Source organism: Citrus sinensis, chromosome 8 (genome assembly GCF_022201045.2).
Source record: "Citrus sinensis cultivar Valencia sweet orange chromosome 8, DVS_A1.0, whole genome shotgun sequence".
Lineage (NCBI taxonomy): Eukaryota > Viridiplantae > Streptophyta > Magnoliopsida > Sapindales > Rutaceae > Citrus > Citrus sinensis.
This window is the reverse complement of record NC_068563.1, coordinates 11,103,580-11,175,668: the sequence shown is the minus strand read 5'-3', so window position 1 is coordinate 11,175,668 and position 72,089 is coordinate 11,103,580. Positions and strand designations below refer to the sequence as shown.

At 33.6% G+C, this 72,089-nt stretch overlaps 4 protein-coding genes and 1 long non-coding RNA gene across 14 annotated transcripts; 3 read left to right on the top strand and 2 right to left on the bottom strand.

The window, feature by feature from the left end:
• The first annotated feature begins 4,280 nt into the window (after positions 1–4,280).
• LOC127899305 (protein PELPK1-like) lies at positions 4,281–4,700 on the top strand. Its single transcript, XM_052432653.1, has one exon. The coding sequence runs from the start codon at positions 4,281–4,283 to the stop codon at positions 4,698–4,700; it is 420 nt and encodes a 139-aa protein (XP_052288613.1).
• Positions 4,701–27,829: 23,129 nt separating this feature from the next.
• LOC102627305 (uncharacterized) lies at positions 27,830–35,169 on the bottom strand. 6 transcript variants are annotated; one of them, XR_008050913.1, is made up of 7 exons: positions 34,980–35,169; positions 33,164–33,229; positions 29,157–29,334; positions 28,793–28,979; positions 28,583–28,675; positions 28,369–28,487; positions 27,830–28,212 (listed from the first exon to the last, which is right to left on the bottom strand). It is a non-coding gene; the product is annotated as an uncharacterized LOC102627305 (long non-coding RNA). The 6 variants fall into 6 exon arrangements; XR_008050916.1 differs by having other exon boundaries at positions 27,830–28,208; XR_008050911.1 differs by having other exon boundaries at positions 28,369–28,675.
• Positions 35,170–40,411: 5,242 nt separating this feature from the next.
• Positions 40,412–41,225, top strand: LOC107178186 (protein PELPK1). Its single transcript, XM_015533059.3, has one exon. It carries the CDS (start codon positions 40,510–40,512, stop codon positions 40,975–40,977), a length of 468 nt encoding a protein of 155 aa, XP_015388545.2. The 5' UTR covers positions 40,412–40,509; the 3' UTR covers positions 40,978–41,225.
• A 5,223-nt stretch (positions 41,226–46,448) lies between these two features.
• LOC127899304 (protein FAR1-RELATED SEQUENCE 5-like) lies at positions 46,449–48,212 on the top strand. Its single transcript, XM_052432652.1, has 2 exons — positions 46,449–47,346; positions 47,473–48,212. Exons 1-2 carry the CDS (start codon positions 46,449–46,451, stop codon positions 48,210–48,212), a joined length of 1,638 nt encoding a protein of 545 aa, XP_052288612.1.
• Positions 48,213–49,056: 844 nt separating this feature from the next.
• LOC112499228 (uncharacterized) lies at positions 49,057–52,945 on the bottom strand. Of its 5 annotated transcripts, none has more exons than XM_052431929.1 (9): positions 52,708–52,944; positions 52,205–52,424; positions 50,495–52,114; positions 50,167–50,405; positions 50,001–50,067; positions 49,817–49,909; positions 49,636–49,731; positions 49,421–49,558; positions 49,057–49,312 (listed from the first exon to the last, which is right to left on the bottom strand). In XM_052431929.1, exons 4-9 carry the CDS (start codon positions 50,220–50,222, stop codon positions 49,178–49,180), a joined length of 585 nt encoding a protein of 194 aa, XP_052287889.1. In that variant the 5' UTR covers positions 50,223–50,405; positions 50,495–52,114; positions 52,205–52,424; positions 52,708–52,944; the 3' UTR covers positions 49,057–49,177. The 5 variants fall into 5 exon arrangements, 4 of the variants coding, with proteins under 4 accessions (XP_052287889.1, XP_052287891.1, XP_052287890.1 ...); XM_052431931.1 differs by having other exon boundaries at positions 49,817–49,867; XM_052431930.1 differs by having other exon boundaries at positions 50,167–52,114; positions 52,708–52,945.
• Positions 52,946–72,089: the final 19,144 nt, after the last annotated feature.

Below are 72,089 nucleotides of genomic sequence, written 5' to 3'. Positions count from 1 at the left end.
CAGCGGGTCGCTTCTCCCGGAGTATTTGAGGTCGGGAAAGCGAAAATCTCTTGGGATTGCAGTGCCCATAATCTCGGCTGACAGCGGAGATTCTTCATCCAGTATTATCCTCCAGTTCGGAGGCTTTCTCTTGCCCTAGATCTCATCCATCACCTACGCCAACCTGCGTACCTCACCCTCCAATTCTAAAGCACGGTCAGGATCGTGCGCAGCTACTTGATCTCGCTCCTGCTCGGCATTATGTAGCCGCTGTCTGAGCTCACCTTCATCAATATTCGCTGCTCGGCCATCAATTTCCAGAACTCGTCCAGAGCGAGATTGGTCTCTCCCTTCATCCACACGCTCTCCTGGGATCTGACCTGCACTTCTATGGGGATGCACCCCATAGGGTTGGTCCACCAGCGGAGGGATCTCCTCGTTTCTACGCCTCCATAGGCTGGGTTCTGCAACGGCTTCGTCTCTCACCGCGGTGGTCTCACAATCCCTTCTCCGCTCATCCCTCAGCTCATGTAATATAGATGTGAGAGTCGCCATTTGCTTCTCCATCCGTTCCATTCGATCTTGCATCATCCTCTCTCTAGCCTCATTTGCAATCTCTCGGAGAGTTGTCGCCCCCTAGGGCATCCTTCCTTGTCACATCCATAACCAATCGTTCGCTGCTCCTCTGCTGACTACTAACTTGGTGGTAGCTTTTTATCCAGCTCCCCACAGACGGCGCCAAAATGTTGATGCTGAAATCTGATCGCCCTTTGCCCGACCAGATCGTTCCACTAACACTTGTATAAGCTATGGAGAGGATGCTGCCCTTTGCCTTCTTTAGCAATTGTTCAAGCTCTTGGGGTTGGAATCACCATTTTTCTTCTCTCTAATCCTGCGTTCACAGAAACCGATCAGAGATGCCGGTAGTTTTGTCGGCGTAAATTCTCCGATGCTTAAGTTAGCACAAGGTGTTTACAGGAAAACTTGTATGATTTGTGTTGTATAGACTAGTTGCAATATTTTTAATACGAAATATCTCACAAATTTGAATATAAGAATCTCTGATAATAATTTGGCAAAGTTTCCCCTTTACTCTCAATTTTTCTGTCCCTTTCTCCATCGGTCTCCTGGCTTCTTATAGCCATTGTCCCATGTTTTCTGCGTATTCTTCATGCCCCCCATTTTCGGGTGATGGCAGACCCTCATGGGTCTCCAACCACTGAATCGTGGGTAAATGTGGGATGCCATGTTCTTCACAACGGTTTGAGATATAGCGAAACTGTCGCGATTTCGTGAGATCGTGTGCTCTTTCTTTGGGTGATGAGTATCTGGCCGGTATATATCTCTGGTCGGTATATATCTCTGGTCGGTGCTCGTCTCTAGTTGGCACATGCCTGTATAAGATGTTTTACCAGGATTCTTCTCGTGCCATTCAGCTGAGGAGATTCGCCTCAGGGTGAGAGATGAGGGCATGACTGAACTGGTACTTTTCATTACTCAACAGAATATTTGGCATTTGACAATCCTGCACCAAATGAAGAAAAATGAAAAAGTTAGCAAAACTTGTCAAATTGACAGAGATGAAGATTGACAAATTGCAGAGGGATTAAGTGGAATAGTGCAAGCTTGAAGCCTATAAATTGAAGTCATTTGTTCAATCGAAATCATCCCTAAATTTGTTAAGCTTATAAGTTTCTAAACTTTTGCGAGTTTGGAAGAGTGTGAGCAATTGGAAAGTGTGTGTGAGAGTACTGGGTGTATTTGGGTTCTGGCAAAGTGATGTTTCTTTACTCAAATAATTGTTAATAATACAATTATTTTTCTCTTGCTCCCGTGGACGTAGGCATATTGTTGAACCACGTAATTCTTATGTCCTTTATTTTTTTGTAATTATTTGGTGCGCTTAATTCTGCATTCCATGCACAACATTAAGTAGTTGGTGTAGAAGATTGACTAATGATGGAAACATGTCTCGCGTCCTTGTTAATGAAGGGGTTGGTTCGCGTTTTATGCCCACAATTTTCTCCATAATATCATCATATTAATTATAATTCATAATGACAAGAAATAAAGTTTTTTTTATTTCCCCTCATTATTCAACTTAAGAATCTCTTAACCATTAATTGAATCAATGAATCACACTTTCATCGCTAAACTATACCTTCTGCAGTTCAATTAGTATATTAAGTGTATACGATATTACTTAATAATAATTGTAGATCCATAAACACTTGTGCAAATAATTTTGTAGACCATATTATATTTTTAAATTCAAATAATTATAATATTTCACTTAAATTTGTACAACAAAAATTCTAGAGCATAACTCAATTGGTCGTGAATGCACTTTGAGCCTATTGTTACCTAAATTAAAAAAAAAATTAACGAGCATTGATTTATGTTTAATGTGTCAGATTTATTATTTTCTTGCAAACCCTTGAAACATACACACACACACATATAAATATATGCTGTTTGTACAAAAATATTTGTTGCTATATATACTTCCTCGTTCATCACATATTCACGTTCCGTTCAGCTAAACTTTTGCAAACACCAAACAGCAATGCCACGAGGTCACTCAACCCAAGCCCAGCGCGGAAAAAGCAGAGAAATGTTTGGCCCATAAAGGTGGGTCTGGTTGATTTTCTGACCCAGATCAAAGTTCGTACTCCCTTTAGTAAAATGACCAATTTCAAGAAAATGGCTTTCAAATAATTATGTTTAGAAAAATGATCAATTAGCATGGTACTTTGGATGCTTAATTAATGAGATGATTATCTCTGTTTTCTCCTTCCCAAACATACATCCTTGTTCCGCATGGATATTCTTGAGCTTTCTTTGACAAAACCATCAAAAAGCGTGGAGACCGAGTATTAATCTGACTAATCATTTGATTTTACTAAGAAAATCAGACTTTTATTATCTTTATATCCGGGAGAAATAATGATAATTGAAAAAAAAAATTAAAAAGGTAGTTACCGTTCGCATACAACAATAGATTGTCTGTATGAATGGAATATACAAGTTCTGCATCCAACCACAAAAGCTAATTAATCAGGCACAAAATCTTTATCATGAAGCGTGCAATCTTCTTTCCTGTAGAATTCAAATACAATGAGAAGACAATCTGATAAATTAATTGGACAGGAAAAGATGGGAGTAAGAGAGATGACATTTGGCTCCGTTTGGTACAGCTTATTAAATAGAGCTTATAACAGTAGAGCTTATAGCAGTAGAGTTTATACCAATAGAGCTTTTGGACAAAAAGTCATTAGGTGTTTGGTTGTCAATAAAAAAAACACTTTTGAACCATTAAACTGTGATAATTTTTATATTATATATTTTTAGAAAAGTTTTCTAACCTCTACTCCCAAAAGCTCAAATTTTGGGCTTTTACTAGTAGAGGTAAATTAGCTTATTTAAGTTAAAAAAACTCTACTAAAAAAATAACCAAACACCATAAAAAATTTTAAAAAGTGCTTATACGATTAAATAAGCACTTATAGCTCTTAAATAAATCATACCAAACAAGCACTAACATCCACAAAGAAATGGAAGTCAATTACGTATAAGTCTGTTTTTGGAAAGGGAAGCTACAAATGCTAAAAGATTGACTGTTAAATTAAAATAGAGATATATATTTCCCTATATTAATTAACAAGATCTAATTTAGTGAAACTTATGTCAATTAGATATCTTTTGACATATGGCCAGAAAGTTATTTATTAATATTAATTTTTTTTCTTTTCTTGTTATAGATTCACGCACACTTGAAAGTTTGAACCCAAGATTTAAGCTTTAGAAAGACTACTCCTTACCACATGAACTTTATTAATAGTAATATTTTTTTTTTGGGAAAAGTATTGAACAAAAAAATTATTTAGAGATTATTGTTTTAGCCATTTGCCCTTTTTTTGAATACATAAAAAGATAAAGAATCATTCCTCCATATAACGATTTCACTACAATATAATTGCTTACATAACATATTATACAATGATATATAATCGTACATGATGATGTATGTGGAGTTAGCAGAAGTGAGAGGTTGATGAACTAAGAAGACATAAATTTCTTACCGAGTACTAACCCAAGCATAATTTATTTATGTTATACTATTTTAGTCATACCTACCCAATATTTAAACCCTTTATTCAACACTTCCCCACACCTATAAAAGCCTCGTAACACATGAAAATCAATGCACAAACACACTTGATCCCTTTTCTTTTGATTCTTATTATTACAACACAATATATCTTTCATCTCTTAAAGCCTTATTCGCCAATAGTTCAACCATGGCGTCTTTCTCTCTCCCATCCGTTATGCTACCACTTTTGCTAATCACTTTATCGTCAATGAGCTATAACATCGATTTGGTCGATGCTCGCCATCTTTTGGAGGCAGCAGTTCCAGAAATACCCAAGCCTGGATTGCCTAAGTTTGAACTACCACCGTTACCAAAACTTGAACTACCACAAATTCCAAAGCCTGAATTGCCTGAGCTACCAAAAAAACCTAAAGTACCTGAGATTTTAATGCCCGAGCTACCAAAAAATCCTGAATTGCCGGAGATTCCGAAACTTGAGGTGCCAAAAGGACTTGAAGTGCCTGAATTGCCTTCTTTCCCTCATCTACCTGAGCTTCCTAAGCCCACATCTCCCGCCATCCCGAGTCTTCCCAAGGAGATCCCAACTCACTCAACCTCCAATCCATAAATTTCACGTCTTCAAATGCTTTCATGAGCTTCATCTGGCTCTCTGTAGAAGTATATTAATAACTTATATTTGTGGGTTCTTCTTTTGAGACCTTCCTATTTGTCTGGTTTCCTTTTAATTTGAGGATTTTTCATTATTACTTTTAAGTCTGGGATACGACTCGTGATGAGCTGGGCTCCGTAGGAGTACTGTACTACTGTTGTATTCATATATGGATTGATATATACTATATTTTATGTTTAATTATTAATTTGATTTGAGGCTTTTGATTTTATATATATATATGCTTCATCACGTACGTACATTACATTTAATCTTCATTTTGATGTCAGTTGAAAATATATAGCAAAATAAAAGATACATTTCATATCTTTGCATGTTCAACGTTCCACCATATTGAAGATTGAAAGCCGTAAACAAACATCAGCAGCGCAGAAACATTGATATATTATCCTGTCACCTTTTTAAATTTTAAAATGATGATGATGATGATGATAAATAATAAAAAAAAAATGTATATTGCCGACCATTTATTTCCGAGGGACCTCAAAATCCATAGGTGAATAGCCTGTTTCCGAGGGATTTTAAGGTTCCGTCGGTAATTAGAGAAAAATGCACATGTGATTACCTACAGTAGCATTTTCCTTGGAAAAAATAACAAAAATCCCTAGGTGGAGTGAATTTTTTTTGGTGGGTATTTCCGTGCCAAAATTTGGAGCGACGGCATCGTTGAGCCCCCTAGGAAATAGGAATTTTTTTTAAACAATTTTTTTTTTTGTTTTAATATCAGGCGACGGTACCCATATCATGTTTTAGCTCATCACTTTGTGATTTTTTTTTCTCCTCATCCATAAATAAACATTTTGCAATTTTTTGAGGAAATCGTCTCCAAATTGAGTCAAAGAAAGCGAATATTAGAAATGAAATTCTTAACCTGTATCAAAATCCTTACTTTGCTCCGATGAGAAGACACGTGCATATATTGACGTTCATCAGGAAATAAAAATCAATGATAATCACTAAATTACAAGTTTCTCTAGAAAGAGAAGATGTTCATAGAAGATTGAATCATAAAATAAAGGAGTAATAATTAACAAAATTTAATGTATATTTAGAACCAATGCTCCTTCATCATTATGCTGATTTAAGTAGTAATCATTATTACAATATTTTAACTATAAAATTTAGCAAACCAAGGGCTAATCAAATGGATTCAAGCAATTTTATTTAGCTGGCCACTTGAGTTTGAATCTTAGGTGGGATAAGGGGTTAAAAAGTATTTTAAAGCTTTAATCTCTTCCCCTATGTTTTAAAAATATAAAAAAAATTATAAAAAATTAGTGAAACTTTAAGTCAACTAGATCTCAAGTGACATATATGAACAGAAAGTTGTTTATATTAAATTTTTTAGACATTAGAAAAATACTGAATAAAATCATTTGGAGACCTTTGTCTAGGTGCATGTTTAGCCATATGCCTTAATCTTTATTTATATGAAAAGAAAATCCATCGTTCCTCGATAAATTCATTACAATACAAGTGCTTATAATATATTTGATTATACATAACAATAATCGTTATGATGTACTTGGAATTAACACAGTGAGAGGCTGATGAACTAACAAGAAATTTATTTCTTACCAAATACCAACTCAATCTTTAATTTATTAATTTATTTATATTTTGGTCATAGCTACCCAAGCTTGAAACTCTCTATTCTACACTTCCACATCTATGAGATACTTAGAACAAATGAAAATCAATGCACAAGCGCACTTGGATTGCTTTTGAATTTTGAGAGTTTTAAAAGTAATTTTAAAAATTTAAAAATTAATTTTAGTATTTGATTAAGTTTTTTAAAAATCACATTTGTTAAAATTATTGCATCTTACAGTAGATTTTGAAAAATAAGGAAGAAGTAACTTTACTTTTTAAAATTTAATTTTAAGATCACTTTTACACTTAGTATGATTTCATGTATATCCTCATATATATACTAAAAATATAAAATTATCTTTATTATTTAGGAAATAAAATCATTTACTTTAAGAGATTATTATCATCAAACAAAATAAAATTAATAATATAATATATTTATTCTAGTTATCAATTATTATATATACACAACTAAAAATATTTTATATACGTGTTTATAAATGTGTAAAAAAAATTTACTCAACATTATTTCTAATTTAGTTATTTATATTGTTATAATAATTTAGTAATAAAAATTATTAAATATAAATGATTGCTTTTAGAACTCGTAGCATTTTCAAAAAGGACCAGGATCCGGTGCTCGGCTGAGCTTGTGTTGAGTATTGGATCAACGGTCAACAATCTCTTAGAGCTTACATAGAGCAATTGCTGACCATTGCTGAGCACCGGATTTGTTTTCTTTTAAAAATAAATTTTACCAAACATTTAACTAATTTTTTTCATAGTTGTTTATTTATACAGCATAACTTGCAGTAATTATTTTAAAACTTATAGCATTATCCTTTTCTGTTCATTGTTATTACAACTAAATATATCCTTCGTCTCTCTTAAAGCCTTATTTTTCCATCAGTTATTAACCATGACATCTCTTTCTTTTGCATCCATGTCTCTTTGGTATCAGAAAAAGGGGGGGAGGCAGGTCAAATTATCTGAGTTTATTTGAAAAATATTTAATTTTATCTACGCGTCATTCCGGTTATGATCCCGGCATATTAAACCGATTATGGCGGGTGAGACCGTTGGTCAGTAACCGAGTAAGAAGGAAATTTTTTTTTTTTAAAAAAAGGTATTCTAATAATGAACTCTTTATTTATATCAGTGTCTACCTTCAATTCTTGTACTAGAGATGGAATCAAGAACGAAGGAGAAATTAACTTCTAAGTAGAAAATGACAAAAATTGTGACAGTACTTTGGCTTTAAGCAATTGGGGTACATGGTGAATTCTAAAAATTTCAACAAACAAAATTGACAAAGATTGTAGATTAAATTTCTTAAAACCTGATAATATTATCAAAACTAAAGAAAGAACTGTTGGAATAAAAAAGTGAATTTCAAACAGGAAAAATTCTTTATTTTGAAACAATTAAAAAATACAAAAAAGATTAATTACCTTCATATTGAATTGGTCCAAGTTGGATTTAAACCATTGAGTTGTGAAGGCTTAGATACTCCTTTATTTGCATGTCTAAGAGATTGTAGGTTTCTAGATTTTACAGATTCACTCTTAGGAACAATTGAAACAACTCTTTGCAACGGACCAATTTATTTTGGTTGTTATCCAACTTTTACATTACAGTTTTATTAAAATGACAAAAATATTGGATGTCTTAACTTTGAATAATAAAAACATACAATTACAAGATCAAACCGGGAACACTTCCTGTAGCTTTAATGCATAAAATTCTTTAGAAACCAATGTTCTCTGCTTTTAGCACAAAAGCTTCAAAACACAACAAAAAGGAGAAACTTTATTAAATGGGATCAAATTACAATTTGTGAGAATGGACAATGGAAAAGTTACACAATTTTAAAAAGTACAAAACACAAAACTAAAAGAAATAGAAACAAATGTTGATAGAAGTGTATTAATATCATTTGCTAGGCAAAGAGCATTACAATTTGAAAACTTGAGCTTAGGATCCTCTGATCTCAAATTGGATCATCCTCAAGAGAGCCAGCTAGAGCCTATTTTTCTTCAATTTCTAGACCTCCAAAAAGATCAGATCTCTGTTAAAATATCTAGTGATGATGATGATGCAGAGCATGATAAGCTCGGTGGTTCAGTCATCAGCTTAGTGTAGCTTAATATCTAGTGATGATGATGATGATGATGTAGAGCATGATAAGGTCGGTGGTTCAGTCAGCAGCTTAGTAAATGCGTTATGCTGACTTGGCAAGCTAGTTACAAATAGATGTGTAAAGTGCGTGTGTGTGAGTGAAGTTTCTAGATGGATTTAGTAACAGATTCATGTATGTTATCGTGTATATAAATATCAGTGGTTAGAATCATTTTTGTAAGTTTTCAGTTAATGAATAAGAGCTGATTTGATTTTCTATCTCTTCCCTCATTTTCTGGTTCATTTTCTTAGTAACCAAACAAAGCTTTACTTCATTTTAAACAATCTCCGATGAGTAGATAATTCTTCAAACAGATCAAAACCATATTATTCTATCAACGAACCTGAACCTGTCCAAAATAAAAGTACAGAAACTGAGTCCCCAGGAATGTCACTACATATTCATCCATAACCGATCATAATGAATTAGATGCTTTAGAAAAAAAAAATGAAATCAATAAAGAATTTTTGAGAAAAGATTTTTAATCAAAAACAAATGAAAAAAGATAAAATTTGTTTCTTGACAAGGAAAAGAAAAGCTAGAAATTCAAAAACAATATTATGAATTCATGAACAAGAATAAAGCTCAAGTAATATTTTTCCAATGCTTTGGATATTATGCAAATATTTACAATAATAATTATCTATTTCCCAAACAATAAATATGGCAAGGAGGTAAAAATTTGGCAAACTTCTACTGGGGATACTACTGAATCAACACATCCACCACTTAGAGACCTTAAAATTTAGTATAAAGACACTTAAATTGTAGCCTCACCTTTCAAATAAAAAACGACAAAAAAGAACGATAAAGATATAAAAAAAATTCTTGACCAAAAACAAATATATAGTCAATATTTGGAAACCATAAAAACTCACTCCACAAATTTTAAATAAAAACTTGGAAAGAGCATATGTGAAATCCTTATTCAAACCCCATGAAATTCCAAGAAGTATTAAAAAACGAATTAGCTAAAAAAGAATTTATAGAAGAAATCGATAAAACACTTGCATTCTAAAATCACAACTCAAACCTGATACACCAATATTACTTCTACATCAAAAAGACTTTCTACATCAAAAGAAGTCAATGCTTTAAACCATTCAAGTGATAGCCAATCTAAAAGTTATAGTGACAATGATTCTGAAATTTTAAAATTTATACTTAATAAGATCAGTTGTGATGAAATGGAAAGGTTTAAAGTTGAATGATAGAAGAAACATAGGTTTTTAAATAATGAAGTTTGTTGAATAAGTTTGGATTAACTAAATTAGAGTTTTGTCCCTTTTATATAGTAACTCTAAATATTACAAATTTATCAAAATAGACAAATGTGGAATATTATTTTATAATAAAATTTTCCTCATCTAAATAAGAAAAGCAAAACAAACTGCATTCAAATTCAATATCTAAAAAAATCTTAAAAGAAACAGGAAAAATAAGAAAATATCTTAAAATTAAAAAACGACTAGGAAAGAAGTGAAATTTCCAACTTGACCATGGGCAGAAAAGCATAAACAATTATGGGTCTGGTTTCTCTCGTCACAAGTTTTGAAACAATATAATGCCCAAAACGGACACTTGTAGCCCAAGTTATGACCTTTGGAAGTAAACCCACCGTTCCACGCATCCAACCTACATCAATCTCCCTCACTTGGAGAAAGACTTCTCCTCGAGTTTGGTTCATACAACTCCTCATCATCTGGATAATATTCAAATAGACTAGCTACACTGAAAGTGTGAGAGATGTTCTAGTTTTCTGGCAGCTGAAGTACGTAAACATTATCATTAATCTTCCTTGACAATAAAAAAAGGGCCATATTTTTGCTTCTCTACCTTTCCTCAAATACCAAAAAGATGACTTCACCACTGTTGAGCCATCACCAAATGACCTTCCTGAAATACTTTCTTCTATTGGTGCTTGTTTGCATCAACTTTATACCTAGCATTGATAGCCCCCAAGTGAGCTCACTCCTTAGCATGAATCTACAACTCCTTTTTTGCCACATTATCTATTGCTTTACTTCCTTCCCCAACTATTGGTGGGATAAATACTAAATCACAAACATGGCGTGGAGGGCAAGTGTAGACAATCTCAAAAGGGTCTTGCAATGGATCGATTCACCATACTGTTGTAAGCAAATTCAACCTGAGGCATTGTAGCTTCCCAGTTTCATTGCTTGTCACCACAAACACAGTGCAACATGTTGCCTAAAGTGCCATTAATCATATCTATTTGTCCATTTGTCTATGGATAAAAAAACACTACTAAACTACAATTGTATGCTAAACTTATCCTAGAGATGCTGCCAAAACTTGGTAACGAGCTTCAAATCCCTGTCAGAAGTTATAGTTTTTAAAACACCATGCAAACATACTACCTCCCAAAAGAACAAATGCAACTAAGGCAGCATCTTTAGTCTTTGTATAAGCTTCCCAGTTCCATTGCGTGTCACCATAAATATAGTGCAACATGTTGTCCAAAATGTGATTAATCACCTCTATTTGTCCATCTATCTATGGATAAAAAAAAACACTACTAAACTTCAACTGTCTGCCAAACTTATCCTAGAGATGATGCCAAATCTTGTTAATGAGCTTCACATCCTTGACAGAAGTTATAGTTTTTAGAACACCATGCAAATATACTACCTCCCAAAAGAACAAATGTGACTAGGGTGGCATCTTCAGTCTTTTCACAAGCAATAAAATGAGCCATCTCCGAAAATATATTGATCACAACTAGTATAGAATCTTAAACAGTCTTTATATGAGGCAAGCCCAACACGAAATCCATGTATAACCCCATGTTCTACGCATGTCCTTTGCCTTTTTGGCAAATTCGACATATCTGCACAATATTGTGGACATTCTATTTAATTTTGGCCAATGATATTGATAACTCTAGGAAATGAGAGTTATTACATCTATTCTAGACTTGAATAAATGCCATTTAGAAAGCAAATAATGTGTTTTGATTACATTTTGGTGACCTTTTGCATAAACATTCATTTTAGTTGAGTCTTGACAAATTTTGCTTGAATCATAGTAATTTGTGTTAAAAACAGGTGTTAATTTGTAGGTTTTAAATTCATGAAAGGATGCGGAGACATTAGATGAAAAAAATGAGGAAAGAAGATGGTCACAAAAGAAGAAAAGCACAATTGGAAATAATACAAGTGCTGTTTCGGATGTTAGAGCAAGCAGTGTTGCAGCAATTTGGAAGCAATGCGGGAGAAAACTTAGGCGCAGGTCAACAATAAAATTACGATCTCCATGATTCCTAATTTAAACACATGCACGCTCATGGGTGTTGGTTTTAACCTAAATTGTAATATATAAAGGAGGCATGCACCACATAAAGGGCGGCAGAGAGATTACCATCCAAGGAATTAAAAAGGTAAGAAGAAAAAGAACCGAGAGATTCGCTAGTCTTTCATCGTGCTCAACTCATATTATCTTTCTTCCTTGAAATTGTTTGGATGTATTCTGTGACCAGTATATTTATGTTTATTTTTCTCATTCAGAATATGAACTGAATTTACTTGTAGTTGAGTGATAAATAATCCAATAGGTTCTTGATTGTTCTTATATGTTGTTATGATAATGCTATAGCATTATACTCTAATAGTTTTTATGAACATAATTGTTATTTCGGTTGACCATCTATTTAATAGTTTCAGTTAAGATAGAGCAACAAAAGGGCATGTCTTAGCGGACATTATTGGAGTATTACTTATTCTTAAGTTGAGTTTTCTGGATTAGGTTATCTTAAATCCCATAAGGGCAATACTTGAAATTAAGATTTGTGATATCCTAGACATATGCATTCATCTTGTAGGGTAGAGAGATTAAAGATCATAAAGGCATACATTAAATTTATGAGCAACTGGTCATTGTTAGTAGATTTAAAGGTATGAGATTTCCAACATGCGATAGCTGCAGATGCAGATTTGTTCTACCCAGTGCTGCAGCACTTATTATAACAATTGGTGCTAATTCGGTAATCAACAGTCACCCCATTAGGAGAGTTTGATCATTCAACTACTATATTCTCAATTGAACCTTAGACACATTTAATTAAGTTTATTTTAGTACGATATTGTTTTATTTCCATCTCTCGCAATTATTAGTTACGATAGAATTATTTGGCAATTGTTTGTTTCAGTCTTTAGTTGACGTGCATTATTGTGATTGTTTTAGCATTTTTGAGTAAACATCAATCCCTATGAAAACGTTCTTGAACACTCATCACTTTATTACTTGTTGTGTATACTTGCACATTGGCATTGCTAATAATTGATTATATAAATCAACCAATAGATATCGCTCATCCACAAGCGCCGTGGTTTTATCTCGACCAATATAGCCGCCCAATTCTCCTTATACAACTCGCAGATAATTTGCTCCTAAGTAATTTTAAGGCAAAAATATTTGATTAGCCTAGAATATATATATCCATCTTGAACGAGAAAATCTTTTGCGTTTTAATGATTAACGCATCAATTCTAAATATTCTCAAAGTCTTCATCCTTAGTGTACAACTCTTTCAAGCATTCAAAACTAGTAACTTCATTAACTAGAGTTACAAGAAAAGTTGCTCGTCTGCTAAGTGCATCTGCTACTTTATTCTGATGCCCAGATTTTTGTTTCACAGCGAAAGTGAACTTCTACTTATAACTCACCCATCTAGCATACATCTTGCTCATATTATGCTATCTGTTAAAGTACTTCAAGGCTTGATAGTCAATGTAAAACATGAACTCTTTCATAATCAAGCAATGCTCCTATGACTTCAAAGTCCTAAGAATAGCATAAAACTATTAGTCGTAAGTAGATCACTTCTATTATGCTTCAGTTAACTTCTCACTTATATATTCAGTTGATTGTCCTTCTTGAGAAAAAAAATAGCCCCAATTCCTTTGCTAAAACATTATACTTGACCTCAAATAACTTGTTGAAGTTTGGTAAGACCAATATAAGAGCAGTACACAACTTTTACTTTAGTAAAGCAAAACTCGCTTCTTACTCTTCTTATTACTCGAACTTTCTTTTCTTAAAGCATTCTATAATAGGTGCAGCTTAGTGTTAAAACCACAAATGAATCTCCTATAAAATATTGCCAGCCCATGAAAGCTTCTAACTTTACCCACTTCCTTGGGCATAGGCCATTCTTTCAATGGCTTATATCTTTGACTCAATAGCTTGAATCTCATCTGCACTAATTGTAAATCCCAAAACTCCACATTATTATATAGAAAACTAAACTTCCTCACATTAATGTTAAGCTTATTTCGCTGCAACACCTCTATATATAACCATTCTCAAAATCTTTAATGGGCCACCACATTAATAGAATAAACCAGGATATTGTCAAAATACACCACAATAAATTTGTAGTAAAATGGTTTAAGAACCTAGTCCATTAAGTACATAAAAATACTAAAGCATTTGACAACACGAATGGCATCACAAACTACTAATGGAACCTTTCTTTTATGTTAAACACTTTTTTCCACTTATCTACAGGCCTAATTCTAGTTTGATGGTAGCCACTGCATAAATCTATCTTCAAGAAAACCCAAGCACCATCCAATTGATCTAACAAATCTTGAAAGGTTAGAATGGGAAATCAATACTTCACTGTAATATATTTAATTCGCTTGCTGTCTACACATATATGCAAACTCTTATCCTTTTTTGGCACCAACGAAGCTGGTATAGTACATGGACTCATGCTCTTCCGAATGAAACCTTTCTGCAATAACTCATTAACCTGCCCTTTGTACGATCGCATGCTCATGAGGACTCATATAATAGTGGGGCAAGTTAGGCAAACTCAAACTAAGAACTACGTCTATATGATGTTGTATATCTTGTAAAGACGGAAGCCCATTTGGCATCTCTGATGGTATAACATCAGCGAACTCAGCTAATAATGACTTCACTTCTTTAGTAACAGTCTTCACCTCAAATTCTTCTTCCTTATTCAGCTTCTTGCAACCATCACAATCATCTTCTAAGTGACCCTTGACAATAGTCAGAAAGTTCTTTCCTTTAGTCTTAGAATTCTGGTTTTTGTTTGTTACAGACACCAAATGAACCTTTTTTCTATTCCATCAAAACTCATACACATTGTCTTTTCCTCTATGAACTAATCAACATCAAACTGCTAAGGTCTGCCCAACAACAAATGGCACGCATCCATATCCACCACGCTACACACCACATCGCTTTCATAAATCTTCCCAATAGAGAAAGGAACACAACATACTTCTGTTATATTTATGTCCTTTACTTTATCTACCTTATCCTGTAAGATGCTAAATGTTTTTTTGTTGAAAGTCCCATCATGCCAACTAGCGCCTTCAAAATTATATTCTCGCTACTACCACTATCAATTATCATATTATACACTTTATTGTTGATGGTGCCACGTGTTCTAAAAATCTTTTTGCTCTGATTATCCTCTTTAAGGCTAATAAAATTTTCTGCACAATGCAATTTGACATCTCTCCTTCATCTGCCTCTAACTCTAAAGCTTCTTCATCCTTAACACCATTAACCTCTGTGTCACTAACTTTAGCCTCTACTAAATTCAAATTTTTAGGACAATAATCAATTGATCGATAGCAAGGCTCCCCACACTTCAAACACTTATTCAGCTTAGGCTTTGCTCCTTTGTTTATGTGATCGTATAACGATGATAAGTGAACTTGCTCTGATACCAACTGCCAAAACTAAAACATTTAAAGTTGAATGATAGAAGAAACACAAGTTTCTGAATAATAAAGTTTTTTTGAATATGTCTGAATTAACAAAACTATGGTTTTGGCCCCTTTATATAATAACCCTAATTATAGTGAATTTACCAAAATAGGCAAATATGAAATATTATTTTATAATAAAATTATCCTAATCTAAATAAGAAAAGCAAAACAAATGGAGCCCAAATTCGATATCTTAAAAAAAAAAAGATAAACACCTAAAAGGAACAGGAAAATTAGAGAAATATCTTAAAACTGAAAAATGATCAAGAAAGAAATAGAATTTCTACCTTGATCATGGGACAAAATAATACAAGCGTCTTGGTTTGGTTCATTACGTCACAATCTTCAAAATAATATATTATATACCTAAAACGAACATTTGTAGTCCAAGTTATGATCCCTCGAAAGTACCCTGCTCATTCCACGCCATCAATCTACATCAAATTGGAAGCCACACAAAAACTTTATTTCCAAGAGCTTTAGCTCTAGATATAACAATAGAAGCAAAAACTTTATTTCCAAGAGCTTCAGCTCTAGATATAACAATATAAGCAGAGCCTCAAGTTTTCTAAAATAAATATGGTACAAATTCAATTTATTAGTGGAAATGTAGAATATTCTCAATGTGTTACAATAAATGACAATGGTTAGCAATGTTTTCAAAACAAAACTTGGTTCATCTAATCATGCCATTACTCAGTTATTAGTAGTTGGGTTTAGTGGCTAATTAAAAGGTTGGTAGGATTATACCTTAACTCAAAATGATAAACATAAAATTTTATACTCAATTAAGAAAGATTCAACTGATACAACAACAAAAGGTGACTATAATAAAGAAATTCAAGATGCTCTTAATTCTTTAATTTTCTCAGTAATCATATTTAATTTTAGAAATCCCGTCTACAACTAAAGACAAAAATGCTGAACAATTAACAAATTTAAGATGTAAAACCCTTCAAGATTTTAGGTGGTATAAAGACACATTACTTGTAGGAGCAATTTCAAGATCTAACAATAATCATCCAACAATAATCATCCAATTTGGAAACAAAAATTTATAGTTAGACTACCTGGACTTCAAGCTGATAAAGTTAGAGACAAATTAAAAAAATATATGGAAGAGAAATTTCATACAAAAAACTTACTTATGGAGAATTAAATAGATTTTTTCAAAAGGAAGGAATGAAAATTCATAAAGCTATGAAATTACAAAAACAAATCAAAAGGGAACAATTACATTCTCAGTATTGTAAACTTATATTAACAAGAAAGAAAAAGAAAAATTATCACAGATGTGATGGAAATTGTGCTAGGAAATCATATCCTAGAAGACGAAAATTTTACAAAAAACAAATTTTCACCGCAGACCCAAGAAAACCAAATATATCAAAAGAGATAAAAAGTCCAAAGAAAATACTATGAAAAATGCAACAAAAAATTATACTTGTTTTAAATGCAGAAAACTTAGACACTAGCAAAACATTGTCCAATAAAAAGAAGATAAACCAATTAAAATTTGATCAAGAAATTATTTTTAAAAAATTGAACTTCTGTTAACTGAAACCTCTTCTGAATTTGAAGAACAATATGATAGTTTTGTGAAGGAACTACAAATAGATGAAATTGCTAAAACTCAGATAGCAAGAAAGAAATTAATGTCTTAACAAGAGATCAATATTACTGTATGTAACATATAATGTAACATAACATGACTATAGATTAGCTAATTTGTACTGTATTCTACACTGTCATACCAGCGTTTGGCACCATCATTTGGGTGTATTAGGCTGGTCAATTGTTCAGCCTAGTACACCCAAATCAGACCCGCCCTCCTCTCAGGTCTGGGCTGGTCTGCTCACTTTTATTTAAAAAAAAAAAAAAGTGATTTATTAATTAAACTTAACATTTAAATTTATTTGAATTAATATTAAAATATCACCAACCACCTTTCACCACCGCTGGCTACCATGTTTGGCCACTGTTTGCCGCCACCTTCACTGTTTTTCGGTGGCCATTTACATCATATTGATACTATTGGAATTGTTATCAGCTCTATGTAATGGTACAAGTACAACTGGAAACCAAGCTAACGTTTATCGTATATTTACAAACAAAGTTTTAAATTTAAAACCTTGACTGTAAGTTTACGACAAAAAGAAGCTTAGTTTCCATTGATATTTATACTGTTACGTAGAGCTCATGACAAAAATTCAATGATAACAAATATGATGTGAACGGATAAAAATTGCTAATTTTTGGTGGCGGCCAATGATGGCTTTTGATATTTTTATATAAATCAAATAATTTGAATATAAATAATAATATAAAAAATATAATATCGATTTAATATAAATATTTATATAAAAATATTATAAAATGCAATATAGTCCATACTACAATGAACATTGTGCTATATTAAATTAATACAACTTAATATAATACATCACAATCCAACAAAATCTAATCCAATCTATTGCGGCGTACCAAATGCACCAAAAGCCACCATTTGTAGTAAATAATTAAAAAAATATAAACAAAATGGCCTGCTCCATGACTTGGATCCCGAACTTTAAAAAAAGTTTAGGATCCTAAACCAGAAGCACTTGTTGGTTAACTACATAATTGATAGGATAAAATTTAAATACTAGTAACGACATCAAACAAGTACGAAAGGAAAAATATATCCTTATGAAAATGAAAATCTCTTTTTTCAAAGTCAAAATCTATTCATTTTCATTTGTTTTTTGCTATATTGTTTCATTGTATTAAGAATTGTAAACTATCGAATAACTGCTAGAAATATTAATGTGATCTATCTTTTACTATATATTTTTATAAAACCTGACAGTTTACTATATTGTCATTAATAATGTTAGTCGATCAGTTAGTTGATAATAAATAGGGATGGCACAAATCCCCATGGGGATGGAGACCCTCGGGGATTTTCCCCATTCAAGGAGGGTACATGGATAATTTTTTACTCAGTTTCTTATTTGGGGAAGGAAATGGGACAATTTTTTTACCCAATTTCTTATTCGGGTAAGGGAAGAGGACAATATTTTACCCAGTTTCTTATTTGGGGAAGGGACGGAGATGAGGCGGAATCCCCATCCCCTCTTTATTTCCCCATTTTAATTTAATTTAATTTAATTTTTAAAAATATTATTAGTAAATAAATAATAAAAGGTAAATTATAAAATATTAAATATTAGTATAAATAACAAATATCAAAATAATTATTATTAAACTTTTGTGCCTAATTGACTAGATTAATATTTGGATAAGAAACTTATGCCACATATGAAATATTTTAATATTTTGAGTTCGTGGAAAACAAATGCTCATAGGTATCCTATATTGGCGTGAATTGCTAAAAATATTTTGACAATTCCAATTACAAATATTGTTTCCGAATTAGCTTTTAGTACCAATAGTAAAGTACCATAACAGGCTTCATCCAAACATATTGGAGGCTTTAATGTGTTGTCAAAGTTAAATATGAGCTTACAATGGTAGTATGAGTTTATTTTACATTATAATTATATTATATAATTATTAATATTTTCACTTAGAAGTTACGTTACTTATACTATTTTTATTATTTTAGATTTAAAACATGAGGCTATCTCTCAATTTGACACATTATTCGAGGAAGAACAAGAGAAGTAGGAGGCACAAGAGGTAAATACTTTTATTAGAAATGTTGATTAAGTATCTATATATCCTTTTCATTTATCTCAATGTTGATATAAAAGTAATTTCTTTCTTTTTTTATTGTAGGATTATGAAGATTGACAAAAATAATTGTCATGGTGATTTGTATTTTGTAATGTGACTTTTGTAATGGATTAATGTTAATGTAAGATATATCGTCAAACTTTATTTTTATTTTAATATAATTAAATTAAATCAAAAACTAAAAACATATTAGCTATTCGGGGATCGGGGACCCTCGAGGATCCCCTATTATTATTGGGGGAAGGGATAGGGATTCCCTCAAGCAATTTTGTCGAAAACGGGGAGTAGATGAAGACATATGTAGAATATCAGGGATGGGTACAGGGAGGTCGGTCTCCTCCTCTCCCCTCCCCATTGCCATCCCTAATAACAAAATATCAATTTTACCCTTTAATGAAATTTTTTATTACAAGAAAAAAATAACATACAATGGATTATAATATTACAAATTTGGAAAAGGACACCTACACTCTTAAAGTTTGAGAAAATGATTATGTAGACCCCAAACTTTTAATGAGGGACATCACGACCTCCTTTTACCTATAATACCATTTGCGATAGTAACAAAAAAATTAACTTTAAATTTTTTTAACAAAAACAAATATAATCTATATAGTTTAATGTGTATAGTAGACTAATAATACTAAAATATTTTTTAATATATAAAATAATTTTTAAAATGTAAATTATTATATTTACTTGAATAATATATTTTATTTATTATAAAAATTTTAAATAAATCTTTGGGTTAAATAGGTTTTACAATTAACAAAATATATGCCATGCATTAATAATACTAAAATTATTTTATATAATATTGAAAATAATTTAATTTTTTTACATATTTATTTTAATATTATGCTTCTATTTATTATAAAATTTAGTTCAATATAATATAAGCTTGTAAAGTGTTAAAATATTTTTAAATATTATGTTTTTATTTATTATAAAACAATAGAGTCAATTTGTTTGAGTTAATAAACCCAAATGGGTATTATCGTCAAGAGGTATATTGGTGTCCCCTATAGAAAATATGGAGTTTATATGGCCATTTCTCCAAACCTTGGGGGGTGTAAGTGGTGTCCTTTCTCCGAAATTCAAATATAAACTAGCTAAAAATAATATCAATAAGACTAAATTTAAAATTTAATACCTCTACTTTTATACTCTTCTTTTAAAGGTAAAATTAGTATTTTATTAATTGAGTAACTAGTCAACTAACTGGTGGAAATAAAAATATAGTAGAATCAAAGATTTTATAAAGATATATTAATAAAATGGTAAACATCAATCTTAATATTTCTTGCACTCTTTCCATATTTTATAATTTTTGAAACTGGGAAACGATAACATCCTTTTTCCCTCAAAATTCTAAAATACCGTGTAACTTTGTACTAAAACGATTGACACCGGTCTTTGTTCAATAAATTATTGATCCATCAATATTCAATCCCATTAAAATATTTTCCACCTTTCTCCTGCGTCAAATCCAGGTCAAACTTTATTTAACATAATCTTGACAAAAATTCTGTCAAATTTAATTTAAACGACAAGGGATTTTCCGAAAAGCAATCAGACTTTTGAAAAGAATGGAATTTAAATTTTACCCTTTCGGAGCTTCATGCAAAGCCCAACCCGACAAATTTGCTGCCCGTGTAAGAGCTGCCCTCCATTTCTTCACCTTTTCCAACATGAACCGAGCTTCATGCTTAACAAAAGCCTCTGCAAAGTTTTCATTCTGGTTCCTGACATCTGATGGGCTGATATCAAAAAACACGGGCAAAACTGTCTGTCTAACATTATTATGTTTCTTGCAATTCCCAGTCTTTACAATCTCACCGAAGCACCGTCTGGAATCGGCATAGTTCTTAGAGAATATTATTGAATTGCTTCAAGCAACTCTGAGTAAATGTCTTCACCTCTTCGGAGTTCAATGTCATCTTTGAAAGTGTGAATTCCTGTATAAACCAGAGCTTGGGAGAGATGATTAGTGAAGCTGTTGCGTGTATCTTCTCCTCGGAAGCTCAAGAAAACTTGGTGTACAACTTTGGTAAAGGTGGAAGCCATGAATAAGTAATGCAATGTCTTCATGTGAGGGATCAAGACACTAGCTAGTTGTTCTCTACTACTAGTTAACTTCAAGCTCAAACAATTTTATAGGACTAGGAGTCGATGGTCCTACGACAAAATATTTTTAAAGCATTGCAACAAAATATACATGACAGATAAGCTACCTTGTCATAGCCGGATTTTCACTAGATCCAATTCAAACTATTAAGTGGTTGTTCTCATCAAATCTAGGTCAAATCTGATTAAAATAAATAAAATTTATATTTTAGAAGGAGATTAGGCTAAGTTTGGGTTAAGGTGTATTTTCTTATGTTTGGGGGTTGGAGGTATATTGAGGTGATCTGAGGGTTGAGCTGCAGTGATTAAGAGGTTAGCTGCGGTGATTTGGGAGGTAAGCTATGATGTTTTGAGTTTGGAATATTACGGCAAGCCCATGGAGCTCATGCGAGTTAATTTAACGAATTGACATGGAGCTCAAGAGAGCTTCGAGGATCGCTCGTGCGAGTTAATCTGAATAACTTTGTAGAGCTTATAGAATAACTCATGTGAATTCATATATAAAATATTATTTGGGGCATCCAAACTATCATAATCAGCAGAAAATAAGCAAACAAAATAAAAACATATATTTTACATGGTTCGGCCCTTTGATGTACATCCATAGGAGTAGTTCATTTCCAATGCACTATATAAATGAAGTATTATGTGATTTGCTTTAAAATATCAACAAAATCTTTGTGTTGGGTTATCAGGTCATGTCAAATTTTGTCAGTTCTACTCTCTAAGCTATACTTAACTCTTGCAATGATTACCGAGCTGCACCCCACTAGCTTTGGCAATTTCAAAGCTTGAGCTATGTTAAATTCTAACGATGATAGTTGAGCCACACTCATCTACTCTGATGATTTCGATACTGAGCTATACTTAACCCTGACTATTTCAATACTGAGCTATACTCAACTCTGGTTATAATAGTTGAGTTGCACACAACTAGCTCTAGCGATTTACTTAGGAGCTTTCTTAACTCTTTAATTGTGGCACTAAGACATGGAGATAAATCATGGCAATAAGTCCTAGTGAAATACATAGATTTTAGGAGAGACGAGTTCTCAATCCCCTAGGTAGGTAGCCTTACTAAGGTACCTCTATATTCGTGATTTGTTCATGTTCATAGCTCTTGAGTAGTTATCAATATAAGTCAGCTGAAACAAGATTAGCTCTTGTATCTAGAGCTATAGTCTAAGAGTTTAAACAAAGTAAGCCATAAATGAAGATAAATTACAATTAACAAATCATAATAAAAAAAGGAGTTAACCATTCATTCTCAACCACATGGCAATAAAGATCAATCATTCATCCAAATAAACATATCTAAGAACTTGTTCACTCACATGATACATAGCAAGAGTAAATCATTCAATCACTTTCGTGAAGAAACAATTAAGAATGAAAGGAATTTAGATATATTGCAAATAGATGTATACAATTAAAACCCTAAAATTAATAGCTTAATTACTGTTCACTGTTACTGTTCACAAATATTGTTCATCCACATAAAAAATATTAATTTTCCAAAAGCACAATAAATTACATAAAATAAATGACATGGAGATTTTTACATGGTTCGGATTAATCAATCTTACAACCACGAGGGCACGTCTAGATGAAAAGAAATTCACTAAGTTGAGATGTTACAACCTATGGATTTACCAAACTTAAGACTCTCACTTACACTTTATCACCATATAGTTCAGTCAACCTTAGACTGAATCTGCTTCTCTTAAATAATTGCTACCCCTCTTGATTCACAATCCTCAAGGAACTTTACAAAGTGATCAATAGCAATTCTTCAATATCTAGTGATCTAAGATCCACATAGACTCTCCACGGAGATGAAAAGAAGATAAGAAAAAAAATCAATACAACATTATGTGCCAAATCCGGATTCTCTAGGGAGGATGCCGAATTTTTCTTTTTTGTTTTATACTCTGTGTTGTGTGCCTTCAATTGTGAAATACCTCTATTTATATAGGCACTAGGGTTTCACAAAAAATAGCAAGTCTTAAAAGACTTAGATTCTTTCCAAATAAGAGTCTTTTTCCTCTTATAATTTCTATGAATCTGAATATGAATAAATATGATCTTCTTATCTTTCTTGTCTCCTAAGAAATATCTAGAGTATTTAATGAACTTTTTGTTTGAACTAACTTCTTGCTCTAAATAGAACTTATATGTCAATTATAGAATCTCATCATTAATTGACTTGCTAAATTAGATATCTAATTAAATTAGGAAACAAATATTCCTAATAAATTGGAATCTTACTAAATTAGGGAATTAATGAATTAATCCCTACTACAAGATATGCAATAAATAAAATTCTAATTTAACTAGACTTGCCATAAGATGCCAACTCTATAAATAATGGACTTAACAAAGAAGAGTAGACATACGATCATGAGTATTTTAGAATAAACAAGTAGCATTCATTTATAAGATGTACTTAGATGAAAGTAGCTTAAATCATAATTATTTCATTACTAGCACGTGTTACGCTAAGAATATATCTTAAAACCTCTTTGCTATCATGTAGACATCAAGGAGTTTCTTTAAAATAAATCAAGTCATGGAAGTGAACAAATAAGGTTCTATCAAACCTACCACAAACATATATGAGCAAATATGTAGTAGAGAATTCAAAAATAGAAATAAATGAGCTAAAAGCATAATACTAATATTTTTCCTTAATGTTGAAGCATTCAAAAGGTGTTTCACTCTACTCTAGCGCTTAGAGAAGAACTGAGGTAGCTTCAAAACTACTACACTAATTTGCAATTTTCCTTTGAAGATCGCTCTTGGTGTTTTGGAGAACTCCTTAATGGTGTTTTCTGAGGAATCCTCTGTAAAGTTTTCTTGATCATGTATCCTCCTTGACATTTTTCTTGAGCATTTCATAGAGGATTTCTCTCTGACTTTTTCTCAAGGATTTTTTTTTGGTGTTTTTCTGAGGGTTCCTTAATAGAATTTCTTATGGAGCTTCTCTATTTGGTGATTTAATTCCAAGAGTAAATCCCTTGCCAACTCAATCTAAACTAACCATTACTACTAAAACCTTTTGTGTAGCCCTCCCATTAGATGGTGCCAATTGGTTTAGCTCAATTTTTACTAAGATTCAATTTGAACCATTAAATGGTTGTTCTAATTGGATTTGGGTCAAATCTGATTAACATAAATAAAATTTATATTTTAGGGGAAGATTAGACTAAGTTTGGGTCTAGGTGTATTTTCTAATGTTTAGGGTAGGAGGTATAGGTGAGGTGATTATATCTAGAAAAATACTCAAAGCTCGGCAAAGCAAAAAGAGAGAGAGAGGGTCAGAGATGGAGAGAGCCCCCTCAAGATTGAATGTGTAGAGCTTATATAAAAGTGTTCATGACGGTATTTTGATAATTTTAGACACGTAGCGCTCATTTAATGGCTATACTCCTTTAGGTGAGGCTATTTGAGTAATTTGCCTTGTGGTCCCTTGATGGTGACATTCATGAGCTTGAGAGGCAAGAAACCCTCCGGCCACCTTTTGCCTTCATGGCCAGACATATGACGGCCTCCTAACTTTATGGTCTTGTGGCTTTTCTATCAGTATCAAAAGGATAGGTAATGTGGCCTTTTCTCAATGCTTGGCTAGAGAATCTCGATTCTTATTGGCTCTTTATCTTTAACCAAAGGGATATTATCATTTTACTATCAAATTTATTTTGACATATCATATTAGTACCATGATTTGTCGAAAAGTGTATTTTACTACCAAACATTTGCGTCGTTATCAATTTACTACCATTCCATTAAGAACGTTAAAAATTTGCTGATGTCATAAGGGCATCAAAGACATTTCCAGTTGTAAAAGTAAAATTATCTATTAATTTAATAGATAAATTATCATTTTGCTACCAAACTCTTGGGGGTAAAATCGACTTTTAACTCAATTTCCGTTAAACATTAACTTTTTCTTAACGGAATAGTAGTGAATTGATAATTGTGCAAATGTTTGGTAGTAAAATGCACTTTTCAGCAAACCATGGTACTGACATAATATGTCAGATTAACTTTGGTAGTAAAATGATAATTTCCCTTAACCAAAATAATATATTTTTGTTCTCTCTCATGATGTCATGTTCTGTCTACGTGTTGGCCTGAACTACCAAAATCTAGTTTCCAATAATACCCTATGATATTGTGTGTTTTTACCAAAATTGTCTTTTTCTTCATGGAACTCACCCCCTATCTCTTTGTGAGCTATCCTAACTTCCAATTAAACAAATTGACTTCCCTTGGTTGACTTTCTTGGCATGTGTCTTTTAGTTAGTGGGCCACATTAGCACTCGAATTTCCCCATATGTATTATTTGCATAGCCCTTCATTCGGTTTACTTCTAATTTGAAAAGTTTGGTATATTTGACTTTAAGCATTGAAATTGACCACCAAAGATGATATAATAAGTGTTACTTAGTTGTTTCTCTTTCTCACTACGTATTTTAAATGTGGCATAGCCTTCAAATTATCTTTTTCATTGGAAATCACCAAAATAAAAATCTCTTGACTTACAGAATGGTTCTCTTTAACAACTCACTAATACAACATAGTGAAATAAAAATAACTTCTCAAAAAGAATCAATTAAGCATATCAATAAACAAAAAATATTCACACCAAATGAACAAGAAAAACTCCAAAAATAGATTTACAATTTTGGGTTAATTTTGGATTATCCTCTTGTGAAGTGACAGTCTTCAAATTGTTCCACTTAACTTTTGGAAACATCATATTACCCCCTAAAAATAGTTAACTTTAACAATTGATCACTGGTGATTTGTTAAAGTACGAAAATATCTTTTTTTACTAGTTTCGTTGATTAACAATTTTAACACTTAAAAAGATACTTTTTGGATTAATAAAATAATGAAATAAAAATGACGAAGTCTTTAAAGTTAAAACAAAATATCTCTTTCCAATTTAATCTCCACCAAATCAGAGTCACACTAAATCCTAATTAGGATACCCATAGTTTATCTTATCATTCCAATTGGTTGGCATGGTTGTGCATGGCAAAGGATTTGGCTACCTTGGCCATGCATCAGGGGTGGATGCAGTGTAGGACCAGCGGGGACTCAAGCCCCCCCTGAAAAAAAAAATTTACCTCTTTTTGTTTAAAAGAAAAATTAATAAATTTTTAAATAATCCCTATCAAATTATCAATAAGCCCCTTTTTTCAGTTTCTACAACCACAGTAGAAAGAATATTTTCATCGATGAAATTTGTGAGGAATGAACTTCGGAATTGGATGGGAGATGAATGGATGAATAATAATTTGATTGTTTATGTAGAAAAAAAGATGTATTTAATAGTGTTGATAATGAGTTTATTGCACAATGTTTTCAGAATGTGAAATCGCGTAGAGAACAATTGTAAATGTGTTATAAAAAATTTTATATATTTAAGTTTCAATTTTTACATTTTACTATTATTTAATTTAGCCCCCAGTAAATTATTTTTCTAGATCCGCCACTGCCATGCATGACCATGGATCATACGGCCATGCGTTCATGCAGGCATGGGTTTGGCTGCCTTGGCCACGAGCGACTAAGGGTTTGGTTGCCTTGGTCACCTGTTGCCATGGTTTGGTTTCCATGGCTGTGCACAACTAAGGGTTTGCTACCTTGGCCATGCATGGCCATGGGTTTGGTTTCCATGGCCAGTGAGGGTTTGGTTGCCTTGGCTATATATGGCCATGGATTTGGTTGCCATGGTTATGTGCGGCAACGAGTTTGGTATCTATTGGGTATAAATGAAAATATTTAAAGTATTTAGGTCCATACTATAAATATTTAAAATATTTATGTGTGTTTCGAAAAACTAAAAAAGATTTAGGCCCATGAAAATTAGCCTACATAGATGTTTGATTTTTTTTGTATTAATTGACTGTAAGAGAATGTACAAATACTATTTCATCCTTTTAGTCGTTAAAAATAATAGCGAGATAATTACTTTTGGGAGATAACTTGATATTTTAAAATTAAAGGATTTAATTTGAAAATTATCACTTCATGAGAGAGTAATTTAAAATTAATCCCAAAATTTTCAAAATTACCTTCAATGAACCTAGAAAATTGGTGAAAATGCATTAATCTAATCCTTATAAACATGCTTAATAATACTAAACCCACCAACAATACCCAGCAGTCAAACAATAACAAAGAAAAATGAATCTTGATCTCAAATTTATTTCACACGACTTTTTGATCCAATTTTAAAAAGACTTTTAAGACATGTTCATATATTCATTCGTGTCATCCTTTTTTAATTGTGTAGCTGCCCTTGTATTCTTTGCACCTTGCTTCAGTTTTTTTGTTGTTTGTTTGATGACTAGTGGTTCTTTTTTTTATACTCTCTCATCATAGAGGAATTGTACATCTAAATTAATTTGGTAGATTTTCTTGGCGAAGGCTTTGAAGTAACTTCAAAATCTAGTTTGTTTGGAGTTTGTTGAGGAGTTAGTTGGGAAATTTTAATAAGAGTGTTCTTTGAATTCATTATACTCTTCACAGATTTTTGAGTAAACTCACCCGATGGGAAACCGACCTATGAAATAATTAAAATATACATGCGTACAATTAGTAGTAACACATGCATATACAAATAGAAATAAATGAAAATAAAATAATGACATTTAATATTCCCTCTACTAACCTTTCTTTTTCCAAGAGCTTCAGGAGATTGTTGATCAATCTCAAATTGAACACCGGTGGAAGGTTTGGGTTTAGGATAGTTAGAACTACCAACTTCAATATTACTGTAGGCATTCAACCTTGCATTCATGTGTTCCAATTGAGCAGACATAAATTGAAAACTCTCTTGATACATCTTTCTTTCTCTTGTCAACTATGTAGTATTAGGAACATGAAAGTACATAGATGTGGTGATGAATTGTCCTACTCCTTGCACCCTGCTTCCATTTGGTTGTTTTTGAAAAGCTTCGCTTAGATGTCATTTGACCCATGTGATTGAAATTTTCCTTGTTCAACTTGACTCTTCAGCTCATTCTACCTACAAAAAAAAAAATTATAAATCTACAAGTTGAATTAAGGAATTAAAGAATCACCAATAACAAATTATCAGAACCTCAAAATTCAAAATAGAAGTAAACTTAATTATACCATAAAAGAATGGAATATATAAGAATTAAATATACAAGTGACTTACTATTTTCTCAGTTATTGGCATCACTTCAGAAGCATATTTGCCATCTCAGTCTACTCGTGCCATTAACCAAGCTTTACTGCGGTCAATCTCTCGCTCAGAAACTCTATTCTTTTTTTTTTCTGTTATAGGTTGACAGAAAACAAAAAGTATTGATTCTATTATATTATATGCATTGGTTGGGTTTTATTGCACAACTATATTATATTGTACATACTTTTCTATACAACACGCCATTATATCCTATGCTACCCAAGCGATGCTTATATATATTTTTTGCTCTTGTTTCTTTTGCTTTCGTACTTTTTTCCTGCACAAATAATAGAATAAAGAACAAAAGGGTTTCAATTAATTATTAGTAACCACTAAGAAATAAATCAAGTAATATTAACAAACAGCACAGGTGAAAATCTTAAGACAACCTTACCAACAAAAAGTTTCTAATCTTCTTTTTTAATACTCGAATATTCAATATGGGGCAACCTTAGTGACTTTATATCATCCTTATATGGTAGTATGAATTCTTTTGCCAGCTCACTTCTAAAGTTTCTTGATGCAACCCCCATCCATTTTAACACTTGGCTTTTGCATTTCAAGCTCAATTTGAATTTTTTCTATAAAGCAATGACAAAGATTAAAACCGAGTTTAAATAAATCCGAAAGTTATTTAAAATCATTAAATATATTACTAAAGAATTAAAAAAATCTGAAAAATGAAGCCATAGAGTTTCCTTCATTTCTAGTGGCACACGCCTCTAATCATCAAGTAAGATTGAAATTGTTTCACGTACGATGACGCCAATATAACTCCTTAGATCGTTTCTTCCCTTTCCAACTAGAACACCATAAGAATTGTACTCAACTAGAGCTTTATTACTAAATTCTTCTTTTTGCAAGCCTTTTTTTTTCTTCTCCTTGGTCTTCCTTCGAGCTCTAGAAGAGTGAACACATCGTTTTGAGCCATATCTCCTATAATGTTGAAAATGACTAAAATGAATAAGTACATCAATTAAATTAAAAAGCCAATACAATAGTAATGGAATATAATAAAATAAATAAATCACTCACTGGAAACTAGCAATAAGAATGCATTTAGTGATTTTCTAAATCAATATCTATTGGAATAACATCACAATCTTTTCTGTCATAAATTCCTTCGTCATCCTTCTCATCCAACTCATATACTAGAAGTATGTTGGATAATTGTGAAAATACATCAATGTCCTCACATGTTTCCCCATTTGACTTATAAGCTTTTTCAGTCACTGAACAAACTATTGATTTACTCTTATCTACCTGGTCTTTTATGTAAAACACTTGTTTTGTATGACAAGCTAGAATAAAGTAATCAGATTTATAACCAATTCAATTTAAATCAACTACAGTGAAACCCAAATCATCAACACTAACCCCCCTATCATCTACCCAATCACGCTTGAAAAATATTTTTTTAATCATCAGATAATCAAGCTGCTACATCTCATCAATGACTCCATAAAAGTCATGTCTCCATAATGAGGACTTTTATCTTTTGAACTTGAAATTTATAGAGTGTTAGCGATAACTCTAACACCACTATTTTGGGTTACACGATTATTGTCCCGGTCCCTTGTTGCAAAATCAAAGCCATTAATTTGGTAGCCAGGGTCTATCACCACACTTGAGTGCGGTTTGTTTGCCAACGACCACACTATTTCCTCGACTAGCACATTATTTGCTCTATCATGTGCTACTTATAATTTAAATTAAAAAGTATAATAATTACTTACATGAAAAAAAATCTTATTAAAGTTAAAGTTTCTACCTTATTGTATTTAGTTAAGCATTAATTCTAACCTTTTTTTGTAACCAAGCGGAAAATGTACGAGTGTGTTCATTTTGCAACCATAGATGTTTTTTTTTTTTTGCCTTATAGGGGTGTGTTGATGCCAAATAATATATATGCTCCCTACAGTAAGACCACATTAATACTTAAAATTATAATAGTAATATTATAATTCAATCTTAATATGTATTGAAAAAAATTGAAGAATAGCTTACTCAATGTATGTTTGGATTTCAGTGGTGTTCATTAGAACGCACTGGTGTACTTGTGCCAATAAAGTATCATCAACCACCTTAATGTTTGCACCTCCCAAAGGCCCTTTGATTGAAAAATCAATTAGACAACCAATAGGTAGTCCAACAATATCACAATTTGAGAGGTACTCAACACAAAATTCAAGTGCTTCTTCAGCAATATAACTTTCTGCAATACAACTCTCAGGGCGGTAGCGATTACAAACGTAATCCTTAAGAGTTTTCATCTCTCTCTCAAAAGGATACATCCATTGAAGATAAACTGGCCCACATAACCTAACTTGTTCAATTAGATGGATTGTTAAACGGATTGTTATGTCAAAAACGCTAGGTAGAAAGTACTATTGTAATAAGCAAAAAGTGATTACAAGTTCCTTTTACAAGTGGTCAAGAGTATTAGGTTCTACTACCTTACAGAACAATGAATTAAAAAAAGAAGCACATCATGATTATGACATTTCTAACATTTATAAGTAAACAATTTCAAAGGACTAATGGTAGCAATTGTTGCATCAAAATATGACGATCATGGGACTTAAGACCTTAAAGCTGACAATCATCCCTTAAAACAAGTTTTTGGACATTAGAAGAATAACCATTAGGAACTTTTACACTTTCCAAGGTTTCAAAAAATTATTTTTTTCTTCTTTACTCAAAGTGTATGAAGCTAGAGGTAAGACTTTGTTATTTTTGTTTATTTCATCAAGAACTAGTTTCTCCCTTATCTGAAGATGCTCAAGGTATTTTCTAGCATTAATCTCATCATTTGTCTTGCCCAGTTGATGAAGTAGTGTGCCATAGATGTTTTCACACACATTTTTAAAAATGTGCATCACATCTAGTTGATGATGAACTAATAAATGCTTCCAATATTCTAAGTTAAAAAAGATTGATCTCTTTTTGTACAATTTTTCAGTTATATTCTCATCATGTTTCCATTTTTTTCCCTTCTTATTTCCAAACTTAGTGTCAATATCTTTCACCATCGTAAAGATTTCCTCACCAGACAAACTTTTAGGAGGCTCATCCCGCTCTTACTTCCCATTAAAAACCTTTTTGAGTTTTCGAAATGGGTGAGTAAGTGGTTAAAATCGACAATGGCCCATATATGACATTTTTTTACTATGTGGGAGCTAACAGGCACAAGGGTCTATCACACAAATTGGGCAAGCATAATAGCCTTTAGTAGTACACCCGAAGAGGTTTCAATATGCTGGGAAGTTACTGATTGTCCACATCAACACGACCCGTAAATTGAAGGTTTCTTTTCTATATGCATCATAAACATCAACACCTACATCCCATAGAATTTTCAAGTCCTCAATCAAAGGTGCTAGGTATACATTTAGATAATTTCCAAGTTGTTTAGGGCTAGATATCAAAAGAGACAACTTCATAAATTTTCTCTTCATACACAAGCATGGAGGAAGATTATATGTTATTAATGTAACGGGCCAACAACTATAAGTAGTGCTAAGTGTACTATATGGCTTAACACCATTAGTGAAGAGAGCCAAATGAAAATTTCTAGGTTCTTGTGCAAATTCTAGCCACTTGTTGTCAATTAGTTGTCAGATTGGGGAGTTTGCTGCGTGGCAAAGCTTGCCATCTCTAATTCTCTTATTAACATGCCATGTTAGGTTTTGAGTTGTTTGTGGTGATTGAAACAATCTTTTGAACCCAGGAACAGGAGGAAATTCTTTTGAACTAGCTTTTTTCTTTGCCACCCAAACGCTCCACAATTTGGGCATTGAGTAAGATCAGCAAATTCATTCCTATACAGAATGCAATCATTTGGACATGTATGCATTTTTTCATACTCTAAGCCTAGCACTTTCATTGTCTTCTTGGCCTCATACAATGACTTAGGTAGATTATTATTATTTGGCAAATATCATCAAGGACTTCTAACAAAGCAGAAAACCCTTTATCAGACTACCCATTGTTTCCTTTCACATTATAAAGTCTCATTAAACCAAATAGCTTTGAATGTTTTGTACCCGAATACAAAGGTTTTTCCGCATCTTCAAGTATATCCTTAAGAGAATGAGGGCCTTTATCACAATGCTCGTAAGCATTTTCAACCATGTCATTTATATCATTGTAAACATGACATCTAAATCTTTGACTATGTGGATGGTCTTGACACTTTGTAAATGTAGAAATGAGATCAGTTTCACCATGCCAAGTACAAGCTCTATATTTTGCGAGAAAACCTTTTTCAAATAAATGATCATTTACTTGTTGAGGAGTGTGAAACTCCATATTACAAAAAAAAAAGTGCAAGGACATCTAATTGACATTCATTTTTCAGCATTCAAAATGGAAAAATCTAAGAAATCAGCAACTCCAGTCTGATACTCTATGGATAATCGATTACAAGTCATCGAAGTTCTATCAATTTCAAATATTTTTACCTGTTCATATATTATATATTATCAGTTTAATTTAATAAAATTGCATGTTTAATTTCAAATGTTTAAAATTATTATCATTATAGCTTTAATAATAAATTCGTAATTTAGGAAAATTATTTACAGCTCCTATAAATTAATGCATTACCATCAAGTACAATAATTTTTCCTATACACTTATATTAATTTGAAAACATTAATAACAACATATTTTTTATTGTGAATATTTCATGGCATGCTTATCTAATGAAAAACTTATAAATTAACAATAACCCATGTTTTTAATTTGAAAAAATTTCACTTACATGTAATCCTGATCAAATCCTAAATCGCTGGAATGTCCTCTAGTTGATCAACAATTGATGCTCCACCTATAAATTGGAGAGACATTTATAAAAAAACTGATACTCCATATACATTTATGGATGAGTCATAGCTACCATTGATGGTGGCAATTTGATTATACATATACATATATATACATGTATATACATATATATGTATGTGTGTGTGTGTGTGTGTATACCTATTTTCAAGTCCTAATTCTCTCAAAATTTAAATTGGATAATGAATTAACAAGATAAATAAAAGTCTTTAAATATCACTCTTCTAGATTGCATACGGCCAATCCACTTAATTAAAATTTATTAAAAGTTTAAAAAAAAATTGTTGTCTCACCTAGCATCTAGGAATTATTCATCTCTTAAAGAAAGATAATATTGCAATACATATCTTGGAAGCTACAACAAATTAACACCCATTAGATACAATTTCTAAAACTGTAATAGCTTCTAATAAATAATTAATATTTCACAATTGGTATGATAATTATAATGTCAATGCCTTATAAGCTACAACCATCCATGCCAAAAATAAATTATTCTGAAATTCCAAGAACGATAAATTAAAGCAAATAGATAAGAACACAAGCCTGGCACAGCCGAGCAAAAATGGACAATGTTGCAAGCAATGTCACATGCTAAGTTATTGATTATTAAAACTCCATATAATTGGATAAAATGTAGGTCCATTTTTTGCGATGTTTTTATATCATATTTCAATTATTTCCCTTTGTCTTTTAGTGCATTTTGATAAAAAATAATTATTTAATTATTATCAACGTGTATGGAGAGCAATTGTGATGATCTAAATACTTGAAAAAGGGCACACAACATGTCCAGAATTGGCTGCAATTTTTTCATTATTATTGCCTAGTTTATTGTCATTAGTCTGTGGCTTAATCCACTCTTGTCAATTATAAGAGGTCCTACAATAAAAGTTGCAAGAAAACAATCAATGCGTTATTTTTTATTTTGTAGTTGTTGTTAGTTTACGTAGGAAGAGGGCTGATATTATCTGCAACGATTGTTATCATTTTATTGATAGGGTTGTAGGGCGACAACAAAAATCTTTCAATGCAAAATTGATACACATTTTTTACACACTATAACAAGTGTGACAACGTACATCTAATCAAAATTTTATATAAGAATTAAAATTTTATTTTTTAATTAGTAGGAAAATTATATGATCACGCTCTTGGGACAACTACATAAAACTAATAAGCATGAATGTTCTTAAGTTTTTAAAAAATAAAAAAATTACAAAAAAATTAGAAATACTAAATCAATTGTACATATCATATTCCTATGGAGGAGAATAATTGGTTAATTAATTAATTAACACTACATTAATAATTAGTTAATTAATTAATTAACACTACATTATAGTAATCAAGAATAAATCTTACACACACATATACATATATATGTGGGCTAATATTTTTTTTTCAGCCCCACTCTAACATCATCATAGGCAAAAGATTGTTTGTATGAAAATCTATAATTTTTAATTCCCTAGGTGATTGCTACATGTGAGTCTTTATGGTCATCATATAGTCAAAGCACATAAAATGGAAAAAAAAACAAAGATAGTCCAGCTTTTGTTTTAGGTGAGGTCAGCACAATTTAAAAACAATAATAAAAGTTGCAACGAAAGAATAAAAAATTCAACACAAGAAATAGATTATAGAAACAATGATAAAAGTTGCAACGAAAGAATAAAAAATTCAACACAAGAAATAGATTATGGAAGGCAATTAAAGGACAGAGGGGCCATTACCGTGAAGAAGAATAGATAAGCTATCCGTGACAGTGGAGATGACAGTAAAAGAGTCCAGATCTTGGTGAAGGGAGATGATGATAGTGGCTAGTCGAAAATAGTGACAACAGTGATGGGAGAGGCTTTGGGAGTGTCGGCAGTGTGGTGGATCTAGGGATTTTGTAAGTTATGTTTGCTATGTTTTAATTCACAATATTACAAATGAAGGGAAAGAGACGTGAGATGGTATTTATGTCTTTTGTTTTTTAATTGTTAACACAATATATGTGTCTTAGTGGTGAAAAAAATATTGCAACGAAATTTTTATATATAATGGTAGTTATTAGTATTTTCGTTTAATAATTTTGTTGGGTTGTATAAACTATGTACTTATTCAACCTGATTAAGCAAATCCAATCAAATGAGACCCCCAATTGATGACCAAATATGTTATCAATCACAAACTCACACAATTTTTTTTTTAAAGAGAGGAAAATTATTAACCATTCCAAAAAGAGTTGGACTATTGGCACCCCTTCATTGATCTTATAAAACCCCTGTGATATTATAATTACATTTAAGGACAAATGTACATAGAATTAATCCCATTTATATTTTCTTTCTCTCTTCAATTTCATCTTGCTTGACAATATAAATTTTTGTAATCATTAAAATAATCTGAATTTAAGAATCAATCTATAAATTTTTTTAATCATTAAAATAATCTAAATTTAAGAAGCAAATTTTTTAAGCCAAAATAATACTCTTGTAATATATGTAGCAACAAAATTAGGATACAACATTGTGAGAAAATATATTAAATAAAATTTTATCTCACTACAAATAATTTTTTAAGGATTCTCAAACTAATTGTTGCACCCAAAATTTATATGTACGATAAAAATTGTATTGGACCCATAAAATATTCAATATTTTATAAGGTTTTTCTTACTTTTTCTTTTAGATCTTTTTTTAGAATTAAATAATAAGGAAAGTTTAAAGAGAGGAATGCAATTATTAAGATTGAAAGAGTGAGAAAATTATTAGAAATTGTAAGATTTATAAATGAAAATAGTGTTTATTTTTAAAAAAGGGTACTTTTGGCATTAAATAGAATATAATTGAAAAAGGGGTTTCAAAAGAATTTTGGAGGGGTGCTAATAGTCTGATTCTTCCAAAAATTACACTGATATAAAAAATACTATAAAAATTTGAATTTATTCAATTTTACACCCTTGCTTATAATGCATGTCAACCTCCACTAAAGAGGCAACATTGTATTCACAAAATGATAAAATAGAATCAAACACAAATTATAATGGTAATTTTATTAGGTTAATTTTAACTTTTTGGTAAATGATTGATACACATTGTAAAGATTAAGTACAAAATTGAACGAGTATGAATTTTTGTTATATTTTTTATAACAAGGTAATCTTTGGGTGAATAACTGATAATTTTTAAACAGAAAAAAAAATCACAAACTAACATAAAATTTAAAAAAACAAAAATTAAAAATGAAATAATAGAATTGAAAATAAAAACATAATTTTTCTAGTTTACCTTTAGTAGCCTACTTTCTCATGAAAGACATGCTAGAACAATTTCAAAATAAATTATATCTTATTGTAACGACATGTTCAATTAACGGTGCCTTATAGAAGAGATATCATTTTATTTCAGAATGCATCCTTTCACGGTGACATTTCATTTGAAATGGTAATAGTTCAATTTGGACCATTGATTAAAGTCAAATCTTGATCCAGTGGCCATGAAGGAAGGGATATCATAAAAAATGACAATCCAAATGGAAGGGTACAATTATATCTACAAACAAGTCTTGTTTAGTCCATAAAATAATTATCATAACAGTCTTTTCTTAGCCCTCTTTCTTAAAACAAATTTCATCATATAATACTTATTTTATGCATCAAATATCCAATATAATCCTTACTGCAGGAACAATATTTTGACTTTTGGCAGGTTGTGACATTCAAGAGTGTTTAGGTTTGCTTTCATTAATTGTATCCTAGAGGCATATTTTCTTAATCTATGTGCATCGCTTAATTGGGGGAACAAATAACGTATTAAGAAAAGCAACATTTGTAACATGCCTTAAAGTACACATTATTTTTCTACAGTTTATCTATTACTATTATTTTCTTTCTACGTATAGAGTTGTAAACACATTTCTTTATAGAACAAAGTTTCACTATTATTACTGCAATTCTCCATATTGGCCATTCCCTAAAAATATATATCCTAACATAACATAAAAATGATCTTTTAAGTCCATGTTTAGTTGGAAGAAACAAGAGAAGAGAAAAGGAATGAAAAGAAGAGAGGACAAAAGAAAATGAGAGGAAAAAATAATCATTCTAAAATTTCATTGTATAGTTTAACATAAAATTCATATATTTTCTTCTTATTTCTTTCCCATCTCCTCATTTCTTTTCTTCCACTCTCCTTTTATTTATTCAAATCAAGCATGGCTCCCACGATGACCTTTTGGAATCTTCCACTAGTCAGCCATTTCTAGATTTGTTGCAACAAACCCAAATGTTTTCAGCCAAAACCAAACATCTTAATAGCCTTTGAGCTATCTTGGCCCACGTGGCAAGCTCGTGCCATTTCTTTTTAATACACCGATATATTACAATTAAAATCTTACTGATATTTATAAAAGGAAAAAGAAAAAAATTTTCAGGGCTACCCTTGATAAATCTAATATGAGACAAGCTCATGCCATTTTGAGTGATCAAAACAGCACACAATGGTATTTGTCGTTTTAGGTCATATTTGGTTTGAAGAAAAGGGAGGAGAGGAAAAGAGTGGAATGGAGAGGAAGGGAGAAGAAAGGAATGAAGAAGAGTAGTGAAATTAGATTTTGTTGTTTGGTTTGATATAAAATTTGATAAGAAAATGAATTATAATTTTTCCCTTTAGACAAATTTATCCTTTACCTTAAATATTAAACTATATATATTTATATATAATAAAATGGTGGTCCGGTTGCCGGTGGAGGAGGTCTGGCGACTTCCGGTGAAGTCCGACGTTGGTCCGGCGACCATCCGGCGAGGTCCGACAGTGGTCCAGCAACCTTCTGGCGAGGTTTGGCGGAGGTCTAGGACCTTCTGGAGAGGTCCGGCGGTGGTCCGACGACTTTCCGGTGGAGGTCCATTTATAATATTAAATCAATAAAATAAAATTATAAATAATAATTATTAATGGCATTAAATAAGTTAAAAAGTTGAAGGGTAATTTTGGAAACTTTAGTTTCTAATATAAGAAGAATTTAAATTCTTCACTACTTAGTGTAGAATTCAAATTCTACATTATGATGGCTATTAAATTCTAATGGATATTAAATTCTAATGGAAATTAAATTCTTATATATTTTGTCAAACCAAACAATGGAAATAAAAAGAGAATTTAAATTACTTTCCTCTCCTACATTCTCTACTCCCAACCAAACACCACCTTAGGATATTTGTTTTGAGTTGTAACAGGTGCAGCGTACATGTATCACTTAACGTACTAACGACCTAATCAGGCATTTTCTGGATGTCGTACGTCTGAATCAACTCTCCAATCGCCATGTTCGTGTATGGTCGGATAATGAGACATAGAGTCTTTAAACAGATTGCAAGATTTCAACTAACATTATCTTCTGCTTCGGAAACGTTAATTTGAGATCACATCATTCAGTCGCACTTCCTAGTACTCGTACATGCTTTAAGTTTATTGTATAATGTTCAATAGAAATTAGAGTGAAGTTATTCGCACCCCTTCTTTATTCCTTAAAACCCTACTTTATTTAAAATTACATTTAAAGACAAATAATAATTAAACACACTTAAGTTTTATTCAATAAATTACTTGCATTCATTATTAACTCGTTTTTTTTTACCTGTCAATTCGTCCTATCGAACCAAAATAAATTGCATAAATTCATAATAATATATTGTTCTTTTCCTATTTCTAATTAATTAAATATTATTTTACATAAAATTCCTTTCAAATTATAATTTAAAATAAGCAAAGGTCATCTGCACCATTAAGGTTTGAGAAAATAGTCACAAAGATCCTCAAGTTTTCAATAAGGGGCACCAAAACCCTCTTTTGCTATAATACCCTTTGATTCTATAAATCCAAAAAATTGACCACAAAATTTTATAATAAATGGAAATATGGCATTAAAATAAATGTAATAATACATACATTTTAAAATAATTTTGATATTTAAAAATATTTTTATATTTTGCAATCTATTAGACCTAATTTATTATATTAAATTAATTTTAATAATAAATAGAAAAATAATATTTAAATTAATATATTAAAATCAAAATAATTTTGAATATTATAAAAAATAATTGTATTATTATTAATAGGGAGATATTTTATTAATTTTAAAATCTATTTAACCCAAAGATTTATTTAAAATCTCTATAATAAATACAAATATATTGTTAAGATAAACGCAATAATTTAAAATTTAATATTATTTTAAATATTAAAAATAATTTAATATTATTAGTCTACTAGATAGAATATATTATTTATATTTAATTTTGTTAATTAAAAAACTTCAAAGTTAACTTTCTCATTACTGAATTCAAAGGGTATTATTGTTAAAAAATGATTTTGATGTCCCTTTTGAAAACTTGGGGGTCGTTACGACCGTTTTTCCAAATATTTGGGTTGTAGGTGTCATTTTCCCTTTAAAATATGTATAGTTTAAGTCAATAAATGACATTAAAAAATTCATCATCAATAAAACTGTTTAATTTTGTGTGTAGAGTGAAAATAAGATTGTCAAAGAAAAGAAATAACAAAATACTAATTGAGTTTTATTAATTAAAAAAATTAAAAACTAGATGAAGTATTTACAAGAAAAAAGGAAAATTTTTGGAATAGAATAAAAACAAATGATAATCGGGTTAGCTTGCACTCAATCTTGTTTGGTTATACGTGAAGTATTGCATGCATGTCAGGCTAGAGAGAGTGCTTGCTTAATTAATAACCATAACAAGAAAACATGCACAAAGAATTTGGAATATATTAGTTGCATGTTTAACTGTTGAACAATAAAATGATATATTACTGTCCAAAAATAATAAAACAAATAATAATATATTATTCTTCTTAAAAATGTACGTATCCGTCCCTTAGAGTATGGCTTTGAATATAAATTCTAAAAGTCTGAGAAAAAAAAAAAGAAAAAAATCTAGGCAAGAAAGTCACAAAATATAACCATGCGTATCTACAAAGTGGTTGGCAAGAAACTTTTCATCATGTTTATTCATGCAAGTAATGCAGGTGAGAAGTTGAACTAATTAACAGGATTGAATTTTTTTTTTTTTTTTTTTTTTTGCTTCATTCTCTTTGTCATACCAAACCTTAACTGAAAAACACCTTTTCTCCACTTCTCACATATCGATAAAAGGCCATTCACATGAAAACCCATGCAGTCATGCACAAAAGCACGTGCATTAGTTCTTTCAATTGATTGATATAATAACCCTATTGCGCATCCTCATCTCAAACTATGGCTTATAAATCTTTTCCATCTTTTTTCTTAACACTTCTACTTATTACTTTCTCGTTAATGTGCAACAATATTAATGCAGTAGGTGCTAGACTTCTCCTCGAGACAGCGTTGCCAGAGATACCTAAGCCCGAATTGCCTAAGTTTGAATTACCACCATTGTTGAAACCTGAATTGCCTAAAGTTGAATTGCCACCACTATCAAAACCCGAGTTACCCGAGATTCCAAAACCTGAGCTCCCAAAAGCCCCTGAATTGCCTGAAATTCCAGAACCTAAGTTACCAAAGAAACTTGAAGTGCCAGAAATTCCACAACCTGAGCTACCAGAGTTTCCAGAACCTGAGTTACCAGAACTACCTGAATTTCCAGAGATTCCAAAGCCTGAGCTGCCAAATCTTCCTGAACTGCCTTTTTCCCCTCATCTTCCGGAAATTGCTAAGCCAACTCATTCAACTTCTAATCCGTAAATTACCATGCTGCGTCATATTGTTTCATCGTCGTTGGATTTCATGTGTCGTGAACTTTCATAAAGTACGTTTGGCATTATACTGGAAGATTAATTATATACGCATTGTGCTTGTGATATTTTCACTTTAATTTTTCTTTATTTTTTTACTGGCTGATTCACGTGTATTTTACGCAGTGTTCCTTGTCTTCTCTCTTGTATTATATACAATTATATGTGTTTCAATTAATATTTCTTAATAATTCATGATGCTCTATGTTATCTACCTAATTTGGTTAGTTTTACATTTGCTTTTTTACTTTTTCATTTACAGCCTCATCTCAAACTCTCAAGAACTATAGCTTCAATTATATCATACAATTTGCCCTTGGCACAATAATTGACACGATTGATGGATTGATTGTTAAGGATATATTATTTCATCAAATATTAATTTTAAAAGTTATATTTACCGAGCCCTATCAATTGTCATTTCACAACGAATGAGACTGATTAAAAGCAGCGGCACCATAATACTAAAAGAATCCTCAACTCAAAAACTATTCTCAACATATCTGCATATTTAAAATCTTGCTCATCTTTGATGAAACGGAAACGTTATAGGTTGAAAGATAAATGAAATAAATGTTTCTGAATAATGAAGTTTACTAAATAGATTTGAATTAGCAAAACTAGGGTTTTAGACCTCCTTTATATAGTAACCTTAAATATCCCGAATTTATCAAATTTGGAAAATTTAAAATATTATTTATTATAAAATTTTACTAGTTTAAATAAGAAAAACAAAACAAAAAGCACCTAAATCCAAAATCTAGAGAAAAAGATAAAAATCCTAAAAGAAACAGGAAAAACAGGAAAATATCTTAAAACTAAAAAATGACTAGGAAAGAAGTGAAATTTTTAGTTCAACCATTGGGCAGAACAGCACAAATGGTTCTGGGTTTGGTTCTTCTTGTTGCAAGCTTTGAAATTGTATGTTACACTTCTAAAACGGACACCTATACCTCAAGTTATGACCTCCAAAAACTACCCTACTCATTCCATGCAAACAACATACATCAATCTTGATCAATTGCTTCACGATTGAGAGGGACATCGCAAATTGATTTTATGAGAGATATGGAGGTTAATTTTATTGCTAATTCGCTACCTTGAAGTCTTTGAATTCAAGTTCGAGTCCTTGCAATGAGCTGTCAACAAAATTGTTAAAAATATATGAAAGTTCATTTCAAGAAAAACATAAATTAACCAACCACATTTTTAGGGAGTAACTATCAAACCTACATGTGTGGTGGTCTATGCAGAAAGGGTGTCGGATAATGTGAAACATGGCCATATGGATAGTGTGAGGTTTGGTATGGAAGATTCTGTTTTGGTTTCTAATAGATGACAGGCAGCAGTTCATGGATGGTTTAAGCATAATAGATGCGTCTGTGGATATTGAGTTTGGGAAGGTTAGCTACGTCGCTATAGTACATAATCATGGTGGATTCGTTAGGGCGACAGGGGTGATTTTGGTACCAATTCAATGACCTCGATATTGTTGAGGCAGAAGCTCTATGTTTTGGTCTCTGGCTAGCAAACGAGATTAGTTCATCTCTATTAATTATCGAGTCAAATTCATTACTAGTGGTTCGGTTGGTGACAAATAGTAGAGTACCCATACTAAACTATTTTTTATAAGTTTTAAGGAATAATATCTAGTATCTACTTGTGTTGAAGTAGGATTTTACCATATACTTTGAACTTGCAGCTAGACAGTAGATGCTTCAGCAAAAATTACTCTTTAACTGCTGTAATTTTTTTATATAGGTGAAAGATTTTTCACAACATTTAACTTGTTTCCTCTGAATTTTTTTTTAATAGAAATACTGAGAAGTTCATTTTAAAAAAAAAGTAATTAAATCAAATAATTAATAAATATTGGAGTTGGACTCATAACGATAAAGGGAAATGTGGCAGTTTGATGACTTTCCGTGCAGTGTGGGACTCATTTAGAAAGAAGGGCATTTGGGTTCGGCATTGTAGCCGGCACCGTGCCGGGCTCTCAAAAAGAGTGCCCGGCTGCCTTTGGCAGCCAAAGACTTGGTGCAACCGGTTTGTTAACCGGTTGCACCTTTTTAAAAATATATATATATGAAAAATTAAATAGAAAAATAGAAAAATTAAATAAAATGTCAAAAAATAGTATTTTATAATATAATTAATAGCAAAAGATAAAGAAATTGAATGATATAATACAATATAATATAATTAAATAAAATGTGAAAAAATAAATAAATAAAAAATTAAAAAAATAGTATTTCATGTTTAACGTCAGTTGTTGCACATCCGACGTCCTGGTTGTATGTTTGACGTTAGCTATTGCATGTCTTGAATAAGTTATATATTTGGCGTGAAGTGTTGTAAGTTTCATGTTTAACGTCAGTTGTTGCATGTCCGGTGTCGGGATTGCATGTTTGACAGTAGTTATTACATGTGTTGAATAAAACCAAAATAACGAATATTCTCGAATATTCTCGGTCGTTTCATGTTTGACGTCAACGTTGTAAATTTTACGTGATCAGTTATATATTTGGCATGAAGTGTTGCAAGTTTCATGTTTAACGTCAATTGTTGCATGTCCGACGTCGGGATTGCATGTTTGACATTAGTTGTTGCATGTTTTGGATAAAGCCAAAATAAAGAATATTCTCGAATATTCTTGGCCGTTCATGTTTGACGTCAATGTTGCAAATTTTACATGATCAGTTGTATATTTCGCTTGAAGTATTACAAGTTTCATGTTTAACGTCTGTTATTGCATGTCCGACGTCGAGATTGGATGTTTGACGTTAGTTGTTGCATGTTTTGGATAAAGCCAAAATAACGAATATTCTCAGCCGTTTCGTGTTTGACATCAACGTTGTAAATTTTACGTTATAAGTTGTATATTTGGCGTGACGTGTTGCAAGTTTCATGTTTAACGTTAGTTATTACATTTCCGACGTCGCGATTGCATGTTTGACGTTAGTTGTTGCATGTTTTGGATAAAGCCAAAATAAAGAATATTCTCAAATATTCTTGGTTGTTTCATGTTTGAAGTCAACGTTGCAAATTTTACGTGATCAGTTGTATATTTGGTGTAAAGTGTTGTAAGTTTCATGTTTAACATTTGTTGTTACATGTCCGACGTCGGGATTGCATGTTTGACGTTAATTGTTGCATGTTTTGGATAAAGCCAAAATAAAGAATATTTTTGAATATTCTCGGCCATTTCATGTTTGACGTCAACGTTGCAAATTTTACGTAATCAGTTATATATTTGGAATGAAGTGTTGCAAGTTTTATGTTTAATGTCAGTTTTTGCATTTCTGACGTCGCGATTGCATGTTTGACGGTAGTTGTTACATGTTTTGGATAAAGCAAAAATAAAGAATAGTTTTGAATATTCTCGGCCGTTTCATGTTTGACGTCAACGTTGCATACATTATAAGTTGTATATTTGGCGTGAAGTGTTGTAAGTTTCATGTTTAACATCAATTGTTGCATTTCTGACGTTGCGATTGCATGTTTGACGTTAGTTGTTGCATGTTTTGGAAAAAAGCCAAAATAAAGAATATTCTCGAATATTCTCGGTTGTTTCATGTTTGACGTCAACGTTGAAAATTTTACGTGATCAGTTGTATATTTGGCGTGAAGTGTTGCAAATTTCATTTTTAACGTCAGTTATTGCATTTCTGACGTCGCGATTGCATGTTTGACGTTAGTTATTGCATGTTTTGGATAAAGCCAAAATAACTAATATTCTCATATATTCTCGGCCGTTTCATGTTTGACGTCAACGTTGTAAACTTTACGTGATAAGTTGTATATTTCGCGTGAAATATTGTAAGTTTCATGTTTAACGTTTTTTGTTGCATGTCGGCCGCCCTGGTTTCATGTTTAACGTTTATTAAAATACAAGTTGTGCAACCCAATAGGGGGGTGAATTGGTATTTTAAAACTTATCCTAACAAATATCCAATTTAAAGCCTTAGTAAATTTGAAAGCAATCAATTTAATAAAAACACAATAAGGGAAAAGAAAAACAAACACACGAATTTTTTGTGATAAGCGGCTTACCATTTATGAAATCCGGTAAGAATGGATAGGGAATACATTTAAGAGGAAGAAATCTAGAGAGAGAAAATTTCAGTTCAAACCCTAGATTTGATTTCGGATCTAGTGATGTTGAGGTTGAAACTAGATTTGAAAGATAATTTTGGACACAAGAATGGATGGGGAATAAGTTTTACGAATCGATTGGAATCGAAAACGAGTGGAATTGAAGGATTTTGGCGGGAGATAGAGAGAGGAAAAAATCAATTTTTAGAGAGAGAGTGGTTTCTGGATTGCCGAAAGAATAAGGAAGAAGAAGAAATAATTGGTGTATCGCGAAACCGGCTAACCGATTTCCGCTAACCGGTTAGCCGGTTAGCATTCAAAACCACATTGGACGCAACCGGCTAACTGATTTTCGCTAACCAGTTAGCCGGTTAGCGTCCAAAGAGGGAAGCTCGAAACCGACAAACTGATTGTCACTAACCGGTCAGCCGGTTGAGTGTAGTTTGATTCTGGACGCTAATCGACTAACCGGTTAGCGGAAACTAGTTAGCCGGTTGCATCCAGAATCACATTCTGCTCGAAACCGACTTACCGGTTTAATTATCCGATTGTCCGGATAGTTCCCAGAAATTTTGAAAATGGATTCGGCTTTCCGGTTATTATTACCGGTGGACCGGATCTCGTCCAAAGATATTTCGTTATCACGTTAGTCATTTAAAATTAGCACGTTTGGTTGGTTAGGTTTGCAATAAATATGATGCAAACAAAACTCACCTTCCCTCCATTAATAAGGGATTATTCTAAGGCTAAAGTCCAAGACTTCTTCACAAAAAACACACTCACTCTAAATGCTATGTTCTAAAATCTTGTTGAACATCTCTGGAACAGGGTTTTTCCACTTTTCATGAGTTAAGTTTCTCTCCAACAAAGGTATGTGCTGTAATAGAAGTAGTAGATTTGTGAGCTCATAGAAGGTTTCATATTTATTATTATATTAAATTATTAAGATAAAGGTTGTGACTTATGTTATTAACAAAATTTTGGTTGAACATGGGTTAAATATGAGCAGCCCACATAATAATAGCAACCTAGGAATATTCATTGCTCCAAAGGTTGGTCTACAGGCATCAGACGTTCTTGGTAGTCATTTCGACTCAGTAGTGGATGCAAAACAATGGTATAACAATTATGCCCAAATGATTGGTTTTGGTTTTAGGAAAGATGATATGCAGCGCGGAAAAAAGTCTAGAAGAATCACAATTCGGCGTTGGGTTTGTCATTTCAAAGGGCTAAGAGATGAAAGACAATCTCAAAACTGCAGTAGGGTGTGAGAACCACGACCTATAACACGAACCGGGTGTCGGGCCTCATTTTGAGTGAATTACGATGAATCAGTTGGTAAATACATCGTCAAAGAATTCAGGCCTGAGCACAACCATCCTTTGGCTTCTGATAATAAAGTTTATCTCATTCGTTCACATCGAAAAGGTTACTGATGCAGAGCTTGCGCAAGCAAAGGCATTAAGGCATGTTGGTGTGAAGACTTGCCAATTCATAGATTACATGGCTAATCAGGTAGAGGGGCCTCAAAACCTAAGGTTCACACGCAAAGACATGCAAAACACGCTAGATGCTTCCACTCGTGCCGTGGTTGCAGATTTTGACTCAGACACAACTATAACATACTTTGCGGCAAAATCTGAACATGACCCTAGACTCTGCTTTGAGTATACACTAAATGATGAAAATAGACTACGAAATTTGTTTTGGGCTGATTGTGTAGCTCGTTATAACTGTCAGTGTTTTGGTGATGCACCGTATAAGACTAATGCATATCATAAACCCCTCGTTACACTTGTAGGAACAAACTATTACTTCAGAACAACGATTTTTGGTTTTGCTTTACTCGCAGATGAGACAATTGACTCATACACGTGGCTGCTGCAAACTTTCCTCTCCACTATGGGCAACCGAAAGCCCGTGTCTGTAATTACTGATGGTGACAAGGCAATGTCGAAGGCAATAAAGACAATGTTTACCAGGTGCATCCATCGTCTTTGTTGTTGGCATCTCGAGCACAATGCACAAGCTAATTTGAAGAACAAAGACTTTACGATAAAATTTCATGATTTGATGTTGACACCTATGATGGTAACTGAATTTGAAACCCAATGGTCAGCTGTAGTGGCTGAATTCGCACTTAAACATCATGCATGGGTACAGAAAATGTATTCGAAGCGGTGCGACTGGGCGGAAACTTATCTTAGAGGAACATTCTTTGCTGGTATGCGAAGCACTCAATGATATGAAAGTATAAATACATATCTTAGCCGATTTGTCCAACATAAACTAAAATTGTATGAGTTTATGCGACAAATCAATCATGCTCTCTGCAATATTCGTGCCATAGAAACATCCAATGAGTTCAAAACAAAATACAATGCTCCTGTCTTAAGAATGCACTTAAATAGCCTGGAGAAACATGCTGCACAATTGTTCCCATTAAGGGTTTTTTTGAAGGTTAGAGATGAGATGCAGCGAGAAGGCGCGGTTATCGAAGTAAAAACTGTCAAAGCTGTCAATGCTACTTTGTACACAGTCACTGAATTTGGGACACCAGCAATATGGTGGAATGTCATCCACAATCTACAAGAAAACCACATACAATGCTCTTGTCAAATGATGGAGTCTGTTGGGCTTCCTTGTAGGCATATGTTTCATGTCTTGAAAGTGGAACAAATTGAAAAGATTCCTGACAATATGGTTCTTCGTAGATGGACAAAAAAAGTCAAGGAGCACAATACTTGCAGGACTACAAAACCAGAAGTTGACACCAATGTTTTAGAGATGGCTAGATTTAGTGCATTGTCTGCCGCTTACAATAAAATGTGCTACAATGCAGCAAAAAAGGTTAAAGCCTACGAAAATACGTTGGTGGAAATCAATCGGCTAACATTAACTTATGAACAACAATCTGAACGCGACGGTCTCCCAAATAAAAAAGTGTGGATGGGAATAAAAGTTCGTAATCCTGCAGTTGTAAAGACAAAAGGCGCTATGTCTAAAGCGAAATGTGTAGAAGAAAGCGCTAGAAAAAGTGAAAAATGTCGTCGGTTGGGCATACAGCACGAACTTGTCCTATTCAAATGAATGATAGCACCCAACTAAGGTATGTCCCAAGTTCTTTATCATATGTTTAATGTTTACAATAATTAACTTAATTATTGCATTATTGGACATTTCATTGCAAATAACTTTCATGGTATTGATTTTAGTGTCGATGGAAACAGTTTTACCACATTCGATTCATCAAGCACCTAGAATCCTGGAGCCTTTGCTGGTGTCAATCCAACATTGTTAGCTCATGCAAGCAATCAATTTTCTAATGTTTTTTATTGGTGACCTCATTAAACAGTGCCATTATAGTGAGTTAATATGTATAACCATTTGAATTTCACTATCATGTACCAACATGACAACCAGTTCAGTATCAAATGATGAGATATGAACACTATTAACATGCATATGTTCATTATAGTTAAATAATGTCTCGACCGAGAATACATAACCATGTCATAAATTTAAAGATAATTCTCAATCAAAATTCATTTTACAACCATCGTAATCAAAAAGACAAAAAAAGTCACGTTATGACCTCCCAACACGTTTCAAACAACTTCCAACAAAAAATAGTATGCAATCACTTGCATAATCATTCCCTAGTGTGGTTCGATATCTAGGCGCGTTCTCGTGTTAACTTTCTTCTTCTTACAAATGTTGCCGCTTTGTTGGTGAGATGGCTTTTGCACTTGAGAGGATACAGGGTTCACTATTGCAACGTGATTTGCAAACTAAGCATTGCTTAGTTCCAGTAATTTATCTCGATTTTCATTCAATGCAGAATTAATTAGTTGAATTGCTAGCCTACGCCGTGCATTCTCATATGTGTACTGGTCAATTTGAAAGGAAAATAATATTACTTTCATATAATTAGTAGCTTTCATATAATTATGGAGTTACAAAAATTTTGAGTTCAACCATTGAACAAGTTTGGCATAGTCGTACCAAAGTTAACGATTTATTCGGAATAAATTCTAGGATGTCCATATAGTTTATCACATAAACCCCACAATTATATCCATTCCTTTGCTTTGGAACTCCAATGCCCCGGTTGATTGGAAAGTCTTGAACTTAAAGTGTTGCATGTTGCTTGGTAATTGAGGCTGCAGAATCCAATCCAAGGAATGTAGCTGTCGACAATGTCGAAAACCAGACAATATTATGGATGTAAATATAACACAATATACATAACTGATAATGTTAAATAGATCACTAAAAAAAGAACATGATTAAGATACAATGTGCATGGTTTGATCGTGTCGTCTTCTATTACTGCGGGAATCTGGAAGAGGATCCCATATTTCTGCACTTGTATTTCTGACATTCACGATCAGTAAGTACCAATGAGATGATTCATCGTTTATTGGCACATAAATCTGACATTTCAATTGTCAATGTCATACACCAAGCACACTAGTATAAACTAAAATAAGTAAAATGTTAGGAAACTAACCTTTTGACACCTATGCACATGTTGCATATAATTCTTTCCATATCTAGCTGCCCTTGCAAAAAAATCCACCTCATCTCTGACCATTAGAACTTCTTGCTACACATAATAAAGACAACGTTGCATAAGGAAGTTTTCAATAAAGAAACCAAAACACAATGCAAAAAGTACCAGCAAGACTCACAGAATATCTTGTTGGTAAATACCAATTCATTGCCACATCTTTCTCCACCACCTGTTGAATGAGGGTGAGGTGATACACTTTCATATAAATTACCTAAAAGTGATTATATTGATTGAGATATATAATAACATATAATAAAGGACAAACATATAATGTGACATCACCAAATGTTGAAACCTAATACCTCTCCACATAGATAAGCCTCAGGTAAAAGAGTCAATAAAGAATGCCGATTAAGAATTTCCCTGTAACTGGAAACAATGATTTCACTAAAGAGAAAACATTCATTTTTTAGTCGTATAGCATAACATCCACATACAGAAAACTAATTTCAGTCTTCTAAATTTTACCTTCCGTCAGCCTCTTTGTTAAAAGCATATTGAATAAGCTTCAATTCTTCCAGCATAACTGGATCATCGACTTGAAATGAACCAGCTTTATACTTGGGATTTGTTCCCCTCGACACTTGATCGTACGGTGAAAGTTGATATTGACCTGGCCTACAATTCCTACTTGGTCGCGTTGGCAGGACACTGACACTAGTAGATATTTGAGGTTCTTACCTAAGTTCAATTGGTTCGTCTATATCCTTTATAAAAAATAAATTTATATGTAAGTTACTTCATAAGTGAGTTATCATCGAAACAATTTTTAGAAAACGACGTTATAAAACTGTACCTCATCTCGGAGATTAGGTGGTGGAATAGGGACATAACCTGCGACAAAGTGAGTAGGATCTTTGTGAAATTCACCGATTCCTTCTCTTGTTCCAATCCAGCCCATTATTTTACCGAGGCTCAGGTTCAATCTGCGATCCACATAATCCTCATCGTTATCTATTGCCATTTTGTTTTTTCCATCAGTGGTTAGCTCGATTTTTCCGACTGGACATGTGGGTTCTACTATTTTCAAGCTCGGTGATGGCAGGGATGGATCAGATGGTTGTTTTGATGGTGCACCAACCGGAGACTTGGATCTCAATTCCTCCAAAGACTTCTCAACCATTTCCATTTTCACATGGAATGAATCTATTTTGTGTTCAATTCTCTGGACACACTGTGTTAGCACCCTAAAAGCTTCCTCTATATTAATAGTGCTCGTCCCAGCATCTTCGGTTTGTTCAAAATGAGGGAAATTTCTTTCGAGCTGCAGAAAATTTGATTCATGCATTGGAACCTAAAATAAATATGCACAACAATCATACATAATGACAATCAAAATATATTCAATTTACCGTAAACAAAATTAAATGCATGTGTGAACAAGACAAAAAATAAAACAAACATCAGTACTTGTCATGTCCCCAAACTTTTTCCGCCAATTCAATAAGCGTTAAATCTCTTCCTTGGTCCATACACTAACAGGGCATACTGTTCTGTCCATGGAGCACCGATCATACAAAATAGCACTAAAGTAAAACAATTGTTCATTCAAAAACCAATGACTACGTCATTTTATTTTTCATATTTGGCATTAATTATGGCATCTAAGATTTCTTAAATATACCTCTAAAAACACAACACAACCACTAACTTCACTTTATGATCTTTATACTTCGTTATACCCTCCCATAGAAAGTTGAAGCATCGTGTAGCCTTTTTCCTGATTAACTGCACATCTTTTAGGGCATGCAGATACATCGGATTGATGTAGCTGGCACTTGTGGGACACAATACAGTTCCTAGAAGAAACAAACAAAACATAATCTTAAAGTCATCATCACTACTCTCACTAGCTATCAATCTTTCACTAACTGCGGCTATTTCAACTCTTCTTCCACCCGTTCTATACTTGGCATGCAATTCAATTATATCACCCGCTTCGTCTTAGATGTATATGGGTTCCCCTCCATTTTTTATCCCCATTACAATGCTGAAGGTTGTAGGGTTTAAACAAAACTCTCTCCCATGTAAAACTATACAATGCCTCTTTGTATCATAGTGTTGGACAAGTGTTTCACAGAAGTCTTGTCTCAAGCGACCACATCGTAATTGTAGCATGCTTCCAAACCCAATTTCTCTAATTGCAGCTTGTTGGTCAGACGACATTGTGGAAATGACCTTAGTGAATGCGCTGACACAACAACGAGATAAATTATATTGGCTATGCTTATCCTCAATTTTTTGTTCTTCATCTGTTTTTTTTAAGCTCCTTTCACCAATGTTTGAACTTGGGTCCTCATGCATCGTACCAAATCAACACTTCTCCTCATTCGTTAATTTCTTCCATTTTTTAACAATTGTCGCCTTACAAACTTTTTTTATCCATTCTTGCCTGACCTTTTCTGCTTCATGCTTACTGTACACAACATTTTAGTTCAGCTAATTACGTCAACAAAATTGATAGTTATAATAAGAACTTTATTTAAAGCAATGATTTTATACTTACAAAAAGTGTATCCATGCTCTCTGACCAAGTCCTCCCCTTCTAGCTTCTGTGTACTCTATTTTATAACTATATGCTATGGTTCAAATCTTAAAATAGACCACACATAAATGTAGTATCAAGGCCGGACCCAGAATAATGGGTAAGCTCTTACCAAATTATTAAGCGCCCATCTTTAGTATTCCTAGCAAAGAGTGTAGAGCTCAAAACAAGCAAACAACACCTAAAACCAAACAAGAAAAATTTAGGGTACCTATAGAAAAATAACACTTAAAAACCAAACCTCAAAAAATCAACCAAAAAATAGAAAAAAAAAATAAATTGTTTTGAGGGTTTTCTTGCCAATTTCATGCTTCCAAGCCATTAATCATCTCTTCAACATCAATTTTTCATCATCTAAATATCTTTTCTCACTCAAAATTACCAAACTTCTAATTGTTTCAAATCTCTAATTATTTCACACAACATTTACAATACATCACAAAAACCACAAAGGTCAAAATTACCTCCTCACTTTGCCGTTAACTTGAAAATGAAAAAGAAAGAGAGGAAACTGTGTTCAACTTCAACACCTCAGGATGACAGTGACCGCTTGATGGATTCCACTTGTTATTTGCTTTGAACGAGATGGAGTCTTCGATCTTGCGTGATTACTAAACAAATCGAAGAGAGAAATTTGTGATTTCAAAGAGAGGTGCCAGAGATTGGGAATGGCGTGGGTGAAACCGTGAAAGAGCAAAGTTTACTTTTGCAACCTTTGGGAACCGGTTTAACAGGTTAACCATTTTTCTCTTTTTTAATTTCTTTTCAATCTCAGCCGTTGAATTCATTTTACTTGAATCCAATGACTGCATTTACAAGCCGGCATAATGCCGGGCATTGAGGCCCGTCATTGTAGCTTTAGCCCATTTAGTATCATTTTGCACTCATGATTTTTCGTTTTAAAAAACAGGAAGAAAAAAGGTTGGGTAAGAGCTACTTAGTGTAGCATTTTTGTTTTGTTTTGAGAACAAGCACAACTTCGTCCTTTAACTTCATGAAAGAAAATATAAAGACATAAAATTTATGTTTTATGTTTATAGTACTTAGTAAACAAGTCCAGCATTTACATTTTAACATATTAGCAATAATTAAATACAAAATTTAACGAGTCTATCACCTTAATCTGGATGCATTTGTCTTTGTTTTAATTTTTTTTTTAAATTTCACCTAATCATCTTGTTTTACATCTTTTGTTACTTTATATGAGCAAATTTATTTTTACTATTTTAATTTTTGTTTATTTGTTTTATATAAGAAAAAAAGATGCACAAATACCTTTTGAAAAATAATACTAACCATTTTTTTGTTTCCCACTTTTAGGAAGGAATAAGAAATGAAAACTATTTATTCGGAATAGATTTCATACACTACTAAAAACCAATGATATTAAGTTTTTTGCTTTTTCTATATTTGAAAAACAAAAAAGGCTAGTTTCAAAATGGTAAATAGTGGCCAAATCGGTCCAAAAGTCAAAACATACAATAGCTTAAAATATTTTAAAGCAATTGATTTCTTTTTGGTTGGATCCAAGACCAATTGAACCAGTAAACTTATCTGTTTTTACATTAAAAAAAAAAAGAAAAAGAAAAGTTTAAAATGGCATATTTGATTTCAAACCAAGAAATGAAGGTGTTATTGGCTTGTAGACTCAATATCTGGACAGTGGTCTAAGCAAATAAGCCTCCGCACAAGCTCATGGCGAAAAGGTTGATGTCTAACAACAAGAGGTCCCCAAAGCAGCAAACAGCTCAACTTCACCATAAATAGATCAAAAGCACAGCCTGTTTGCTCTAAGGATAAAAGATTTATTGCTAATAGTCAATCTAGTGTCAGTAAGGGGGTCGAAAATATGGCAAACAGTCGATCGAACATTTACGAGAGAAGCTCAATGCTAAGAGCTCTCCTTAGAATGGGAAGGGTTTCTCCAGAAATCATAAGATACCTAAAGAAATTCTTGACAAGATTTCTATTCTAGAGGAACAAGTTTGAAAACTGACCAAGAAAGAAATCTCCATCGCTAAGGATCAAGCGCTGATCGTTTGTTAGTGTCATTCACGAAGGAAATTCGCCAAGCAGCTCTCCTAACCGACTTCAAAATATCTCAGATTCCATAATATGGGTGTATCTTTGACCCCACCAAGCATGCTGAGTTATATTGGGAGTAGCTGCTTATAAAAAGAGTTGGGAAAAAGGTTGTGTGCTGCATGTTCACCCATATCCTCATGGGCTAGCCAAGTCTTGGTTTCAATCTCTAAAGCCAGGGAGTATAGCTAACATACAACAACTGCTCTCTAAATTCATTCAAGAGTTCAGCTATGCCTGTCACCAAGATAAGTCCTCGTATAAGCTAGCTTTTATCAAGTAAGGGGAGACGATGTTACCAATATTTTGTTTAACTGTTTTCACCAAAAGGTTCTCCATACTGGAGCCTTAGATCATGAGACGATGCTAGCCCATTTTACAAAGAACTGTTGTGGAAGTGCGGGTTGAGTAATTACTAATATTACGGCGACTGCAATTTCTGGAGAAACATAAATGTGATGTAAACAAATGTAAAAACAAAAAAAGACACAATAATTTTACATGGTTCAGCATAAAGCCTACATTTACGGGCAAAAATTGGAAAATAATTTTACTAATAATGGGACTTTACAAAAGTTGAAAAACTCTAAAAAATTCAATAACCAATACGCCCAAATTCCCTTAGCACCTAAGGAAATTCTCTACCAAAACTCACTTGGAATGAGCTTAGATCTCAAAAATTTGGATGCTCAAACAAATGAAGAATTGCCTGCTATTTATAAAAAAAATGGGATGCATTATTGCACCAACCCCAATAATTTTGTCAACAAAAATTAGGTGCCTACCTTAGTAATTTGTCTTCAAATTTGCCTCTCCAATGTTGAATGCATGCGTGCGTGTGCAAGTTGGTCAATTGATGCATTAGCCAATTTTGAATACATGTATTTGAATTATGTAGTGAATTTTTCAACAAGAACCTACAACAAGAGAAGCTATGGAGGCCCCCTCGAAAAGTTGAATCGCTAATATATAGGAAGGCTAGGACAAAGGATTTACAATAGATTGAGTTCAAAGGTAAGTGTCAGTTTAAACTCCAGTAGGATAAACTTGACACAAGAAAGAGTGAGGATTCCCCAATGAAGCCAAAGGCACACTTTATCGACGCACTTCAATTACGCTAACCCAACAATTACAAGGGCAATGTACCACCAATATGTTCCAAGAATCCCTCATAGAACACCATGAGAGAGAAAAGCCACAAGAAAAGTCATGATGTCTCTTATCATTCTTTGAAAAAATCCCCAGAGTAGATTTTTTGCCACACCCGTGATAGTGGTCTCTTAAGGCCACCTCGATCGATAAAAAATAACCTAACATGATGAGAAGCTTTAAGTATTGTAGGCTCTATGAAGACTTCCATCATAGAACTGTAATGTATTTTCAATTGCAAGAAGAAATAGAGGTGTTGATTATTAATAATTATTTAAACGAGTTTGTTGTTGGAATGAGAGATGACAAAAAATCCATAGAAAAGGAAAAAAAAAGAAAGAACTTTGAAGGGGGAATGCTAAAGAAGGAAAGCCTTGCGGTTCTAAGAAGTGTACTTATGTGGGTATAATAACAGGAGGTCTTACTCTTACCAGTGGTTCCAAAAGATTAATCAAAACCTACAGGAGGAGAATTGTCAATAGTAAAGAGGTTAACATGGTCAATTGAAGTTTACCTCTCATAACTCCCCACTTAACTCCAATCATATTCATCAAATAATATGTAGAGAATCTGGTTTATCCACGTGATAATGCCCTGGTGATCACATTCAAAATTATAACAGACAAATATCTCAAACATTAATCAATTCTAGAAGTTCGGTGGATATTATCTTCAAAGATGCATTGGATCAGATAACCCAAAGTTTACAACATTATTTTGGGCCGATCATTAATGGTAACTACTAAAGTAGCTATTTCTATACATTTCCTTGCTATGAAAATACCAACATTAAAATTTGTTCATCATGATCAAAGGGCTTTTCACTTTTGCAAATAATGATAGACTAATTAACCAACTTGTTATTGTCAAGCCTAGTTGTTCTCCTTGTTGAATCATTGATGTACTCACTATTTTGTTTTTCTGTTCTCTTCGCATCTTGCACCATATTATTGGAGGGTATGTCTGGTGCCATCATTATGTGAACACACTCAATGATTTGTTTGGTAACTACTGTGGAGGCTTTTTATACACTCCCAACCCAGATGGCACAAATTGTTCTAACTAGATTTTAGATAAAGAGAGAAGTTTAGCTAAACACAATAAATTTGTAAATCAAGGGATTGTGGTGCTTAGTGTGATCGAGTTGTGTTGTCTTTTGCGATGCTTGAGAAAGAGTGAAAATAATAAGGCTGCTAAGAAGGGTTTGGATCTAGTGAGAAACGATGTTAGGAGCTAATTTTATCATGCAAAAAATAGAGAAAAGAGGTTAAAGGTGAGCCATCAGTGGCTAGCAATCACACTCCAAAGCTCAAATTAGTTTTGGGGTTATTTTGAGAGTCAGCTCTCAATAAGGGCATTGGAAGAACATAGAAGAAAAGCCTTGGCCTTTTTTTTTTTTTATAGTCCTTAAAATAGCTTAGTTAGAAAGAGAAAATCTAGGCGTCTTTATATATAATGCCCTAGGGTATTCATACCACCATGGCACTTGGCGCAATTTCATTAGCACTTTCTCTTTCTGTATAATGATATATTTGTCCTTTGGTACTCGTGACAATTTCGACCTATGAATCATGCTTAGAGAATAAATTGGCTCATCATATACGTAACTTATCCACAAATACATGTGTTCAAATCTATTAGATGGTCCAACATACCTTTGTAAAGGCTATTCTAAATTATTGGTATGTGAGATGAGGACAAATAATCTTAACTGTTTTGGTGTTTTTTTTTTCTGACTTTTTATATGCATGACAGCTTGCTGCACTCTCTTTTACAAAATATATCTCTTTATTGATTCCATATTTTCAACTGAGGAATCAATATTCTTTTTTGTCATAATATCACTTCATATACTTGACATTTTGGATATTTTCTATAGCTTTTTCCTTCCTTCATATGTTGAAATCTGCATACAATTTTAATCTCCTCTCCGTGACTTTTCCATTGTTAAGTATTAGTGACATGTGGCATTTTCCTATTAGCCATCTATTTCTTTCCCAAACAAGATTCGCTGGATTTTATGGCAAAAGTAAATGACATGTGGCCATATCTAACGGTCCTTCATTGATGGTTAATTAGGGAGGGGTATCTTACTTCCCTCTTTTTTAAGTTAGTTGCACGAGTTCCTATGCTTGGGAAATTGTCCCAATGTTGTAAGTAGTAATTGTCTTAGATTCGTAAGCAATAAGCCTTGGGGTATGCACGCATAGGTTAACTTTTGGCACACGTCTCCTTCATTTTTTTCTTCTCTCTTTCTCGTTTTTTTTTAACAACATTCTTTGTGAGGCCAAGTTCTTTGGAATGAGGGGAAGTAGGATAACCATTCAATTTTTTTTTTCTCTTCCATTTTAAATTTTAAAATAGAACACGCTTCTCAACTATCAAGTATGTATCTGCTTCAACTTCTCTTTCTTTTTTCTAAATGTTGAAATAAGGCGGGTTTCTCCAACTACTAATATACATTCCCCATTTCTCTTCTTTTTGCTTAAGATAGGTGGTATTGTGGTAGTTCTTACTTTCCTCTAACCCGACTGCATAATCCCTAGTTTTAATTACTTGTCCCTTTCTCACTATATCCATTTTTTTTCTCTATTGAAATCTTTAAAATTTTCTCAATTCTCGTGCTTTTTTGTAGCGATCTCAGTTCCTCTTCTTGGTGTCTGTCAGGTTTGTGTAGCTCCTTTATCTATTTTATTCATTTCTTTTTCCGTTTCACACGCTTTTTTTTTTTAGTTTCTTTAGTGATTTTATTTCCTCTTTTTTTGTGGCAACTATTGTCAATTACTTTTAAATTGGGATTTTGGCAGGATCTTACTTTTTCAAGAATCTTAGGTATATTCTTTACTCTTTTTTTTATCTCATGTCAGTCATGTGTATATGCTTGGCTATAATGCTTTCCCATTCGAGATCTTGAAATAAATCCCTAATTTTATGCTTTTTAACTATTAATTTGTGGGTTTTGGTTGAATTTTAATTTGTGGATTTTGATTCGTGGGCTTTGACTTGTGGGTTTTCTTTCATTCTTGGGTTGTGCTTTTGAAAGAATGGGTAAGAAGAGGATCAGTGTTAAAAGGCATCATATAGTAGAGAACTTAAGCAAAAGCATGCCTGAATTCGAGTCTACCCCTTATATAGAGGTTATTGAGGATGAGGGGTCTTCCTCGAGTAGTTCAGAGAGTAATAGTCATGACTTTGAGTCCTCATTTGATATAGGTGTAGGTTATAGTAGTCTTCGGGTTTCTCATATGGTTTCTCATTCTCAAAGGGCTAAGTCTAAAGGTAAACTCCTTATTAGTCAATCCAAAGTGAATGCCAAAACATAGATCCCAATCTATATCCTTAAATTTCCTTCTCTCTGCGCTTCTAAATCTAACAAATCTCACTCTTTAAGTGGTAAGAGGGCTACCCCGCAAGATCTACAACGTATTAAGACCAAGTGCAGCATCTTTTCTTCTATCAATCTTAGGGTGCCCAATGAGAATGAAACCTTAGATTTCCCTAGGATAAATGAGATAACTCTTTATATTAACCTTATATTTCCTTAAGATAGATGAGACAATTCTCCATATTAACTTTTTTGCCTAGGACTTCGCCTACCCCTCCAGTCACTTTCTCAGAACAATGTTTAGCCACCTCTGTATTGTCTTAGGACAATTATTCTTACTTGGATGGAAAGTTCTTACTGTCCTTCAGATGTTATGACTAGAACTGTCGGAGAGAGAGATTTTTCTTTGAGAGTTTAGAGGGCTTTATCAACTGAAGAAGTCCAATATCCGCTACTTATTTTCTACTTGGGCCACCCATAGTAACCTAGTGGAAATGGACCTACCTTGTTGGTTTGTGGCCGATAATAAGTGGGAGTGGGATTCACTATCTGATGGCAAGAATGTGAGGGCAAAAGCTCATTCAATGAAGACAGAATGTCCTTCCTTTCTTTTCTTTCTCTTTTGTCCTGCATTACTTATTTAGAGTGTTCCTCCAATCCATGGCTCCTTGTAACCTTGTAGATGTTACATGGATCAAGGAAAAAAAGTCTTATTCAGGAGGTGGGCAAAAAAGTGAGTGCTTATGAACAGTGGATTTTGGTTTTACAAAAATAGAGTGACGTCTTGAGTGAGGAAAGATTAGAAAACCTAGGTTGATCGATGAGAGAGCTCTTTGTCTGCCTTTGAAGATAAGTCACTTTGAGTGCAAAGTGTTTTATTTACCTCGTTGTCTCTCGTGTTTTGTATTTATAATTTATGTGTTTCTTACTCTTCTTTTTTTGTTTCTGTTTATAGGACTTCAGTGTTTGCTTAGCTGACCTTTTCTTATTTGGGTGCATGATGTTTGGCAGATGTGAGCCCATTTACTGAGGATTTTGACCTTTTTTAAAAATTAAATGAGGGGTTGCTCATCTGATGGTTTGGGTACCACTCCTCTCGCTAAGGGTACCCGACTCTTCACTATTTTAGAGTAATAACTAGAGAGTAAGAACTAAATCAAAAGGCATCTTCCCCGGCAGCTTCAAGGGCACCTTATCTCCTCACTTTCCTGGAGTAATAACTATGTGACAGGGTGCCTCCTTTAACAACTTCACTCAAAAAAAAAAAAAAATTAAGGTCCTTCTACTCTCTTCCTAGGGATTTTGCTAAAGGAGAGCTGGATCTAGTGGCAAAAAAAAATGTCTTGCCCTTGGCTAGGTTTATGCACTACACCATCAAGAACATACCCTACAGTGACTGCAGTAACGACGGATAGGTTAGACTTGAGCGAACGCTATAGTCAAGTCTCAAAGCCTATTAAATTATGAATGGATTTGTAATTCTAGCACTATCTTGTTGTGTTGAACCTAGACCAGACTTAATATCCAATCAAGACTCTCCAGGATCTAACTGAACTCTCTAATCAGGATCTAATGAATGGTTTAATCAATTCACTCAAAGAAATCAAACAGAAACAATACACAAAGAACAACAAAATATAAGTGGTTCGGCTGGAGGCAGCCTACATCCACTGAAGAACAGAGCAACAGCTTTTATTCAATAGCCAAGAACAAGTTTCAAGTATGAAGACGAAGTTACAAGCAATACACCCTCTGATTTCCCAGACTCCAAGACTACTTATACTAGCTTAAGAGCTCTCACGAAGACCCCCTGTCAAACAGCTGTAATCTGGGTTTGTTGGCTAACAATCCCAGATTTCTCCCGCCTATTGTAACTGACTTTAACAACTTTCAGGACACGTGTTGAATTCTTGCTAACATTAAGCCTCAAAACGACATTCTTTTATGCCATTCAGAGTAAGTGGTAGCACGTGATATTTACGTGCTTTCACTTAAAGCTTTGGCTGACGACCAAAGTTTGTCATACAGGCTTGTATCCTTTTCGGCTGACTTGTCGTATACCAACAAGACCACAAACTGACATGACGGTTGATCTTCTGGAAATCAGTTTAAAGCTCATACTTTAACATTCTCCACCTTGAGCTTAAAACTCTCATGACCTGCTACTCTTCTCTCCCACCATCTGTAATTTAGTTATCACAGATGCCAGCCAAACCCAAACAGAATTTGAATTTAGCTCCTGGAACAGCTTTAGTTAACATATCTGCAACATTGTCGTCTGTATGGATTTTCTGAAGCATTACAGTTGCTTTTGAGATTTCCAGCCTGATAAAGTGCACCTTAATGTCAATGTGTTTGGTTCTTTCATGGTGTGTTTGATTCTTGCTTAGGCATATAGCACTTTGGCTATCACAATGTATCACCACAGACCTCTGATTGACTCCAAGCTCCTTCAACATACCCTTCAGCCATATTGCCTCTTTTATGGCTTCAGCAGCAGCTGTGTACTCTGCTTCAGTTGTGGACAAGGCCACTACACTCTGTAGCTGTGATTTCCAGTTTATTGTGCAATTGTTGAATGTGAAAAGATAACCAGTTAAAGACCTTCTTCTATCCAAGTCCCCTGCATAATCAGCATCCACATATCCCACAATTAAACTGTCATCTCTTCTCTGTCCCCCATATATCAGACCATGCCCAGAAGTTCCCCTTAGATACCTGAGTATCCACTTTATAGCCTTCCAATGTTCTTTTCCAGGATTGGACATATACCTACTGACCACACTGACTGCATGTGCTATATTAGGTCTGGTGAGCACCATGGCATACATTAAGCAGCCTACAACACTTGCATAAGGTATCTTTATCATTTCAGACTTGTCAATATCAGCTGTTGGGCACTGCTGTTCTGATAATCTGAAGTGAGCTGGTAATGGTGTTTGCACTGGTTTGGCAGTAGTCATGTCAAACTTATCAAGTACTTTCCTGATATATTCCTCCTGTGTAAGAAACAAAGTGCCAGATTTCCAGTCTCTGATCAGCTGCATTCCAAGTATCTTTTTAGCTGGTCCCAGATCCTTCATCTCAAATTCACCTTTGAGTTGTTGTTTCAGAAAGTTTATATGTTCCATGCTTTTGCTGGCAATGAGCATATCATCCACATACAGAATTAGATAAACCATATCCCCTGATATCTCTTTGTAATAAACACAGCAGTCTAGATTACACCTTTGAAAACAAAGTTTCATCATAAAGCTGTCAAACCTAAGATACCACTGTCTTGGGGACTGCTTGAGGCCATAAAGTGATTTCTTCATAAGGCATACCCAATCACCATTTGACTGGTCTTCAAAGCCTTCAGGTTGAGACATTACTATTTGTTCTTCAAGCTCACCATGTAAAAATGCAGTCTTAACATCCATCTGTTCAAGATGCATGCTATGAACTGCAACCAGAGCTAGGATCATTCTTATTGAGGTATGTCTAACTACAGGTGAGTAGACTTTTGTGAAATCAATCCCCTCTCTCTGTGTGTAGCCTTTGGCAACTAGCCTAGCTTTATATCTCATGGATTCAACCCCTGGTATACCCTGCTTGACCTTGTAAACCCATTTACAGCCTATTACCCTTTTATTTTCTGGCCTTTTTACAAGCTTCCAGGTGTTATTTTTATGTAATGACTCTATTTCATCCTTCATAGCTTTTATCCATTTATCTGCATCCTTTCCTGAAACAGCTTCTCTGTAGGTTTTGGGCTCATCATTGTCTAGTTCATGGGCTGCTGTTAGTGCATATGCAATCAAATCTGCATATGCAAACCTCTTAGGTGTTTTGATAACTCTCCTTTGTCTGTCTCTTGCCAGTTGATAGTCTTGAATATCTGTATGAGTTCCAGAAGCTTCACTGATATCTTCAGCATCTTCTTTCTCCATGTCTTCAGCTTCATCATGGTAGCCCAGAGCTGATTTTCCTTTAAACTCCACCTTCAAATGTTGTCCCTGTGAGTCAAGTCCTCCTTTTGGTTTAGCAGGATCCTTTTGATGTCCTTTCATTAACATCTCTGACTCATTGAAGACTACATCTCGGCTGACTATGCACTTTGGTGGCTTCATTTCAGTGCACCAAAGTTTATAACCTTTGACACCTTCAGGATAACCCAGGAATACACATTTCAGTGCTCTTGGCTCCAGCTTCCCTTGCTTGACATGTGCATAAGCTAGACAACCAAAAATCTTAAGATTTGAATAATTTGCTGCCCTTCCTGACCACGTCTCTACTGGTGTCTTGAAGTTTAGGGCACTGGATGGACTTCTATTCACTAGATAACATGCTGTCATCAAAGTTTCAGCCCATAGTGTTTGAGGAAGCTTTGAATGGATCAGTAAACATCTGACTTTATCCATCAAAGTCCTATTCATTCTTTCTGCTAGCCCATTCTGCTGTGGAGTGTAACTCATTGTTTTGTGTCTTGCTATGCCATTGAGTTTGCAGAAATCATCAAACTGTTTGTTGCAGAATTCAAGCCCATTATCAGTCCTCAGTCTCTTAATCTTCCTACCACTCTGAGTTTCCATCAATGCTTTCCATTGTTTGAACCTCTCGAAGACTTCATCCTTACCTTTCAAGACATAAACCCATACCATCCTCGAGTAATCATCTATAAAAGAGAGAAAGTATTTTGCTCCACCTAGAGAGACAGTCTGTGATGGTCCCCACAGATCTGAATGGATGTAATCTAGGGTCCCTTTTGTGTTATGCATTGCAGTTTTGAAACTAGTTCTTGAGGACTTGCCTAGGACACATACCTCACAGAACTCCAAAGACCCCAACTTATCATCCCCTAAGACTCCCTGTTTTTCTAGAATTTTTAGCCCCTTTTCACTCATATGTCCTAACCTTAGATGCCATATGAGAGTTTTATCCAAACCCAGACTTGCTGAGATACTAACATCCCCAGTTACAGCAGTGCCTTGAAGCACATATAAGCTATTTTGCTTATTCCCTTTCATAACCACTATAGACCCTCTAACAACCTTCATTACTCCAGATTCAACCTTAATGGAGCATCCAATTTGATCTAGAGTGCCTAGAGATATTAAATTCCTTTTTAGATCAGGAATATGCCTCACATCTCTTAGCTCCCTAATCATCCCATCAAACATCTTAAATCTAATGGTTCCTAACCCAACAACCTTACACATTGTGTTATTCCCCATCAGAACCTCACCTCTATTAAAAGCATTATAAGTAGTAAAAAGATTTTGATCAGGACACATATGAACATCCAGAATCAAGAATCCACTTACTGTTTGTCTGAGTTTCAGAAGCCAAAAGGACACCAGCTGAGTCATAGCCTTCATCTTCTGATGCAACAGCAGCATCACCATTCTTCCCATGCCTTCATTTCCCTTGTTCTTTCTATCTGGGCAGTCCCTCTTGAAATGCCCTTCCTTGTGACAGTGAAAGCATTTCAGATTTTTATTCTTGGACTTTGACTTGTCTCTTTTCTTCCCTTTGTTGTAATCTTTCTTCTCAGGTCTTCCTCTTGCCATCAGACCTTCCCCAGCTTTTGTTTCTGCCTTCTTTGTGACTTCTTTAGAGCTGAGAGAATCCTTTACATCAGCCATTGATATTGACTGCCTTCCATAAAGCAGTGTATCTACAAAGTGTTCATATGATGGTGGGAGAGATGATAACAAGATTATTGCCTTGTCTTCATCCTCAAGACTCACATTGATATCTTCAAGATCCAAGATGATTTTGTTAAAGTTATCAATGTGAGTTGCCAAGGAGCTTCCTTCCTCCATTTGCAAAGTATACAGCCTCTTTTTAGTACAAAGTCTTTTGGTTAGAGACTTCTTGGTATATAGGTCTTCAAGTTTTTTCCAGAGGCCTGCAGCAGTAGTTTGGTCTCCCACTTCCCTGAGAACTCCATCTCCCAGACTCAAGATTAGTGTGCTATGAGCTTTATCTAAAGCATCTCGCATTTCTTCATCAGAAAGCTTGTTGGGTTTCTTTTCAGATCTTGGATCACCCAAAGTCTCCTCCAGTCCCTAATGAACCAACAGAGCTCTCATCTTGAGCCGCCATAGATGAAAGTCGTTTTCTCCAGTGAATTTTTCTACCTCAAACTTGGAGGTTCCCATTTCTTGGATCAAAGATCAGAGATATAGCTCTGATACCAATTTGTTGAACCTAGACCAGACTTAATATCCAATCAAGACTCTCTAGGATCTAACTGAACTCTCTAATCAGGATCTAATGAATGGTTTAATCAATTCACTCAAAGAAATCAAACAGAAACAATACACAAAGAACAACAAAATATAAGTGGTTCGGCTGGAGGCAGCCTACATCCACTGAAGAACAGAGCAACAGCTTTTATTCAATAGCCAAGAACAAGTTTCAAGTATGAAGACGAAGTTACAAGCAATACACCCTCTGATTTCCCAGACTCCAAGACTACTTATACTAGCTTAAGAGCTCTCACGAAGACCCCCTGTCAAACAGCTGTAATCTGGGTTTGTTGGCTAACAATCCCAGATTTCTCCCGCCTATTGTAACTGACTTTAACAACTTTCAGGACACGTGTTGAATTCTTGCTAACATTAAGCCTCAAAACGACATTCTTTTATGCCGTTCAGAGTAAGTGGTAGCACGTGATATTTACGTGCTTTCACTTAAAGCTTTGGCTGACGACCAAAGTTTGTCATACAGGCTTGTATCCTTTTCCGCTGACTTGTCGTATACCAACAAGACCACGAACTGACATGACGGTTGATCTTCTGGAAATCAGTTTAAAGCTCATACTTTAACATGTTGATTGTAGATAACTTTTTTGTTGAGTCATATCTTCCAAGATTCCATAGCTGCCCCCAATGCTCAAGCGATCGTGGTAAAGTTATAAGGTAAAATCCAAAACCACAAGTTGTATGAAGAGAAGCCCTGCTTAGGAAAATAAAGCCTTGAAGGGATGCCTCGATGATCTGTTTGAGGAGCAAATTTAGGTGACTAAAGATCTTGAAATGCTGCAGACCAAGTATGAAGGTATATTGTCTAGGTAAAAGAAATGCATAATGGTCGAAGTATAGGGTACAGATCTGGTGCTGACAGTGCTTAGGATGGTAGACAAATCAATTATCATAGCAACAATCGAGGTCATTAAGGGTCCTGTACATCCCAATCTAGCAGTCCACAGAGGTCACCTGGTGTATTTGGTATACCCCAACTAAAGCTCCCATTAAATGTTTCTGGTACTAAAGCTCACGCCTATGCCACCTCTACAACTTTTGTTGATCCCCCCATCTAAAAAAATGGTGAAGAAGATGATTTGTCTGTTGTGCAACTGTGTTTTGCATAACTTTTCATCTGCTAACACTCTTTTAATTGTATATGAAACTCGTTTTCTGCATTCATGCTATGCTTTTCCATTTGGTGCACCTGACTTATCTTTTTATGCAATGTTGTCCCAACATTCTTGTTTTCATTTGTATTTGACTTTAATAATAAGTTTAATTTGACATCTAGTTGGTTATATCGTCTTTAGCTTTGAGTATGGATGTTTGGCTAAGTAGGTATTTTGGGGATCTTTCGAGTATCTTTAATGTACTTGGAAGATATTCCCATAACGCCAGGTACCAAAGGTCTACATTAGCTTCTACATCTATTGAGCTGCCGATTCTTTGAAGATCAAACAACTTAATTACATCATACACATGGCAATTTATTAAGGCATGCTTGCTGTTTATCTTTAAGAAATGATAGTGAATTTCAACACACCAATCAATAACCAAAGTATCATCATGATAATTTGATTAAGCATGAGAATTCACAATTGGCGTAATAATTATGGTGAATAGACTCATTTGTTGCTCTTCTCGAGCTTTTTTTAGGACCCTTTTAGCCCTTTTCAAATGGGTAAAAATATCTTGTTTTGCTACTTGATTTAAATTAAATAAATAGAGTAAATAGCATTAAAGATGGTTATTTGCAGCTCTTTTATTATATACATCCAGCTCTTTTGGTTCTCATTTATTTTTTAATTGTTTATCTCTTACTTTTCACAAGTAAGAGAACGAAGAGTGTGGGCATGTGCATACCTTAACAGATCTTATGATGTTAGTATATGATTGCTTGCTTTGCCTTTGATTCTCCTTCGACCCACTTTCTTCCTTAAAATAATTATTTTTTTATAGTCTCTTCGAAAGGCTGCTTATTATTCCTTTATATTATTTTTGCTAGCCCTAACATCGAGTAGATCATCATGATTAGGACAGGTCAGGTATCCCAACTTACTCTATAATAATGTAATCTCTTCACATTAAATTGCATCAAAATAAACATTGTATAACAATAGACATAGAGATAAACTAATGCAAATGTATGTAAACTGAACAGTATCTCAAATCATTCATCCACATTCCATAATTGAAAAATGAGTGAAAAGAGCACATGTCTTACATTCTAGAAAGGAAATATATTCATAGGTAACAACAGCATGGATTATTATATGACGTAGCTTTGGTCAACCTAATTAGAAGAAGTGATCATAAGATCTCCCATTCTATTACCAAAGACTTAGAAAATTAAAAAGTACAACTGACCATCGCAGGGGTACCTTGGGTCCCCCCAAGGCCTATGACAGGTTACAAACATATAAATATCAAAAGAAATAAATAACATAAACAGAAGAAGGTAAAACACAGTTCGGATGCTAGTACTGTTTTCTCAGAATGGCTACATTCCATGGGTGCTTCACTATCGTCCTATCGATGTGAAGTAACCTATAGACTCTATTTCCAATCGACTTATCCATATGGTATGACCCTACTCAATTTGGCCCAACCGAGCCTTCAAAGGGTACCCAAGTGTTTTAAGTCATCTTTCGTAGAGCCAAATAGTTTTTTTTTTTTAATGATATAAGGCATAACTTTTTGTCATATATACTCGAGATGCCATGCCAGTATGCTACTATCCTCAACTCTGCTTTTATGACCAAGTTAATGGATGATAAGATTTATACTATGGATTTGTCGCTGTTTTTATTGTTTTGGCTAGATGACTTAACAAAGGGCGGTACCTTGGGTGCTCTAAGGGGTGTTATAACCTTAACTGTGTGTGGTTGGGCGTAGTGAGCTACATACTTAAGGTACCTTTAGTAAAGATACCTCCATCTTCTTAGGTTTGTCCTTACTTTTTATGACTTCCACCTTGTCTACCTGTTTTTTTTAATAACATTTCTCACCCTTCTCAATTTATTGCAAAGTCTCGAGCGAGATACCTATCTAATAAAAGGCGATGCTTTTGAAAAGACCGCCATAACTTTCCTACTAGCAAATTTTTATCAAAGTGAGTTAACGTATACTCATGACTAAGAACACCAATTTGCAACACTTATTAGCATAAACGATAATTACCGAAATATTTTGACTCCCCTTGGTTAATGAAATCAAGTTTAGAAGATGCCTTATCTTGAAAGAAAACATAATAAAATTATGAACAAATTTCGTTAACAACTAGTTTAATGAGTATATGCTACTTGCCTTCAAAGATTTGAACTATAACTTGTCAAGGCTGGTGAGGATGTACATATCGTTCTCTTAAGCACCTATATCGCTTAGCATGCTCGTTTAGATCTTTGGTACCCAAATATTGGGGTTTCGAAGGCTGAGTGAGGCATATTGAATGTCTTTGAAAATGTTGTTGTCCGTATATCCAAGATGAAGAATGGCAAGTTGTATACCACTAATATTGAGCATCGGTGGCATTATTCTTCTCAAAGAGGAGTTTTACTATATTCCATTTTTTCCAAGAGCTTGCAGGGTATCCCAACTATACCTAAAGAAGTCGCGATCATTTCAGAAGATCTTTTATCATCCAAATTGTCATAGGTTCTCGTGGGCTCATTTTGCACGCTTGTGCCTTAGCTACTATATAAGTGGCTAGAGGTTGTACAGTGATCATCCCTAGAGCCCATAGGTTGAAACTTGGATTGGGTACTAGATGACCTGTTCTTTGGCTTGCCTCATTATGTAACTCCAAACGTGGGATGATTTGTTTTTCAGCTCATGTTGGGGAGTTTCTTGAATTGTTGTGGGGATTTCAGCTTTAGTACCCGAGAACCCACTACTTACCAACTTGCCCTTGTCAAGCCTAGTTGTTTTCCTTATTGAATCATTGATATACTCTGCATCTTGTGTTGGGGGAAAAATCAGGTTTTTAAATTTTTATAAAACCTTTTGAAGATCGCTCTCATATAATATATAAGAATTCGTATTCTAGAAATCGTACCTTGCAAATCCGAGTTGGCTTTTTCCGCTGAAGTGATTTAGGCTCCTAGATCACGATCTGCCACCACCACTCCTGTTAGATCACGATCCGTCACCACCACGCTTGTTAGATCACGAACTGTCACCAATGATCTTCCAGGTTATGACTCAGGTTCGATCTGCACTTGACGTGTGGGCGCCTTTATCACTACCAAAGCAACTAGCACGAGAAAATCTTTCTCTCAATAATGGAGAGAAAAATCTTATTCTCTGATCTGTATAAAGTGGCTTCTTGTTTTTTTCTGTTGAGAAAAATAAGCCTTATATATCTCCCTTTAGTGAAAACCCTAGGCTCCAAAATCTGAAAAATCAAAACCCACGTTATTTGCTTTTTCAATAGGGGACCCACCTTGTAAAATAACATAAGGCCCCTTATACAAAAGCTAATTAAATGGAGCCTCCCACTAAATGATATATTTAGGCTTTTGACCCAAATTGCTAGTTATCTTACTTATTAGTCCAGTAGTGGTGCAATCAATTAAATGAGCTAACCCGGGGATCATTTGGGAACATACAATAGTGGCTACAATAATTAGGCATGTAATTAAACTAGCCCAATTATTTAATTCCAAATCTACTCCACTAAAAGATTGGAACTGACTTCCATAATTGTATGCTCGAATAATAATTCGTCCCAAGCCACATTGATTTCTTTACTGCACAATCCTTTGTACCACATCGTTAATTAAATTGATATCTCAACTGTCCAATCAATTTAATAACATCTTATTCCTTGATCCTTACTGGTTTTCTCTAATGATCATTTTCAACATACTAAATATGTTGACACACTCTGGCCAGAGAATTCTATGATCAAGTACCGAAAACCTATCAAGAGATGTGTTGTACAAATTCTATATTGTTAATCCATAACTCCAATACTCATAATTGCTCCCACCAAGATACCGGGTAATCTTGATCACAAGGATGTGTCGTGCCCATAGGTAACTCAAATGAAATAACAATCACAATCATGAAATCATAATTAACTCAAGATTAAGATTACAATAAAATCAACGCCTATGAGATTTAATAAGTCTGACAGTTATTACAAAGTTAATTAAATCTCATATGTGATCCTGTTCAATGTAGTCGTACTACATCAATAAATTCATACATGATTAAGACAAATCATTCAATGAATTTATTACAGTCTATACCTAAATAAAGTGCCCAACTTTATTTATCAACTGCGAACTAAATTTATTTAATCATAAGATAACTTGTATTTATGTCTTCTGTGAATCCACATGGTGATCACATAAATACATATAATATGATTAAATGGACTTTAATACAAATATTAATGCAATTAAGATATTTGAATAAAATACCTCATTTATTTTATTAATCAGAAAAAATTGTTTATTACAATTAAATAAACACATATGCTTTTAAAGAGCATATTTTCCCAACAATCTCCCACTAGCTCTCAAAGCATATCTGGCATATTGCACATGCTCTAGGGCTCTAAGTGCAGGTTATAAAGGTTTCCCACTAATGGCCATTGTAATAAGATCTGCAATTTAGCATCTAATGCCATTTGGGGTACTTTTATATAACCTTTCTACACTATTCCCTTATAAGATGATACTTCCTTTTAATATGTTTTGTTTCTTGTGGTTCCTTGGTTCCTTAGATTGAGCTACCGCACCACCATTATCACAAAATAGTTTAAGGGGTGCAGTTACAACAAGTACCACCTCAAGATTTCGTAAGAACTTGCAGAGCCATATAGCTTCTTTTGCAGCTTCAGATGTAGCCACATATTCAGCTTTAGTTATTGAGTCTGTGATACAAGATTGTTTCACACTCATCCAACTAATAGCTCCACTTCCCAATGCAAACACATAGCCAGAAGTAGATTTTCTGGAATCCCTATCTGACTTAAAGTCAGAATCAGTATAACCCACTGGAATAAGTTCATCACCAGAATACACAAGCATATAATTTTTAGTTCTTTTCAAATACTTTATAATATGCTTGACTGCAGTCCAGTATTGAGGTCCAGGATTAAATTGATATCTGCTAACCATCCATACCGCAAAACAGATGTCTGGCCTAGTACAAAGCATGGCATACATGAGACTTCCCACAGCTGTTGCATAGGGAACTCGTCTCATTCTCTCTATCTCTTCAGATGTTTTAGGTGATTGATCCTTAGAGAATGTAATTCCATGTCTGAATGGTAATAAACCAGTCTTGGAATTTTCCATGCTAAATCTAGCCAATATCTTATCGATATAGACCGCTTGAGACAAGGCTAAAGTTTTATTCTTCCGGTCTCGTAGTAACTTGATACCAAGAATATAACTTGCCTCTCCCAGGTCTTTCATATCAAATTGTTTTGCTAACCAACTCTTTATTGTAGTCAACACTCCTATATCGTTTCCAATTAGAAGAATATCGTCTACATAAAGAATTAGGAAGGTTACAAATTTTTCTTGAATTTTCTTGTACACACATGGTTCATCAATGTTCTGAATGAATCCAAACGATTTTATCGCTTGATCAAATCTGATGTTCCATGACCGGGATGCTTGCTTCAATCCATAAATGGATCTCTGCAACTTACATACCATGTGTTCTTGGCCTTTTTGTATAAATCCATCTAGTTGCTGCATGTAGATGTTTTCTTCAAGATGCCCGTTTAAGAAAGGCAGTCTTGACATCCATTTGCCAAATTTCATAATCTAGCACTGCAGCAATGGAGAGCAGAATCCTGATGGATTTAAGCATAGCAACCGGAGAAAAGGTTTCCTCATAATTGATTCCTTCTTTCTGAGTAAACCATTCGGCTACTAATCTTGCTTTAAATGTTTCCACCTTTCCGTCTACTCCTCTTTTTCTCTTGTAGATCCACTTGCACCCTATAGGTTTTACCCCATTTGGTGCCTCTACAAGTTCCCAGACTTTATTGGAATACATAGATTCCATTTCTTGATTCATGGCCTTTTTCCAA

Coding starts and splice junctions, on each gene's coding strand:
- LOC127899305 (XM_052432653.1), top strand. CDS start 4,281: ATGGCGTCTTTCTCTCTCCCATCCGTTATGCTACCACTTTTGCTAATC.
- LOC107178186 (XM_015533059.3), top strand. CDS start 40,510: ATGGCTTATAAATCTTTTCCATCTTTTTTCTTAACACTTCTACTTATT.
- LOC127899304 (XM_052432652.1), top strand. CDS start 46,449: ATGAATCAGTTGGTAAATACATCGTCAAAGAATTCAGGCCTGAGCACA. Junction 47,347..47,472: donor TAGAGGAACATTCTTTGCTG/GTATGCGAAGCA, acceptor TTCGTGCCATAG/AAACATCCAATGAGTTCAAA.
- LOC112499228 (XM_052431930.1), bottom strand. CDS start 50,222: ATGCTGGAAGAATTGAAGCTTATTCAATATGCTTTTAACAAAGAGGCT. Junction 49,732..49,816: donor ATTTACCAACAAGATATTCT/GTGAGTCTTGCT, acceptor TATTATGTGTAG/CAAGAAGTTCTAATGGTCAG. Junction 49,559..49,635: donor ATGTGCATAGGTGTCAAAAG/GTTAGTTTCCTA, acceptor TTGAAATGTCAG/ATTTATGTGCCAATAAACGA.